This window comes from Solenopsis invicta, chromosome 7, assembly GCF_016802725.1.
Source record: "Solenopsis invicta isolate M01_SB chromosome 7, UNIL_Sinv_3.0, whole genome shotgun sequence".
NCBI classification, from domain to species: Eukaryota; Metazoa; Arthropoda; class Insecta; order Hymenoptera; family Formicidae; genus Solenopsis; species Solenopsis invicta.
This window is the reverse complement of record NC_052670.1, coordinates 9,650,430-9,713,178: the sequence shown is the minus strand read 5'-3', so window position 1 is coordinate 9,713,178 and position 62,749 is coordinate 9,650,430. Positions and strand designations below refer to the sequence as shown.

The 62,749-nt window shown below is 31.6% G+C and overlaps 8 protein-coding genes, 1 long non-coding RNA gene and 1 pseudogene across 10 annotated transcripts; 6 read left to right on the top strand and 4 right to left on the bottom strand.

Annotated features, from left to right (window-relative positions):
* Window positions 1-5,815: 5,815 nt before the first annotated feature.
* Window positions 5,816-15,067, bottom strand: LOC105198259 (saccharopine dehydrogenase-like oxidoreductase). Its single transcript, XM_011164928.3, has 8 exons — window positions 14,419-15,067; window positions 7,771-7,953; window positions 7,491-7,666; window positions 7,094-7,416; window positions 6,763-6,909; window positions 6,606-6,696; window positions 6,271-6,533; window positions 5,816-6,099 (listed from the first exon to the last, which is right to left on the bottom strand). The coding sequence occupies exons 2-8, from the start codon at window positions 7,940-7,942 to the stop codon at window positions 5,985-5,987; spliced, it is 1,287 nt and encodes a 428-aa protein (XP_011163230.1). The 5' UTR covers window positions 7,943-7,953; window positions 14,419-15,067; the 3' UTR covers window positions 5,816-5,984.
* A 3,617-nt stretch (window positions 15,068-18,684) lies between these two features.
* On the top strand, window positions 18,685-20,120 carry LOC120358263 (probable low affinity copper uptake protein 2). The gene is made up of 4 exons (XM_039451940.1): window positions 18,685-18,736; window positions 19,011-19,233; window positions 19,714-19,940; window positions 20,017-20,120. The coding sequence occupies exons 1-4, from the start codon at window positions 18,685-18,687 to the stop codon at window positions 20,118-20,120; spliced, it is 606 nt and encodes a 201-aa protein (XP_039307874.1).
* Window positions 20,121-21,033: 913 nt separating this feature from the next.
* Window positions 21,034-35,911, bottom strand: LOC113002748 (E3 ubiquitin-protein ligase RNF14-like). Its single transcript, XM_039451758.1, has 5 exons — window positions 35,288-35,911; window positions 23,087-23,134; window positions 22,010-23,018; window positions 21,751-21,915; window positions 21,034-21,600 (listed from the first exon to the last, which is right to left on the bottom strand). The coding sequence occupies exons 3-5, from the start codon at window positions 22,985-22,987 to the stop codon at window positions 21,355-21,357; spliced, it is 1,389 nt and encodes a 462-aa protein (XP_039307692.1). The 5' UTR covers window positions 22,988-23,018; window positions 23,087-23,134; window positions 35,288-35,911; the 3' UTR covers window positions 21,034-21,354.
* LOC120358232 lies at window positions 23,342-26,136 on the top strand. Its single transcript, XR_005575201.1, has 2 exons — window positions 23,342-23,642; window positions 24,382-26,136. It is a non-coding gene; the product is annotated as an uncharacterized LOC120358232 (long non-coding RNA).
* A 5,639-nt stretch (window positions 35,912-41,550) lies between the features above and the next one.
* Window positions 41,551-44,756, bottom strand: LOC105198260. Of its 2 annotated transcripts, none has more exons than XM_026137185.2 (2): window positions 42,445-44,756; window positions 41,551-42,081 (listed from the first exon to the last, which is right to left on the bottom strand). In XM_026137185.2, the coding sequence occupies exons 1-2, from the start codon at window positions 43,223-43,225 to the stop codon at window positions 41,993-41,995; spliced, it is 870 nt and encodes a 289-aa protein (XP_025992970.1). In that variant the 5' UTR covers window positions 43,226-44,756; the 3' UTR covers window positions 41,551-41,992. The 2 variants fall into 2 exon arrangements, with proteins under 2 accessions (XP_025992970.1, XP_039308094.1); XM_039452160.1 differs by having other exon boundaries at window positions 42,004-42,094; window positions 42,445-44,755.
* Window positions 44,757-44,884: 128 nt separating this feature from the next.
* On the top strand, window positions 44,885-48,163 carry LOC105198241 (annotated as a pseudogene).
* Window positions 48,164-49,572: 1,409 nt separating this feature from the next.
* On the bottom strand, window positions 49,573-50,069 carry LOC105198242 (histone H2A). Its single transcript, XM_011164896.3, has one exon. The coding sequence runs from the start codon at window positions 49,982-49,984 to the stop codon at window positions 49,610-49,612; it is 375 nt and encodes a 124-aa protein (XP_011163198.1). The 5' UTR covers window positions 49,985-50,069; the 3' UTR covers window positions 49,573-49,609.
* Window positions 50,070-50,202: 133 nt separating this feature from the next.
* On the top strand, window positions 50,203-50,693 carry LOC105198244 (histone H2B). The gene has a single exon (XM_011164897.3). It carries the CDS (start codon window positions 50,280-50,282, stop codon window positions 50,649-50,651), a length of 372 nt encoding a protein of 123 aa, XP_011163199.1. The 5' UTR covers window positions 50,203-50,279; the 3' UTR covers window positions 50,652-50,693.
* Window positions 50,694-51,589: 896 nt separating this feature from the next.
* LOC105198245 (endoplasmic reticulum-Golgi intermediate compartment protein 2) lies at window positions 51,590-53,628 on the top strand. Its single transcript, XM_011164898.3, has 6 exons — window positions 51,590-51,919; window positions 51,995-52,149; window positions 52,301-52,673; window positions 52,762-53,012; window positions 53,100-53,360; window positions 53,431-53,628. The coding sequence occupies exons 2-6, from the start codon at window positions 52,047-52,049 to the stop codon at window positions 53,610-53,612; spliced, it is 1,170 nt and encodes a 389-aa protein (XP_011163200.1). The 5' UTR covers window positions 51,590-51,919; window positions 51,995-52,046; the 3' UTR covers window positions 53,613-53,628.
* A 671-nt stretch (window positions 53,629-54,299) lies between these two features.
* LOC105198246 (DNA methyltransferase 1-associated protein 1) lies at window positions 54,300-57,359 on the top strand. Its single transcript, XM_011164899.3, has 5 exons — window positions 54,300-55,134; window positions 55,218-55,548; window positions 56,056-56,197; window positions 56,280-56,434; window positions 56,514-57,359. Exons 1-5 carry the CDS (start codon window positions 54,575-54,577, stop codon window positions 56,616-56,618), a joined length of 1,293 nt encoding a protein of 430 aa, XP_011163201.1. The 5' UTR covers window positions 54,300-54,574; the 3' UTR covers window positions 56,619-57,359.
* The last annotated feature ends 5,390 nt before the right edge of the window (window positions 57,360-62,749 follow it).

Genomic DNA, 62,749 nt, shown 5'->3' with positions numbered 1-62,749 from the left:
CTTATAAAATAGACAATTTTTAACGAAGGCATTTGAATCGTTAAAAATCTACAAAAATGTATTGTCATTATAATTCGTATTTTCCAACGCTATTTTTATGATTAAAATTAAGATATTTTTTAAGTATATTTTAAAAAAGTGAAAAGATGATATATACACCCGATTCAATTGTTCACGGAAGCTATTGTGGAAAGTATTTTGTATTTTCTGTTGTTTTGATTTACTTGATTTATTATTTAACTGATTTATTGTTTAACTGATATTTCATTGACAAAATAAATTATATATTTGTAAATTGTATTTAAATAAGAGTCCTTTAATTAAACCTTTAAATGAAATTCCACGGATACATGAAATTTTATTGGGTTAGATAAAGTACACATATCTTTAAATAAAATTCCACATTCTTGTGAAATTTATTATTGAAAGATATACATGGGGGCAGAAATGCCTTCTCATACGAAGTTGCATGCATATGAAATTTTATATTTTATATTTTATATATTTAGCGTGTGTGTGTTCCTTTTTTTTTCTAATGCTCAATATTATGCATTGTGAAAAAGGCTGGAACACATTGCACGTACCGAGTATACTTCGATTTTCCGTACAACTTCGAGTGAGAAGACATCCCAGTACGCAAGGAACATTAAATAAACGTTTTGAAACATTGATTTCTTGTGACTTTTATCAACATTCTTATATAATATTCTATACATGTTTTTAAAGCATTATCTAATAATGTGATAATTCCGAATGTTTAAAAAACGTTTCAATAATGTTGTTCTAAAGATTTATTTAACGTTTTTATATAATGTTATAAAAATGTTTTTAATACATTACCTAAATAATGTGATATTTCCAAATGTTTAAGAAACGTTTTAATAATAGTATTCCTAATGTTTTTTCAACGTTCTTATATAATATTGCATAAAATGTTTTTTAATCGTTGTTTTGCAATGAAATTGTATAACCATTTATAACCATCAATAAAATCGCAGTTGATTGCTTTTGATAACGTCGGATAAATGCATGCTGTGCGATAGTAAAGTATGTGTTTCTTTGAACGGATTTCAGTTGCCGAAAAATTGTTCAACAGTGTTCGATAGTAAGAAATTAAGAAAGTTAATAAAATCAGTCAACCATTTATTAGAGGAGAAGAGGGTAATATGGCACCCATTTTCATTTTATTGAATCATTTTGTTTATAATTAATATTTTCTATTGAAACTTGAACGATTAAATTCGTCAAAATGTTGTTTGACAGATTCTAGGCTCAAAATAATGAGATATTTATTATTTAGGACGTGATTTATAAAAATCTAATGCTCTGCATAATCGGTGGCAGAAAAAAGTGGTTATAATATGGCTATCTATAAGAATAATTTAAAAAAGTTAGTTTAGTTTAGAAGAAACACAGTATCTTGTTACAAAATTATGTATTTTTAATTTTCCATTGTTTAGAATTTTTCTAATATAGAATTTTCTTGCGTTCAGTAACTTTAAAAATACCATTAGAAATTTAGTTAGAAATGTCATTTTATCCCTGTTTAACATTAAACAACAATCATAAAATAATGTTTTTAATGTTTCTAAACACCGCTCTCTAGAATGACGATCGATTTATTGAAGAAATATTTCAATATAAAAGTTTTGCTTAAAAAGCCATATTAATAAAATTCCATGTTATTGTTTTAACTTTGTATAACTCAAAATGTGTATAGCTGAATAAAAAGGTAAATAATAAAAAAAACACTCAAGTGTATGTATATTCGTGTGATAATACACTCAAGTTTAAGAATAATGAGAAAGAATATGAGTAATTAAAAGTTAAAGGTGAACCTTGAAAAAGTTTAGAAGTGCTCAAAAGTAAAAATGCCTTATAACAATTGTCACTTATTATGTATTGTCATATTAATATCACTAAAAAACGGCGGGCTACTAAATGAATAACACCATAAGCAATTGTTAGAATACGTCATCTAATAACGGAGATAATAGGGGTAACCATATTGTCGACAGTAGCCATAATACCCTCTTCTCCTCTATTATTGGGTAAACGCGTGTGATAAAATAAAATACATTATATTTCATCTTTTCTACATATATTCATTTAATATACACACGTATTAATATAAAGGCTGCGTTTCGATATACGCTGCCAGTACTGAAAATATATAATTCACGTTACGTATACTATAGATTTTTAGTACTGGCAGTGAATTTCGGAACGCAGCTAAAGTGTTCACACCTCCGTGAAGTTGGCACCGACTTTTACGAAATCAAATTTAAAAGTGTGTTTCTTGTAGAATTTTGTCTGTAGATGATTGTAGTAAACATTATTTTGTTTGTAGTTAAAAAATAAATATGTTATCGGTTTTTAAAAAACAGTAAGAAATTATTTAATAGCTACAGCTCAAATGGCATCAGATTTCAATCTGAAATCGTTTGTAGTTGTTTGTAGTTCAAGAATTTTTGTTTAAAGTTTAAAAATAAGAACGTTATCAATTTTTAAAAAAACAGTTGGGAATTATTTTATAACTACAGCACAAATGGCATCACATTTCTATATAAAATTGTTTGTAATTGTTTGTAGTGTAAGAGTTTTCGTTCGTAGTTGATTGTAGTTTAAGAATTTTTGTTTACAATTGAGAAATAAATATGCTATCGGTTTAAAAAAAAACAGTAAGAAATTATTTAATAGCTATAGCTCAAATGGCATCAGATTTCAACCCGGAATCGTTTGTAGTTGTTTGTAGTATAAGAGTGAAAACTCTGGCGACACTGCCCGAGTGCACTGACAGTGCGAGTTTCTTGCACTCTCAGCTAAACACGTCCATTATTTTCTGTGCAGTTTTATGGCGCATTATATTCGATACCTTTTGAACATTAGCATCACAAAAATTTGTAATTTAATATGGAAGGATCGATTAGTTTGTGTATTTCTTTTAGAATAAATACTGAAATATTAACTTTAACCCTTGAGCCGCTTGAAACGGACTTATATAATAAATTAAAGAGTAAGTATATACTTATGATTTTGGTTTTTGAAGTTATTCAATGCACATGTTAGAAAAGAAATTGATAAATTTCTATAAAATTAATAAATAAAAATAATAATAAAATTAATAAAATAATAAAATTAATTGGTAAGTACCACAGACTCCATTAGATTAAAAATAATTAATAATAATAATGTAATATAATAATAATAGTAATAGTAATAGTAGTAATAGTAATAATAGTAATAATAATAATATAATTAATAATACAATTATTAATAATATAATTATTTGTATTAGAGAATAAAACGTAGGAAATACGAATCAAACGCAGTAGTTGGTGCGTCAATATAATAATACATATATTTCGCTATTAATACATAAACGTGAATACAAATAACGGACGCGTTTCAACTTTCCTTGAAGTCATTCTCAACGATAATTTTCAATTAACAAAATCATATATGCTAATTGTTAATTTAAAATTATCGTTGAGAATGACTTCAAAGAAAGTCGAAACGCGTCCGTTATTTGTATTCACATTTATGTACTGATAGCGAAATATATTTACTATTTATATTATTGACGCACCAACTACCGCATTTGACTCGCATTTCCTACGTTTTATTCTCTAATTTTAATACTACCAAGTCTATCTTAAATATTTTGATAATTATTTGTAGTATTGATACTATATATTTATACAATATATATTATTGCTTCACGTGTAATACAATATAATCTGCAGAAACAATGAAAACAGATGTATTTACATCTTTATCCGTTAAGTTATGCACCACCTGAACAAAATTTTTGATTTTCGGAATTTTCCGTGGATTTTTTAATACTTCTTTTTCATCACTGCTAGATGATGATGAAGAAAGCAAATCTAGTAATGCAATTGCTAATCGTGCGTCCCGCGTAGCCATGTTGCACTGAACTGGCACCGTCTCTGGGAGCTCGTGCCGAAATCTTGCACGAAAGGGCAAAAATTCGGCACTAGCCTTCCCAGTGAAACAGCGCGCACCGGTTTCATGCGCACCGAAACGTTCAGTGAAACACGTTGCCCGTAGCGAGTGCGCACTCAGTGCGCACCAGTTCTCCCAGTGAAAAACGCTATTAGTGTAATTGACAAACAATTATTAGATGTTTTGATCCTCTGATTTGGATCATCTTTCATCAGTATAAACTTATTATTCCACATGCGACGATAATTAATCAGGCTTGTGTAGCACAGGTACAAAAATTGTCAGTCGAAAATAATGCAGTACAATTGCAGTGTGATACATTGCGGTCTGTGTCGTTGTGTGACAAGTTTTTTGAATGGTCACACTGACTACAATTGTACTGCATCATTTTCGACTATCCATTTTTGTATCTGCGTTACACAAACCTGATTATCATCGCATGTGGAATAATAAGTTTACACTAATAATAAGGATGATCCAAACCAGAGGATCGAAACGTCTAATAATTGTTTGTCAATTACATTAATTCTTACACAAACATCTTGTGTTGGTTCTCACGGCATTTATTCATAGTTTGATTTATTTCTTCAGAGTCTTTTTCTAAATTTCTAATAAATTGCGTGATGGAATACTAAACTGCAACGCAACTAAAGCAGCCACTATTTCATTTTAAATTTGCCAAAAAAATTGTATATAAAAATTCAACTACAGCGGACAGAGTTCTATGAGGGATGTGTGCTTGTAAAAAATATGTATGCACGGAGAAAAATGAAAATCATTACGATCAGTCGTCTAAAAATTGCACTTGCATTTATTGTGTCATCGATATGTTGCCTTGTGCATCGATATGTTGCTTTGTGCATCGATATTTGTATGACGTACGTACATAATCAGAGTCTATTGAAGTGACATCATCTGAATTATAGTTTTTGTTATAGAAATCTGTATTCAAAGAATTCTGATCTCAAAATTTGTTCAAAACATAATTGTAATCATAATTCGGAGGATTAAACTCAGATAAGCTGAAAGAATTTGCAAAAATACTTTGACGTGACAAAATGTTTTATGCAGATGTTGTGTTGACGATCTCTTGAGTTCCCGATAGTTCGTTGTTATTTCTATAATAAGTGGACTAGTAATGTAATGTTGGCCGCACAATCTCTTAACTATAATTTTTAGTCTGCTCATGAACATAAACGACGTGTACAACATAGAAATTTTTCGAGGGAAAAATGCGTAATTCCGCATATAATGCGTGACCCAAGTGTGCTAGCTGCTTCTTTGCTGACACATCGTGATAATATTTATTCATTTTTATTTATCTCACTGCTATTTCACTTTTCTAATATTCTTTGTTGTTTCTTTCAATGTTCCTAAAATATATTTGTGCCTGTTAAAAATCACGTTAAGTTTATTAAAAGTATAGTAATATTAACCTAAATCTCATTATATGTATTAAACAACTCCTCACATAATGGGATACAATTTCACATGTATTTGTATTTATATACAGTTTTTGTATATAATAAAGTACGCTAATAATTTTCTTCGTAGAAAATAAATACAAAACAAAGGTAGAAAATCCTCGAATTGTCGTCTATATTTATGCAATGTGTAACTGCACATTGCTGAAGCATAAAAATGACTGTACTGTAAAATAAAATCAGATGAGATATGTTTATATGAATTTTTTTTTGTTTAGTGACTCATATCTGCTGCTGCAGTGAAGCCCACTTTTTAGAAAACATCCTGTACCTATATCATAAAACTTTTATTTTTTTAATATATGAGTATAATAATTAATAACATTCAATAAGTAAATTTTGTTAAACTATAACATTTATATATTTCTTATAAACATTTCTTTTGAAATATCATAAATACCAATAACCTGAAATATATATGTGCATAGAGCGTAGCTCTACTCAAAATTACAAAATTGTTAATATCAAAATCGAACATAATTATGAAGAAAGAAAATATTATGAATAGAAACTGTATAGAGAATTGTTGTAATTCTATAGATTACTTCGCACATCGGTAGATATCACTTCGAATTTAATGTTGTGTTTAATCATTTGCTCGATCAGAGATGTTTTACCGAAAGCAGCACCGGGAGTAAGTACTCCTCCGCTGTAAAAATACAATAATATATAAACAATTAAAATTAAATCGATATTCAACATGTAATTATAATATAATTATTACGTTTTAATTGTTTGTACTAACAAATTTTTAAACTTTTAAGAAATGAATATGACAGATATAAGTTATATATTAACATATTATTAATGATTCACTCACTTATCAAGTATCTTGTCTTTTTCGTTAAGAATTGTTATAGCTGATAAAAGCACTACGACGCTGGTCATTTCATATGCGAGAGACTTGCCAGAAACTTTGGTGATTACTTTCTTATTAGGTGGATCCGTGTATTTGCCAGTAGATTTAGCCAACTTTTCAGTCCATCCGCGAGCCACGATCGTCATGTCAAAGCAGATTGATTTGTGCTTTTCCATATTCGGAATCTCGCGACTTATACAACCGTTTGTAAATAGAGCAGGATGCTGTAAATATCGCATTTATTTAGCTTGTATTATTTGCACGATTTTGATAATTACAAATATTTTGATACGTACTTTTAGAAGCAAATTACGTCCGCATGATATGCGAGACATAATTAATAAGATTATACCAAAAATGGTTATCATCAGCAATTCATAGAAAGTCCTAGTAATAAGTGTACATTAGTAGAAATTATTTTTCGACATTTATGGCATTTCTGTTGTTACTTACTTAATTGTAGTATAAAATTGAACTTGTGCAGGTCTAATTTTATATTTGTTATGTAAGAAGTGCTGTGTACGAAGAGCTACTGCACGATCAGCACCGATCGGAACCGGTATGGACCAACCTTCAGCAACATCGCTTCGATGTAGACCTCTGTAATTAATGAATATAATAGTGCCATCAAATTATTAGTAGCATCAATGTAACTATTTTTTTCTTCCTATCAATATATAAATTTTGCGTAATTTTGAAACATTTAATATGTGTATAAAATTGACTTATATTTAACTTATAATTAACAAAATGTGACTTACATAATTGTGAATACATTACATACCTTGATTTTAATTTCGGCGTAAGTTCGGGCAACTTGGAATTAGAATATAATTTTCTGCGCAGTTCCCGTAATTCGTTTTTATGACCCATACTATGTACCGCCGACTCCCAAGTTGCATAAGTTCCATATGAACCTGTCTGCTCAGTGTTGGTTGACCACATCTTCATATAAACTTCAACAGCATTGACTTCTCCTTCAAATTTTTGTTGGGTGAAAATAATTCCCAAATCGCAAGGAATGCAGTCAAACCCGCAAGCGCTCACTATATAAACGCCAGCTTCTTTCGCTGCTTCATTATATTTTAATTGCATCTGCTCCATAAACTGTATAATATTGGAAATATCAAAATAAAATATCAATTAGCGGTCATTGAACCATTGCAAACATAGATAACTACCTGTACTTCACTAGACACATCAACGTAATGAGTGCGCGTAGCAATACATGCTTTAACGACTGGTTCTCCATAAAATCTATATGGACCACAACAGCTAATAAGTACTTTTGCTCGTTCTGTCATTTTTATTAAAGACTCTTCATCTTTTGTGTCAGCTAGGATAATATGTACGTCCTCTAAAAAGGCATGCAATATATGAGTCTTCAATAATAACAAACAAAATGGTTTGTTAGCCCTTGAGATAAGAGCCCTTAGATTAAATTTTAATTCTTAAATGTACCAATATCTGAGGCAAATTCCTTAATGACTGCTTCCAAAGCTTCTTTCCTACGACCAGCAATACCAAATTTCAAGTTTTGATCCTTGCATATTTGGGTTGCATTTTTTACCACGTATTTTCCAGTATATCCAGTAGCACCAAATATCACTATATCTAATCGATCATTCGCCATTTTTCTGCAATCTATAGCAAAATAATTTTTAATATTATTTATATAATACAGCCAATTAAGCTTTTCTTACCATAAGGAAATATAATTACTTGGCACAAATTTTCCTTCAGTTATCATTACTTTTTTGAATATTAAAACCACTGTTGTTTGTACTACTTTCAATACTCAATTTAATTTTTTAACAGCTTTTTAATAATATCTTTATTTGTTGTACTTCTATATATTTCCATCTTATAAAAAGCTTTCTGAAGTAAAAAAAGACATGCTTTCCTTCACCAGATTTATTTGAAATCTCAGAAGCGGATGTTGAATACCACACTCGAAAATATTGCAAAAGTGCAACAAATGAAGATAGTATTAAAAAACTGTTAACTTCGTCTGATCTTTATGTAAGTAATCAATAAAATCAATGAACAATTTTTTGAGGGATATTGATATCAAAGCTCTACAATTATTATTAGACGAATCGTAAAAGAGACACTATTTTATTATTTATTACTTGATTCATTTATCATTTATTCATATTTATAATACTTTATTGTTTATGGCAGCCATATTTGATTTATTATTTAATAAGTTTCGTAATTATAATATTAGATTTATAATTTGCAGCATCAAAAACACGCATATACACAATTTGTTAAATATCGATTTAATTTTCTATTTTTCAGCCGCTATATTACATCCGCCATTTTGAAACAAAAGCCAAATTCGAAAATCGGCCCTCTTAAGGGGGAACCTTGTGTAAACAGCTGGTTCTTCTCTATTTTTTTTTAAATGACAAAATTTATTGAATATAGACAAAGTACATGATAATATTTACTATTTAGGCTAATTGAAAAAATTTTTTTTGGTGTTGAAAAATTTAAAAATGGCGGCACAGTAGCTGCTTGAAGTTGGCGTCTTGAATTTGTGCCAGGCAACGCCAAGGTCACAAAATTAATGTGAAACAAAAATTTCAAGAAAATTTTATTAGTTTATGTAAAAACGCATAGCATATGGCTTAAATAATTAAAAAAATTCATAAAATCGCTAAAACGGCGACATAAATAAAAAAAGCACTTTAAACAATTGTTAATAATTATTGTTTAAAGCAAAATATTAATGATCGGATAGGTAGAGGAGAAGAGGGTATTATGGCTACTGTCGACAATATGGTTACCCCTATTATCTCCGTTATTAGATGACGTATTCTAACAATTGCTTATGGAGTTAGTCATTTAATAGCCCGCCGTTTTTTAGTGATATTAATATGACAATACATAATAAGTGACAATTGTTATAAGGCATTTTTACTTTTGAGCACTTCTAAACTTTTTCAAGGTTCACCTTTAACCTTTAATTACTCATACTTTCTCATTATTCTTAAACTTGAGTGTATTATCACACGAATATACATACACTTGAGTGTTTTTTTTATTATTTACCTTTTTATTCAGCTATACACATTTTGAGTTATACAAAGTTAAAACAATAACATGGAATTTTATTAATATAGCTTTTTAAGCAAAATTTTTATATTGAAATATTTCTTCAATAAATCGATCGTCATTCTAGAGAGCGGTGTTTAGAAACATTAAAAACATTATTTTATGCTTGTTGTTTAATGTTAAACAGGGATAAAATGACATTTCTAACTAAATTTCTAATGGTATTTTTAAAGTTTCTGAACGCAAGAAAATTCTATATTAGAAAAATTCTAAACAATGGAAAATTAAAAATACATAATTTTGTAACAAGATACTGTGTTTCTTTTAAACTAAACTAACTTTTTTAAATTATTCTTATAGATAGCCATATTACAACCACTTTTTTCTGCTACCGATTATACAGACCATTAGATTTTTATAAATCACGTCCTAAATAATAAATATCTCATTATTTTGAGCCTAGAATCTGTCAAACAACATTTTGACGAATATAATCGTTCAAGTTTCAATAGAAAATATTAATTATAAACAAAATGATTCAATAAAATGAAAATGGGTGCTATATTACCCTTTACTCCTCTATATGCTGAGGCCAGATAGTTGAAGAATGAGCAATTTGAAGATGATCGGTCAAGATAGTTTTTGAGTTACATTGACCGGCGCGCAAAATTTTGCGTTTTGAGAAAAAGACGTTTAAAGTTGAACATCTACGCGCTTTAGCCATTGATGCCGACTTATTTTACTTTGAAATTAACACAAAAGGAAGTTTCTTATAACTTTCTAAGGTTTTTTTTTCATATTTTTGAAATAATTTCTTAACAATTTCAGCAAAAAAACAGAAAATGTGAAAAAAATCGATTTTACACGAGGTTCCCTTTTAACTTTGAGCTGCGTGAAGTTGGCCCCCCCATTATTAAAAATCTAGTAATGATCATTACTATTCGATTGGTGGTTGTTTGGTGGTGTTTGGTAGTCCATTTCCAACGACTGGTAGTCGAAATTTTAATTAATAATACAAAAAAAGACACTCGCGTAAAGTTGGCCCCATTTTATAAAATTCGGCTTTCCAGACTGCATAAGAAATTATAACGGTAAGCATTTGTTTGGTGGTTGCTTACTAACGTTTGATAGTCCATTCTTGATGATTGGTAATAAAAACTGTAATTAATAATACGAAAAAAGACATGCATGCGTAAAGTTGGCCCCCGTCCCCTTTTCATAAAATTCGACTTTCTAGACTGCATAAAAAATTATAACAGTAAGCATTCGTTTGGTGGTTGCTTACTGACGTTTGGTAGTCTATTTTTGATTATTGGTAATTAAAACTGTTATTAATAATACAAAAAAAAGACATGGTCGCGTACAGTTGGCCCGCCTTTCATAAAATTCGACTTTCCAGACTGCATAAGAAATTATAACAGTAAGCGACATTCGTTTGGTGGTCGCTTATTGACGTTTGGTAGTCCATTTCCGATGATTGGTAGTCGAAAAATTGTAATAATACAAAAAGAAATAATGTATCTGAATAAAAGATTCATTCAATTTTTTTTTTTTTTTAATTCTGTTTATATCGATAGTAAAATAAACTAAATGCGAATAAATTCTCTCTTCCAATTTAATAACGTGATATAATTGTTTCTTGTTTAACTTACAATTAGAATTGTGTTTTAAGACCAAAAATTTATCCGGCATGCAATTTCGTGAACTTGAAAATGTATATAAAAACACACAATAAAGATCAACACTAAGTTTTAGCAATAACCAGTAAAGCATTTCATTTATATTGTGTTTTTATATATCAGTTGGAGTTTTCTATTTAATATAAAAAATATATTCTATGCTTTTCGTATTTTTAAATTTATTGATAATACATTGTAGCTTTAGCAATCATAATTGTTTTTAAAATATGGCAATATAATTTTGTAATTTCTTTTTACACTTGCTCACAATATATTTATAATTCATCACTTTATACTAAATTTATAGGTTAGCTGGAATAATAGCATATACTAATTAGCATTATATTGCATATGCAAGAAGAATACACAGCACATGGAATATATATAATGATCTAGTGAACTCAGTGCAATACTGTCATGAAGACTGTAAGATAGAACCGCATGGAGTAATATATATAAATTTAAAAAAATGAAAATATATATATATATATATATATATATATGTTCATTTTTTTTTAATATATAGGGGAGAGTGGGATAAATCGGACCTAGCTGCAGTTTTTGCTTTCTATAAGACGCAAATAAAATCCGATTGTAAAACTGAAGGTGCCAATAGAAAGATAATTTAATTTCCTTCATTTTTGCTTGAGACCATTTTGACGTATCTCTCATCTGTGTTAAATTATAATGGAAAATGTAAAAACGCTTTTTCCGATCCGATTTCGAACTACTGATTTCAAATCGGACCACTCCCTGGTCCAAATCGGACACTTCCATTTTTATCAGCTTTTAAATAAAATTTTAAAAGATTATAATGTATTTTTTTATTAAATAAAAACGAACAATTTGACAGTAAAAAATAAAAATTTTATTAAAAAAAAACAAATTAGTGACAGTTTATATAGTTAGACTTTTCTCGGTCTTGTTATGATATTCTTATTATATAATTAAAGTTGAAATTAATAAAATTCAATTATTCTGAGTCTCATGACTCATAATATTTTACTAATTTAACATTTCTAGGACCAGATTTGATCGGCCGATTATCAGTGCTACGATCAGGTTGCAAACGACGTAAAAGTCCGATTTAGACAAAAGTCTTTTCAAACTTTGGAACAATTTTTACAATAAACTGCAAAAGAGATCACAAAATAATTTATATTTTTTAATTCTACACTTTTTAATTATCTTAAATCAATTATTTTTCAAATTTTTAACGCTTTTTAAATAATAATTTACAAGGATTTTCTTTTTTAAAAAAATTTTCGCACGATGGCTGAAAATACATATTTGCGTCTACTCTGTGAATGATATAACAGAGAACTATCAAACTGCTGTCACATGTTCGGTGTCTTATAAGGACTTTACATTATAAATGGCAAGCAAATCGGCTTAACCGTATTCATTTAAATTAAAAAGGTCCGATTTGGAACACGGTCCAATTTACTCCACTCACCCCTATATATAACATGTACAGCTATATTAAAACGCATTCAAAAATTTTATAAGTATACAAAATTTATTTTATAATAAACAAAAAATGAATAATGAATTTTACACGCACATAAAGATTTTTTATTTATCAGAAAAAATATACGACAAAATTATAGTTTTAAAAGTTAGGAAAAAATTGATTTTTTTCAATTCTTCCGCGGACTTTTTCGCTTTTTTTCCAATGGCAAAAATTCATTAGAAATATTTACGTGTGTTATTAAAACATTAGCTTCTTTTCGTAAAGAAGATGGTTGCATGCATTTAACTTAAATTAAATAAAGTTAATATATTATATTCCAGACATATACAAAAGTCTGAAAGATGACAGATTTCAAAGACGTTCAAAATATATCTAAAAAATATCTTCATGATTTGATAACATCTTTTCGACTTTCGTCAAAGACATTAAACAATACCCTTCAAAGAATTACAATGTATACATTCTGCAATAGAAGGTATATAATGTTATCAAAATGCCTTAATTATAAAACAGATGACTTTGATACAACACTTTTTAAATTTTAAAAATTTCAGAGAGAGGTAATATTAACTGCTGAAACAAAGAAATTTGCTTTGTTAAGTTTAGATCACGATTTTTTGTGGCAATAGAAAATATGAGTATAAAATTTTAAATTGAAAGGTGTTACTGTACTATGGTAATCTCACGTACCAAAGTCACCGTGTTCTACGGTAAATGATTCTTTTAACCTAACTCACCACGTATCTTTTTGAGTCCATAGCTCGTTACGTTTTGGTCCATAAGACGGACCGAAAATATAAGAAAAAATAAAAATTTTAACAAAAGTAAGATCACATAAATTCTTGGATCACATTAATATAATAAACATTAAAAATTAGATACCATATACCTTTTTTTTGCATTATGAATTACAGTTCTAATTACCAAATGTCAGTATATAAGCGACTACTAAACGAAAGCGTATTGTTATAATTTCTTATGCAGTTTGAAAAGCCGCATTTTAAGAAAGTAGGGCTAATTTCACACGAGTATGTTTTTTTCGCATTATTAATTACAGTTATAATTACCAATAATCAAGAATGGACTACCAAACGTCAGTAAGCAACCGCCAAACCAATGCTTACTATTATTATTTTTTATACAGTCTGAAAGCCAAATTATATGAAGGCGGAGCTAACTTCACGCGCAAGTTCGTCCTTTTTTCGTATTATTCATTACAGTTTTAATTACCAATAATCAAGAATGGACTACCAAACGTCAGTAAGCAACCACCAAACGAATGCTTACTGTTATAATTTCTTATGCAGTCTGGAAAGCCGAATTTTATGAAAGGCAGGCTAACTTCACGCAAGCATATGTCTTTTTTTCGTATTATTAATTACAATTTTAATTACCAATCATCAAGAATGGACTATCAAACGTCAGTAAGCAATCACCAAACAAATGCTTACTGTTATAATTTTTTATGCAGTCTGAAAAGTCAAATTTTATGAAAGGGGGGCCAACTTCATGCAAGTATGTCTTTTTTTTGTATTATTAATTAAAATTTCGACTACCAATCGTCGGGAATGGACTACCAAACACCACCAAACAACCACCAATCGAATAGTAATGATCGTTACTAGATTTTTAATAATGGGGGGGGGGCAACTTCACGCAACTTTAACTTTGTTAGCAATTTAAGCTTTAATTAAGAAAAAAAAAACATTAAAATCCGTTAAGAATTAAAGGTTGTAGACAATTAAGAAACACAATTTCTCATTTGACCCCATTGTGCGGCGTGACGAAATTACACGTAGTACCATTTCATATATACAAACATATATATAAAAAACGGGATCGTGGTTCAATTGCATATTCATAATATGTAGGATACACAAACTGCACACTTACGTGAAAATATCGTGATAATCAGAACAAATTAGCGGCCGAATAAGTCGGATTCCTTTTGAAAAAATACGTCTTCCCACAAAGCGTTTTATGCAGACACACTCGTAGCAGCGGTGTAGTTGTTGATGGGTAGATAAGACCATAAGACGTGGCGGTTGCGCTCATCACAGAACATAGTCGTAAGACTGCCTACCGCGTCCCGACAAGGGTACGTTCCGAAAGCAATCTTGGTTAACCAAGGTATCAACCGTGGTTTCATACTCTCCCGCGTTTTGGTAATGGTATATAACCTTCTCAACCTCATAATTTTGTGAGGTAAGTAAATTACCTTCGTGGTTAATTAGCTGCGCGTTTTGGAACGGTTACCATTGATTAACCATTCATATTAGTCATATTAGTATTTCGGAACGGACCATGGTAATCAGTTAGATTTTGGAACGTACTCCAGTAGGCGACGGTGAGAAGCGCGCGGCGAGGGGAAGGATAAGCCTAGGCTAGTACTTGACGGAAGACTGGTGAAATAGATCGTTCCATAACCTTCTCACACTGTTTCAGTTATTGAAAATATGATTGATTTGTACATTTTGTTGAGAAAATAATTAAGAATTTTGCTATTTATAATAATAACCTTTTTTAAAATCTTCTTAAAAGTAAAAACATTTTTCAATTAAAAGAGTACCAAAAAGTAGTGAGATCCCTACAAAAATCTTTTTTTAAAAAAAAAGAAAAAATGTACGCCAAGTATATAAAACTATTCCAAAAAAAGATTAGATCATACAATTAGCCAAGTATTTTATTAGACATAAAACACAACAGTATTTTTCTCTAAACCCACGTAAGCTCTAAACTTTTTTAAAATAACAAATATATAAACTGCGCGTTTGGCTGAAAAGTTGTCTTCACTTTAGAAAGAGACAGCATGTTTTAAATAGTAACTTTCTCTCTCTCTCTCTCTCTCTTGTTCTTTCTCTCTTTCTCTGTCTCTCTCTTTCAACATCAGTTGTCTCTTTCTAACATGAGAACATTTTTTTAACATAGGCAGAATAGGGAACGTGCAGTCTGTATTATACGTCTATGGCCCGGTTTTTCATTATCTGGTTAACTTGTAGTTAAACTTAACCTGATGTTTCAACCAATGAGCTTCACCTATAGCATCATCATGAGTGAAGCTCATTGGATAAAACAACAGGTTAAGTTTAACCACAAGTTAACCGGATAATGAAAAACCGGGCCTATGTTGGCACCGCCACTCCCTCATGCCCCTGGACCCCACCAACGCTCGCGTCTACGCTATACACTTGCAATCACGACTATTAAGTATCTCGTTCTTTGTAATATTTATAGAATTTTTTATAACAAAAAACCAAAAGTTAAATAATGTAACTTCGCGAATGTAGCACACCTCTTCCTCTAAAGTACAAGAACACAGTAAATATTATATCCCTTTAAACAACCGTTCTTATTAATACTATTCGAATCTCACCATTATGTGTAATTTAAAAAATAAAGTAATCATAATTCGGATGATTAAACTCAGATGAGCTGAAAGAATTTGCAAAAATACTTTGACGTGGCAAAATGTTTCTTGCAGATTGTATATTGACAATCTCTTGAGTTTCCGATAGTTCGTTGTTATTTCTATAATGGAGTGGGGTAGTAATGTATTGTTGGTAGCACAATCACATTAGTCTCTGGGGGTAAAGAAACAACAAAAAAAAAAATGATTTGATCTTGATTTGGTTCTGTTTTGGGTTGTCTTAGTGCTGTCTTAGGTTAGCTATGTTTATCATGTTCATATTTGTGATTTCCTGTAACAGACGTAATATTTTATTGATTATACATAAAAGTTTTTTCTCTTTTTTTAAGAAATATTATACAATAGATATTATATAAAATATCTTGTATCATAGTCCGAGTGTAATATATATTTTTATTTTACACTGCAGAAAGGAATACTTTTATATATATAATATTTGACAAATATTCTATTTTTAATATAAAATAGTATTAAATTTTATTCATCAAATTTAATTTGAGATTTAGTTGAAAAATATTTACACAAAAAATTCTATTGTTTCCATCGTAATAACCAATTAAATTTATATCAATCAGACAAAAATAGAAAAATTCTAAAAACCCAAAACAAATTATATTAATACTAAAATCTTTATCTTCAAAGGCTTGTTGTCTTGGTACGCAGCCTGCGATTCCCCTGTATTTCCCCCTATCGCTCTATACCGATCGTTATACCGATTATTATGCCTGTACTCTTTTGATTTATTGTCGTACTTGTAATGTTACTTATCTTCATTATGGATTGATATAATTCATGCAAGACGATCGATGATATTCCTTTGACTTATGGTCGACATGTATCTGTTTGATTTGCTGTGTCTGTTCAGAATATGGAAATTGTCCTGACAATACTTTTACTAAATTGGACATCCAATTCAAAATTGTTTTCCTTTGGTAATTATCGTAAAAGAACCGCGTACACCTTGGTCTTTTCTACGATAGTCATTATTATTGTTCGACATTGGTTTCTCCAGATTCGAAGAATCCATTCTTATAGAAGGTTTATTTGCAAGGCTATGTAAATAAACTGATCTATCATAAATCGGTGTTGAATCCTCGGGAATATGTGTTTATCATATGCTCACGCTGCACGCATTATGACGGTTTGTCGATTCTTCACATGCTTATCTACAATTAAACGTTCATATTTTAAGTGACTTTTATATTAATATTGATACATTGATTTACGTTCGTGCTTGAACGTAAATATACACCCAAGTCGAAATTTTACTTCTACTTTCGACCTCAATTCGATCTCTTTTAAACCTCTTTTATTGACTATGGTTTTTGTGGAAAGTCTTAAAAGATTTTAAGAAGTCGAAAAAATCTCTCAAAGTGTAAAATTTTCCGATAATTATCATTTTGAAATACAAAGTAAAAACTCAAAAGATCTAATTAAGATTGAAAATAGAAGTAAAATTTCGATTCGAGCTGCTACGTGATTTTCAAAATAGTGATACATTATATTGTGTCAACGAGATATCAAACATGTTACTTTTATTCTTTATGACAGAGCTCACAAGTACAAATTACACATTTTGATTTTTAGCATAGCGATATTTTCTTTACTAACTCTCGCGCACAATCCAAATATCAATTAATTTGGAATGCACGCGAAATAGTGAGGTAAGGAAAAAACAAGCTCGAAATTAGCCCAACCTTTGTTATGATATTTACCATTAGTATTGGTAAGCTTATGTTTTGGAAGTAATTCGATGATTGATCGAAGGATGTTCTATTGATGTTGATGTTCTATGATAAATTTCTCTGCGAGGCTATTCTTTCAAGTGATTGGAGACATATTGGTAAACTTGGTTCCTTCGAGGAAAACCTATATTACATATCTGTATTAATTTTATATTAATAATGTTCATTTTCTTTGAAAATGAAAAGCAAAATTTATTGCACCACCCTTTTTATTAAATTCTTAAAGGTATTTCTGTATTTTTAGTGGCTATTCTGATCTTTATCAGTACGGTCGCGAGAATTAATTATATTCATATGCGTAATTAATCACTTATCTGTTGGGGTTTTTTTTCATTTGATTTATCAAAAATACATATGCATTTCACATTTATAATATTCTGTTTATAATGTTATGTGATTTATACAATACTTATTTATTAAAAGAATATGTCATTTAATATAAGAATATTCTTGATATCCCGTAAGTACATGCATAAATTCAAACAAAGTTTCTTTTGACGTAAATTATCTTGCTTAGAATATTTTGCTTTTATATCTTAATGGACAAATGTTAAAATTTTTAATCGTTTAAAAGACATTTAAACAACTATATAAATTTCAAAGTGTTTCACTGTTTCAAAACGGTGAACAATTAATTTACCTTGCATATTTTTAGCGATACAATTTTAACTAATTTATATTGTTATATAAAAAATGATTTAATATAGTATACTGATTTAATATTTTATAGTATGATATATTTATATGAAAAATTCAACAAAATGCATTGCTGTTATCTGTTACTCCTTGATACACAATGGTGAATATCAATAATAATACGTGATATTTCATGATTCCACTCGATAGACTTTTTGAATCACAAAGCTAGGCTGATTTTACTAAACTTTCTTAGGTACTCCTAATTTATATAAGGTTCTAGGCAGTTTGAATCGGAGAGATCTGTCCCAACTTAACGCAAAGATATGGTCTTGAAGTCATTTTCGCAACATGTGGTCGGGCATTGTCGTGAAGCAGAATTACTTTACGACTTTCTTGGCCAGTAAACGGCTTTTCTTCTAATGCCTCATTCAAATTGGTCAATTGTTGTTGGTAGCATCCTTTTTCCGCAACTTTGAAATCAAAGTGAATGCAGTGTCACGCCGTAATTTTTTTTTGTCTTCGGACGTTGATGCAAAACTCATCTGCCTTTCTTCTGAATTGTTCTCATTGTATGTAAATGACTTGCCGCGTAACACCAAGCTGTTCTGCAAGCTCCCTTTCAGTTTGCGCAGAGTTTATATCCGGCAATGCTTGTAAATCATCCGTTTAAATCTTTTTCCTGTTTTCAGGATACAACGTTACCACAGTATGGGGTTTAGTGGCGACTTGTCTGGGCCTAGCCGCCCTCGCAATACTGTACGAGGCCATGAAAATCTCCCAGATTCATCTGCAACCGACTGTGATCAAACGTGTACCTAAGATGACCTCTGCTTCTTCGGAGAGCTCATCCCTTTTATCTAGAGTGACACCAAAAAATTTTAGAAGTTATACAAGATGGTATGTTGTTTTCTTATCTCCTTGAAGTGATAAATGTATATTACCCATGCATTCCAAACAGTATTTGAAACAATTAACTTCATTGATATTTAGCATATTATCTGTAATATTTTGTTAACCTATAATATAATTTTGAATTGTTTAACATGTAAAAAAAACAGACAACAAATTATAATTAGAGATCTTGCTTTAAGCAGTTCTGCTGACTGAAGTACTTGTCGATTAAGTTAATTGGATGGAAATCAATCACTTTAAAATATATACATATAATATTTAGACTTGTTCTTTATAATTAAATTGTATTTTTCTTTTTTTTTCAACGTTTGATTATATATTTTATATTGAAGTGTAGAAAATGTAATACAATAAAGTATGAAGATCACTGGAGTTCATAATAGCTTAAGAATACACATTGTGTCTTGTAAAAACAAAATTTAACATGTCTATTATTTTATGTCTTTGTTCAATGTGTTCTCTCAGTGGAAACTGTTTGAGATGGACACTACAAATATTGCACTGGTCCCTTCACACTGCGCTCGGTTATATCCTGATGATGGCTGTTATGACGTATAACGCATATATCACTATCGCCCTTGTAGTTGGAGCCTGCATTGGATACTGCATATTTGTCCCTACACTCATACAATTAAACATACAATATTTTCAACGCAAACAAGCAATTATGGAATGTGATAAGAATTGCGAAGGTAATGTAATTTTTTGTTAACTTAAAACTGCAAGAAAGGGACCTTACTTTGACCTTCCTTTTGTAATCGCTCCTAGATATTGTTTCGAATCAACAAAGACGCGAATCCGCCGTCTGTATCGTTGCAGAACAATTAGTCACCGAAGCAAATATTGAAGTTCACGTACCGAGAGATACGTGAGTTTCGACATCAAACATAGCAATGGAAAATCTGATATTATCTAGAATAATCGTTATTGTTGTATATTACATTTTTATATGTATACATAGTATGCTTTTATACAGATGTTTTATTATAAAATTATAAAAGTAAAAAAGACATGATACAAAAATTTACATTGTCTATTTACTTGATTTTTTTTTATTTGATTATTTGATGTATCCATGTCAGATTACCAAATATAAAAAAATATATTATTTTGTCATAATTAGTATTGTGCTTAGATAACTTAAAATTAATTAGATAAAAATAAGATAAATAATATATGTAAATGTATCTTAGATAAAGATAATTTAATTTTAATTTATATAAATAAAAGATAAAAGTATACATGGTTTTATTTAGATAATATTGCCATTGAGTAAAAAAAATTAGGATGTGAAAACAATATTTTCATATTTTTATTTTTAAATCTTTATCTGTTAAAAACTAAAGTTTTTCAAATAATTTAATCTGACAAAAAATATTCCTCTTTAATTCTCCTCTTTGATTCAGTTTTTATCTATTATGCATTATTACTGATCTGTGCAATTTAAGCTGCATTCCAATATACATTGCCAGTACTAAAAATCTATAGTTTATGCTACTACGTGTACTACAGTTACATATACTATAAATTTTCAGTACTGATAATGAATTTCGAAACCCTGTTATTATGAAAAATTCTCTTTTTAGAATAAATTGGAAGTTAAGTCTAAGGACAATACTTCTTCTTGTTATTATTCACATTATCTTAGATTTTAGATAATTTGAAAAAAAATACTTTTATCTAAGATGAAGATAATATAATAATCTAGAAAACAAAATAAATATTATCTTTATCTAGATAATTATTTATAATTTTATATACTTAGATAATGACAAACACTGATATGTACAAATATTTTATTTGTATACAAAATACATACAATCTTTATTATACAAATAGTATATGATATAATATTAAATATTTGTATATGTAACATGTACAAATATTTAATATATTTGTTAATTTAAAAGGTGAAAAGAATAATACACAAAAGTAATACACCTATAAAAAATTGCAAATGATAATTGCAAATGATAACTGTAATGATTTGCTGTATCTCTTTTTCAAAATAATGATCTCATAAAAAAAAAAAAAATACAAATTACAAAGATCAGAAATGATTTCAGCTTAAAATTTATGATTTGCAAACGTTGCTATAGGATATATTTAAATATCAAAATCTTCGAAGTATTGATTTAAATTTTCTATTTCGTCTACAGCGTCGTTTACCTCCATGCCTTCAAATAAAAGTCCGTAACATAAATTGCCGGGACTATTAAAGTGCTCGTATCCATGTATCTGTTCATTGCACAACCAGCAAAACTGAGCCTTGCAATGTATACATTGTATTTTATTGCAACCCTCACTTTTGCTGACAAATGAATGGCACTTCGGACAATTTTTTGTATTATCCTAAACAAAGTTACACGCATAATCATTAACAATAATACTCTTATTGATAGTCTTATTACTGAATCTATTATATTATTAATGTCTTATTACTGAATCTATTATATTATTAATGTCGATATAATCGAATTGGGTGTACTTTGTCATACATACTTGTAGATATTCAGTCGTAAGATATTTTTCGATTGATTGCATTTGTCGCTTGCCGTATTTCTTCTCTAGCATCTTCTTTTCCTTGTCATTACTGTTTTTATATTTCTCAATAAGTATTATAGTCTCGGCCGATGTCATTTCACATGGTTCTTGTCCATGATACATCTGTAAATACAAAATAGAAAAAAAATATATATATGTATACGTATGTATGTATACTTACACATACATGTTGCTGAAATGTTGAGATATGTCTTACCTTACGGCAATAGATGCAAAAACAATAGTTGCAGATAGGACAAATAGGGGTATCATCATTTGGGTTTCGGATTACCGGATATTGACAAGAAATTTGTGGACAGTACACCATGTCATCCATGGTGTCTAATGCTACTCGCAACATGATATCTTCATATTGGGAAAACAAATCCGGACAGAGAGTCTTAATATCATTAGGGCTCATTTTGCGCTTGCAATCTATCGTCGGACATAATATGTCATTATTATATTCGTTAATCTTGATACGTGTGTGCTGTTCCATGCAACCTCTACAGTAGATGTGTCCACAATTTTTCAATTCTATACAATTTGTTCCTACGTATTCCTCAAAGCATATGTAGCAAGTATAAATGTTCTTGTGAAATTGTGCTTTATGTTGTTCTTTGTCATAACGTATTAATAATCTTTTGATATCTGACAACAATGCGCCATTCTGAACCCGGCAATCGGACAACTTGGCTAGACGTATCGTGACAGCATCTCTTGATGTGTGCATTAAATTTAAGTAAGAAATATCTAAGGATTCCCATATATTTAGAAAATCGTAAATATCGTTTTGTAGGAAATTTAGCCACTGGAAGATGATCTCGTTGCCTTCGTTCTCCTTCCATATTTCATCCAATTTCTGACAGATGAAAGATATGTCCCAAGGCGTTAACCAGATAATGGAAAGGTGGAAGTTTGGCGAAGTTTTAGATGGATACGTATTAGGAAGGGTAATGGACATTCTGATTGGCGGTAAGTGCTCAACAAGAAAACTGTTGCCGGAAGCCGAATCGTAAGAACAATCACTGGTGAGCTTTACTTCCAGTTTTCGAAGTAATTTTGGATATATGTTGATCGAGTATTTCATACGTTCGCCTTTTACGTAAAAGAACTCCGTTTCATCGTAGATACTGGACAGGGCGACCAGTTCGTCCTCCTGTCGTTGGATATTGTTTTTAATGTCACAAGACATCGCAACTTGATAAATGTGATCTTTCTAAAATCTTAATTATAATAATGTAATTTAACTAATTTTCAAAGAGTATTTATGTATATATGTATCTATAGTTACATTGTTATTGGAGTTGATAGAATGACACATTCTATATTCCTACTAAATCTGAAATATAAAAAAAGATGTAATAAAAAATTGCTCTAGATATAACATCTCACAAATATAATACACATATACAAATACAATTCACATATAACAATTACAAATAATGTGAAATGTATAAATAAGAAATTAATTAAATAAAAAATTATTAGGGTTGTTTTGTGTTTAAAATATTTTTCTGAACACTGCTGTTTCAAATAAAAACCGTTTTAACATTTGTTTAAACATATTTTTTTAAATATTTTTACCCTGGAAATTATAGAATAAAAAAAATATATATATAAATTTTTGTTAGTAAAAATCATGTTTTTAATATTTTATCTTCAAATAATCTTAGGAGTCCTTCATTCTTACGCAAATTTTGTGATATATACCGGAAATTCGTGCACTTAAGCATGATACATCACACAGTAAGTAAAGTAAGAGTTGTCAGATGTTTGATATTTAACGCAATAATTAATTAATGATTTGTGTACATGTATGCTAAAATTAAAAATTAATTATAACAATGGTATATGCATGATGTAAGAAGAAAGGTGAAACAAGTAACCAGATGCGCAGTGGACCATACTCTAAACCAATCAGAAGTGGGTCCAAATTTTGAGATTCAATAGGCTTGTTTTCTATTCCTGCACTAGACTGCACTGGAACGTTCCTTCTTGCTTTCGCTAACTTTGAAACATCTATCTATTTCATTTTAAGTGTACACTTATTTAGAGAGTTCAGGAACAGAAAACAAACGGAATATGGCTACGGCTCCGGTACTGGGGCGTATTTATACTTGTATTTATACGTGAATCGGAAATAATCGGTGAATCGGAGAAATTCAAAGCTATTTAAAAAAGGAAGAACGTGAAGGTAAAGTTGAGACTTTGTACATTAATGAAAATTGTGATAATTGTTATTTCAAATTTTTTAAACTTGAATTAGAAAAAATTTGGAAAATTATAAGAATGAGCTTATGTGTTTGGCTAAATTGTTGTATTTTATGTTTATAACAACAGTGTTTATTGAAACAGTAATTTTTGTTAAAGATAATAAATTTCAAGTATTTTTACATTTTTATATTTATTTTTTTTAACAACATCTACATTTTAAGTACGTGTGACTACATATGATTGTTTCGTATTCAAATTGCGCGGATATATTTGGACCCAAATTTCATTGGCTCACCACATCGAGCCACGCCTCTTACCGCACATCGAGCCGCCGACGATGCGCGTTGTTTCACCTTGTTTCTTATATCATAGGTATATGTAGAATCATATAAATATTGAGGACTTGGTTAGATGGCGCGATGGTGTGTGGATGAGGATGGAGATAGTGTGAGGCTGAGTATGAGTGTTTGTAGTATATTAGGAAGTATTAGAAAGTAAAGAGGTACGAATTAGAGAGATAAGAAGGCAGAGAAGATGGGTAATTGGAGGCGGATGTAGGGGCAAAGGAATTGAGGAGATATTATGAGACATAGGCGGAAGGAACAGGAATAGGTTAGGGCGGACAATGAGGCGGGAGAATCCGGGAGGGCCGGTAAGGTAGGAATTAAACATGGAAGGTAAGGAAAATAAAAAGGGTAAAGAGAAAGAGTGTAAGGAGAATAGGTTAGAGGAACAAAAGGTTAGAAATAAAGGCAGAAACAGCTATAGGAAAGAAAAGGCGATAAGTAATGCAAGGAATTAGGCAGAATGGTTTATGGAGAATGAGTGACATATGGTACATGAGAGAATGAATGAATGAAAGGAAAGGAGATTGGAAGGAATGTAAGGAGACGGTGAGAAGAGTGATATTATAGGAAAGAAGTAGCAAAAGAAATTAGAAATTAGAACGTAAGTTAGGTAATAGGATCAGATATAGACATAAATATAGATATTGTAATTGTAAAAGTAAAAGTAAACGTAGAGGAAAAGGAAATGGAAAGGTATAGTTGAATTGTATAAGTAATTAGTTAATTGAGGACCCTGGATGGCTTGGAAGAAGGAGACCGAGGGAACTCTGATCACCGGCCGTTGGAGACTAAGGTTAAGAAACATAAAGGATGGAGAAAAAGGTACAGGAGACTGAGGTTATGAAGCATAAAGGATAGAAAAAGTGGTATAGGGAGAAAAAGAAAAAGGAAAAAGGAAAAGGAACTAGAATAAATATATAGGATAAGGAGGCGACAGAGGGGAGAAGAAGAAACGGAGCCGGATCTTTTGCCTTTGGAGACTGTACGTACAGAGGTTGAAGAAGGATAGTATGGAATAAGACAACAGAGGTGGATGCAGAAGAGACGGAAGAGCGCCGTGGATCTCCCTTGCAGCAACAAGTTCACACTGTGGGTAATTCTTGTCACGTTGTACTGGAACGATCCCATAAGATGCGTAATTTCTGAAATTCTGCATTTCTGCGTGGAGATATTAAGTAATCTCTGTAAGGCTGGGTGAAAAGGAGGCTACAAGGATTATTAAGGATTATTAAAGATATTTGGTATAGGAAGCAGGAAAGAAAAGAAAGGAGAGAAAAAAAGGGGGAAAGAAGAACCGAGAAGAAGGAAAGGAGGAACCAAGGAATGGAGTTACAAAGAAAGAAGGTTGTAAGGATACACGGAAGAAGAATGTAAATTAGGAGTTAAGATAGAAACAGAATTTGGCATAAGCCTAGGTATAGATATAGGAAGGAGGACGGTGTGGTGCTGGGGTTCGTTCGGGTGGACAGACTTGCTGTATATGGTACGGTGTTTGTTTGTCTGGGCGGATTGTTGCGCCATGCTGTACCTAGGATAGGTAAATGAAAAAAGTATAGGAAGGTATAGTTAGCACCGTGAGCGCAAAGAAAGGAAAGAAACGCGCATAAGATAGTAGGGTAGGTAGGCAGCGGTCGCGAGGCGAAAGTATGGGTTATGGATGGATGCGTGTGGTAAGGAACTCATTGTAAACCAAGTCCCTTCTTGGCATATAAAATAAGCCGAAGTAATAAATATCTATCTATCATATAAATATTGAAAATAAAATTAATGTTTCAGAATATCTTTACTATTGTGTGATGTGTTTATATTAAAAGAAGATATTAATATTTATAATTGATATATTGATATATAATAAAAATGAAGTTGATATTTGTAAAAATATTGAATAAAAATTAATGAATGAATGAATGCTAAAAGAGTGTGATAAAGTTTAATAAAAATTGAACCAATTAAAAAAAAACTCGTTGAAATCTATAGACGAGTATTATTATTTGATTCATAAATATCCCAATCAGAAATTATTACATTATTACGTTTTCAATGTAAATCTCCGTATATTTTTTTGTATTTAATTTCACAAGGAAAAATTAGGAACAGTAAATTATATAATTAGAAATTTTGTAGTGATCAATTCCATCGATTGAATTAATTGCTAATTAATCGGAGTTTTATTGAAGTCATGTATAAGCCAATTAAGAATGTATGGATCATATCTCAAAATATTACCAAAAATATAAAAATTTTATAGGATATTTTAGTATTACATTTGAGTATGTAAAATTTGAAAACAATTCACTTAATGGTTTAAAAGTTATTTAATTTTTTGTTTACTCTTGATTCTTATCTATAAAATCGCATTTTGTAGTACTTATTTTAATATTATATTTGTACTAATATTATATTATGTACATACATGTATAATATATAATTTATATATTAACATTATATTACATACTTAGTTGCAAATTTGAGCAAGTAGCATTACTAATTAAATCAAAATTTTACATATACTAATAAAATTCTAATAAATATTCATTTAAATGCGCTTATTCATTTAAAAGTTATTTATTTAAAGCTGTAATAAAATACAGTAATTTTCACTGCAAAAAAACCATTATATATAATGGTTTACTTTTATATATTGATTTATTTATAAGTAAATCAAAATTTTCAATGTTTTCTTTTTTGCAGTTAAATAGTTTCAAAGCCAAAATTCGAGCATCGCGGCCAAACTTTTTTGTTAGTGATTAGAAAAAAAAGTATAAATTTAAAGAAGCCTTCAGTTTTTAAATGTCGATAATTTTTAGCTCGCATTGTTTAACCAAACATCCTTGACTATATTTAATAGTAAAGCATCTTTGCAACTATTGTAAGATTCTTTGATATAATTGATTTTATCTATAGTTCCTAATCTAAATGTATGAACAAATCGTATTTAAAAATTCTTACAACAGTTGAAAATAGAGCCGGAACTTATAGATATTAGATATTTTGACACACGAGATAGAAGAAAAAATGTGCCTCTTAGTAATAAAAAATATTTAGTCACCAATAGTAGCGGATAAATGAAAATATATACACAAAAAAATAGTATTAAATTAACAATTCATTGTTTCATATATAAGCAAGAATATAAAATTTTCCTGGTAGAATTTATAATCTTAAACAGACATAATTTGCTTACACGAAGAAAAGAATTTTCTTTATGTAAGCAAAATTATGTCCGTTTAAGATTATAAATTCTTCCAAGAAGATTTTATATTCTTGCTTATATATGAAACAATGAATTGTTGATTTAATAATAATTTTTTTCTGTGTAGAGATTTGTATTATTTTTCGTCTCTTCAAATTTTTTACTTAAGTCTTGTTCGCCACATTCCAGTTCTAATTGCAAAACTGCTTTTTCTATTAAACGTAACCACTTTAATTGAAATAGGTTTCACAAACTCCAATTAACTTGATCGTCCGATTAAATTCAATTGACAATTGCAAAATTTAAAATTGATTATTTCTAATGTGGTTTTTTTTCATTATTTTTAATTTAAAAAATTAATTATTAATTTAAAGTGCTTTATTTTTATAAATAAATTATAATTTGCAAAAAATAGATAAGAAAGATAAATTACAAGTTTGGCTATTGTTAAATTTAGGATCAATCTTATCAACTCCAATTATTCTAATTAGTCGATTAAATTCATGAATTACGAACTGAAAAATTGATTTTCTATTTTTGAAATAATTTTAATTTAACAAATAATTATTAATTAAAAATATTATATTTTACATATTTAAATTAAAATTTACAGAAACTAGAGAAGGAAAACAAAATAATACAATCAATTTTAAGTTTTGACTATTATAAAATTCAATCGGCTGATTAATTTAAGTGGAATTAGTAAGATAAACTCGTATTTTCTTATACGTACAAACGTACGTGATAAGATAGTGCTAAGATCAACGTTTTTAGAACAAGCTCAAATCGGGTGATTTTCACGCAACACTTGGAATCATTTCTTCCTTGTTTATGAAATATTAAAGGACAAATGATGCTCGCCAATTTTGCAAGCGTTTAATAGCTTGTCGTATTTAAATCATCGAGATAGTACTGAATGAAGCATTGACTCGAAACTTTTTGCACGTAAAAAGAAACGTAGGATGTAGCGACTACATTAATCAAGGACCTTAAGGCACTTAAATAAATATCTGCGTTCAAGGTAAGTTTTCGACATAGAATGGTCCATATTTTTTAATATTATATTATTTATATTAATTTCCATTAACCAATATTTGTATTGCAGAATACAGCGTTAACAAAACTTTTGTATAATGCGCAGAATCCGATTTCAGTGAATACGCTATTGTTCCTTTTTTTCTTCAATAAAATTTGACCAATAGAACAATAGTAAAAAGAAAGATTGGATCTTCCTTCTTTCTCTTTCTAGGTCTAGCAGACAAAGATGACAAAAATTTCGCTACACGTTCCATCCAGTACTACATATCAATAATATCAAGATGGAGAAGAGTAATTGTATGAGAATTTTACTTAAAATAAGAAATAATGTTTTGTTTGGAACGTAATTTATTTAAAAATATGAAATTGAATAATTATACGATTAATGTGAACATAAAAAAATATAGTATAATATGATGTTGAAGCTAGCAGCGGATTCGCAGCAGCAGATTCGTCAAAGCAGGGATTCTCATTCAAAATAAAATGCATAAGAAACTTTGACATATAAAGGCAAACTAGCAAGTAACTGCACAAAATACACTTATACGCTTCTAAATAGATCAGACTATCCAGAACAATTAACAAAAATGCGCAGGTCTACTAAATTGTTTAAATTATATAACGAGTTATTGCAGAAACAAGGGAAGGAAGCCTCGGTCGGGGCTGCAAATTTTTTTAGAACATCTTTATAGCCTTCTAAATCAATCTCGACTAGTAAGAAAAATTAAAAAAAATGCGCACGCTTACGAAAAATTATTTAAACAATATAAAATTTATTGCAAAAACAGGAAAACGAAGTCTCGGTCGGGGCTGCAAATTTTTTTAGAACATTATTCTAGGCTTCTAAATCAATCCCGACTAGCAAGAAAAATTAAAAAAAATGCGCACGCCTACGAAAAATTATTTAAACAATATAAAGTTTATTGCAAAAACAGGAAAACGAAGTCGCGGTCGGGGCTGCAAATTTTTTTAGAACATCATTATAACCTTCTAAATCAATCCCGACTAGCAAGAAAAATTAAAAAAAATGCGCACGCCTACGAAAAATTATTTAAACAATATAAAGTTTATTGCAAAAACAGGAAAACGAAGTCGCGGTCGGGACTGCAAATTTTTTTAGAACATTATTGTAGGCTTCTAAATCAATCCCGACTAGCAAGAAAAATTAAAAAAAATGCGCACGCCTACGAAAAATTATTTAAACAATATAAAGTTTATTGCAAAAACAGGAAAACGAAGTCGCGGTCGAGGCTGCAAATTTTTTTAGAACATCATTGTAGGCTTCTAAATAAATCCCGACTAGCAAGAAAAATTAAAAAAATGCGCACGCCTACGAAAAATTATTTAAACAATATAAAGTTTATTGCAAAAACAGGAAAACGAAGTCGCGGTCGGGGCTGCAAATTTTTTTAGAACATCATTATAACCTTCTAAATCAATCCCGACTAGCAAGAAAAATTAAAAAAAATGCGCACGGCTAATAATTGTTTTAATTATATAACGAGTTATTGCAGAAACAAGGGCTTGGTCGGCGCTGGAAATTTATTAGCAATCATATTAAGGTTGCTTGCTTGCGCCGTATAGGAATATAATATTGTCATTATAGAAAAGAAATAGTATGATTTCCCAATTTTCTACTTGAATGTAAATTATAGATCAGAAATATAATTTGACTGCTAAACATACATATTGTTCTCTCTCTTTGCGCTACCCAAGACCAACCAACGAGGGGGTGGCGAGAATATGGTCTCTTTTATTGTTTTGTTTTTACTGTTTGTAAATGTTAAAATTTTTTTGACTTTTTTATATTAAAATTTATTTGCGTTTTTGGTATTAGAATTTTTTTTCTTTTTTAGTTTTTGCAATAAATTTTATATTGTTTAAATAATTTTTCGTAGCCGTGCGCATTTTTTTTAATTTTTCTTGCTAGTCGGGACTGATTTAGAAGGTTATAATGATGTTCTAAAAAAATTTGCAGCCCCGACCGCGACTTCGTTTTCCTGTTTTTGCAATAAACTTTATATTGTTTAAATAATTTTTCGTAGGCGTGCGCATTTTTTTTAATTTTTCTTGCTAGTCGGAATTGATTTAGAAGGTTATAATGATGTTCTAAAAAAATTTGCAGCCCCGACCGCGACTTCGTTTTCCTGTTTTTGCAATAAACTTTATATTGTTTAAATAATTTTTCGTAGGCGTGCGCATTTTTTTTAATTTTTCTTGCTAGTCGGGATTGATTTAGAAGGTTATAATGATGTTCTAAAAAATTTGCAGCCCCGACCGCGACTTCGTTTTCCTGTTTTTGCAATAAACTTTATATTGTTTAAATAATTTTTCGTAGGCGTGCGCATTTTTTTTAATTTTTCTTGCTAGTCGGGATTTATTTAGAAGCCTACAATAATGTTCTAAAAAAATTTGCAGCCCCGACCGCGACTTCGTTTTCCTGTTTTTGCAATAAACTTTATATTGTTTAAATAATTTTTCGTAGGCGTGCGCATTTTTTTTAATTTTTCTTGCTAGTCGGGATTTATTTAGAAGCCTACAATAATGTTCTAAAAAAATTTGCAGCCCCGACCGCGACTTCGTTTTCCTGTTTTTGCAATAAACTTTATATTGTTTAAATAATTTTTCGTAGGCGTGCGCATTTTTTTTAATTTTTCTTGCTAGTCGGGATTTATTTAGAAGCCTACAATAATGTTCTAAAAAAATTTGCAGCCCCGACCGCGACTTCGTTTTCCTGTTTTTGCAATAAACTTTATATTGTTTAAATAATTTTTCGTAGGCGTGCGCATTTTTTTTAATTTTTCTTGCTAGTCGGGATTGATTTAGAAGGTTATAATGATGTTCTAAAAAAATTTGCAGCCCCGACCGCGACTTCGTTTTCCTGTTTTTGCAATAAACTTTATATTGTTTAAATAATTTTTCGTAGGCGTGCGCATTTTTTTTAATTTTTCTTGCTAGTCGGGATTTATTTAGAAGCCTACAATAATGTTCTAAAAAAATTTGCAGCCCCGACCGCGACTTCGTTTTCCTGTTTTTGCAATAAACTTTATATTGTTTAAATAATTTTTCGTAGGCGTGCGCATTTTTTTTAATTTTTCTTGCTAGTCGGGATTGATTTAGAAGGTTATAATGATGTTCTAAAAAAATTTGCAGCCCCGACCGCGACTTCGTTTTCCTGTTTTTGCAATAAACTTTATATTGTTTAAATAATTTTTCGTAGGCGTGCGCATTTTTTTTAATTTTTCTTGCTAGTCGGGATTTATTTAGAAGCCTACAATAATGTTCTAAAAAAATTTGCAGCCCCGACCGCGACTTCGTTTTCCTGTTTTTGCAATAAACTTTATATTGTTTAAATAATTTTTCGTAGGAGTGCGCATTTTTTTTAATTTTTCTTGCTAGTCGGGATTGATTTAGAAGGCTATAAAGATGTTCTAAAAAAATTTGCAGCCCCGACCGAGGCTTCCTTCCCTTGTTTCTGCAATAACTCGTTATATAATTTAAACAATTTAGTAGACCTGCGCATTTTTGTTAATTGTTCTGGATAGTCTGATCTATTTAGAAGCGTATAAGTGTATTTTGTGCAGTTACTTGCTAGTTTGCCTTTATATGTCAAAGTTTCTTATGTATTTTATTTTGAATGAGAATCCCTGCTTTGACGAATCTGCTGCTGCGAATCCGCTGCTAGCTTCAACATCATTAGTATAATATAGTTATATATAAATATAGTTATAAAGAGGCTATTTGGATTATAAGAGATAAATATGTCCATATATATTAAAATATATGTAATTATTTATAATTATATATAATGATTGCACATAATTGCATGTATATATATATATAATAGGGGAGAATGGGGTAAATCGGACCTAGCTGCAGTTTTTGCTCTCTATAAGACGCAAATAAAATCTGATTGTAAAACTGAAGGTGCCAATAGAAAGATAATTTAATTTCCTTCATTTTTGCTTCAGGCCATTTTGACGTATCTCTCATCTGTGATAAATTATAATGGAAAATGTAAAAACGCTTTTTCCGATCCGATTTGGAACTACTGATTTCAAATCGGACCACCCCCTGGTCCAAATCGGACACTTCCATTTTTATCAGCTTTTAAATAAAATTTTAAAAGATTATAATGTATTTTTTTAGTATTAAATAAAAACGAACAATTTGACAGTAAAAAATAAAAATTTTATTAAAAAAAAACAAATTAGTGACAGTTTATATAGTCAGACTTTTCTCGGTCATGTTATGATATTGTTATTATATAATTAAAGTTGAAATTAATAAAATTCAATTAGTCTGAGTCTCATGACTCATAATATTTTACTAATTTAACATTTCTAGGACCAGATTTGATCGGCCGATTACCAGTGCTACGATCAGGTTGCAAACGACGTAAAACTCCGATTTAGACAAAAGTCTTTTCAAACTTTAAAACAATTTTTACAATAAACCGCAAAAGAGATCACAAAATAATTTATATTTTTTAATTCTACACTCTTTAATGATCTTAAATCAATTACTTTTCAAATTTTTAACATCTTTTAAATAATGATTTACAAGGATTTTCTTTTTTAAAACAATTTTTGCACGATGGCTGAAAATACATATTCGCGTCTATTCTGTGAATGATATAACAGAGAACTATCAAACTGCTGTCACATGTTCGGTGTCTTATAAGGAAATTATTACATTATAAATGGCAAGCAAATCGGCTTAACCGTATTCATTTAAATTAAAAAGGTCCGATTTGGAACACGGTCCAATTTACCCCACTCACCCCTATATATAACATGTACAGCTATATTAAAACGCATTCAAAAATTTTATAAGTATACAAAATTTATTTTATAATAAACAAAAAATGAAAAATGAATTTTACATACACGCACATAAAGATTTTTTATTTATCAGAAAAAATATACGACAAAATTATAGTTTTAAAAGTTTGGAAAAAATTGATTTTTTTCAATTCTTCCGCGGACTTTTTCGCTTTTTTTCCAATGGTACAAAAATTCATTAGAAATATTTACGTGTGTTATTAAAACATTAGCTTCTTTTCGTAAAGAAGATGGTTGCATGCATTTAACTTAAATTAAATAAAGTTAATATATTATATTCCAGACATATACAAAAGTCTGAAAGATGACAGATTTCAAAGACGTTAAAAATATATCTAAAAAATATCTTCATGATTTGATAACATCTTTTCGACTTTCGTCAGAGACGTTAAACAATACCCTTCAAAGAATTACAATGTATACATTCTGCAATAGAAGGTATATAATGTTATCAAAATGCCTTAATTATAAAACAGATGACTTTGATACAACACTTTTTAAATTTTAAAAATTTCAGAGAGAGGTAATATTAACTGCTGAAACAAAGAAATTTGCTTTGTTAAGTTTAGATCACGATTTTTTGTGGCAATAGAAAATATGAGTATAAAATTTTAAATTGAAAGGTGTTACTGTACTATGGTAATCTCACGTACCAAAGTCACCGTGTTCTACGGTAAATGATTCTTTTAACCTAACTCACCACGTATCTTTTTGAGTCCATAGCTCGTTACGTTTTGGTCCATAAGACGGACCGAAAATATAAGAAAAAATAAAAATTTTAACAAAAGTAAGATCACATAAATTCTTGGATCACATTAATATAATAAACATTAAAAATTAGATACCATATACCTTTTTTTTGCATTATGAATTACAGTTCTAATTACCAAATGTCAGTATATAAGCGACTACTAAACGAAAGCGTATTGTTATAATTTCTTATGCAGTTTGAAAAGCCGCATTTTAAGAAAGTAGGGCTAATTTCACACAAGTATGTTTTTTTCGCATTATTAATTACAGTTTTAATTACCAATAATCAAGAATGGACTACCAAACGTCAGTAAGCAACCGCCAAACCAATGCTTACTATTATTATTTTTTATACAGTCTGAAAGCCAAATTATATGAAGGCGGAGCTAACTTCACGCGCAAGTTCGTCCTTTTTTCGTATTATTCATTACAGTTTTAATTACCAATAATCAAGAATGGACTACCAAACGTCAGTAAGCAACCACCAAACGAATGCTTACTGTTATAATTTCTTATGCAGTCTGGAAAGCCGAATTTTATGAAAGGCAGGCTAACTTCACGCAAGCATATGTCTTTTTTTCGTATTATTAATTACAATTTTAATTACCAATCATCAAGAATGGACTACCAAACGTCAGTAAGCAATCACCAAACAAATGCTTACTGTTATAATTTTTTATGCAGTCTGAAAAGTCAAATTTTATGAAAGGGGGGCCAACTTCATGCAAGTATGTCTTTTTTTTGTATTATTAATTAAAATTTCGACTACCAATCGTCGGGAATGGACTACCAAACACCACCAAACAACCACCAATCGAATAGTAATGATCGTTACTAGATTTTTAATAATGGGGGGGGGGCAACTTCACGCAACTTTAACTTTGTTAGCAATTTAAGCTTTAATTAAGAAAAAAAAAACATTAAAATCCGTTAAGAATTAAAGGTTGTAGACAATTAAGAAACACAATTTCTCATTTGACCCCATTGTGCGGCGTGACGAAATTACACGTAGTACCATTTCATATATACAAACATATATATAAAAAACGGGATCGTGGTTCAATTGCATATTCATAATATGTAGGATACACAAACTGCACACTTACGTGAAAATATCGTGATAATCAGAACAAATTAGCGGCCGAATAAGTCGGATTCCTTTTGAAAAAATACGTCTTCCCACAAAGCGTTTTATGCAGACACACTCGTAGCAGCGGTGTAGTTGTTGATGGGTAGATAAGACCATAAGACGTGGCGGTTGCGCTCATCACAGAACATAGTCGTAAGACTGCCTACCGCGTCCCGACAAGGGTACGTTCCGAAAGCAATCTTGGTTAACCAAGGTATCAACCGTGGTTTCATACTCTCCCGCGTTTTGGTAATGGTATATAACCTTCTCAACCTCATAATTTTGTGAGGTAAGTAAATTACCTTCGTGGTTAATTAGCTGCGCGTTTTGGAACGGTTACCATTGATTAACCATTCATATTAGTCATATTAGTATTTCGGAACGGACCATGGTAATCAGTTAGATTTTGGAACGTACTCCAGTAGGCGACGGTGAGAAGCGCGCGGCGAGGGGAAGGATAAGCCTAGGCTAGTACTTGACGGAAGACTGGTGAAATAGATCGTTCCATAACCTTCTCACACTGTTTCAGTTATTGAAAATATGATTGATTTGTACATTTTGTTGAGAAAATAATTAAGAATTTTGCTATTTATAATAATAACCTTTTTTAAAATCTTCTTAAAAGTAAAAACATTTTTCAATTAAAAGAGTACCAAAAAGTAGTGAGATCCCTACAAAAATCTTTTTTTAAAAAAAAAGAAAAAATGTACGCCAAGTATATAAAACTATTCCAAAAAAAGATTAGATCATACAATTAGCCAAGTATTTTATTAGACATAAAACACAACAGTATTTTTCTCTAAACCCACGTAAGCTCTAAACTTTTTTAAAATAACAAATATATAAACTGCGCGTTTGGCTGAAAAGTTGTCTTCACTTTAGAAAGAGACAGCATGTTTTAAATAGTAACTTTCTCTCTCTCTCTCTCTCTCTTGTTCTTTCTCTCTTTCTCTGTCTCTCTCTTTCAACATCAGTTGTCTCTTTCTAACATGAGAACATTTTTTTAACATAGGCAGAATAGGGAACGTGCAGTCTGTATTATACGTCTATGGCCCGGTTTTTCATTATCTGGTTAACTTGTAGTTAAACTTAACCTGATGTTTCAACCAATGAGCTTCACCTATAGCATCATCATGAGTGAAGCTCATTGGATAAAACAACAGGTTAAGTTTAACCACAAGTTAACCGGATAATGAAAAACCGGGCCTATGTTGGCACCGCCACTCCCTCATGCCCCTGGACCCCACCAACGCTCGCGTCTACGCTATACACTTGCAATCACGACTATTAAGTATCTCGTTCTTTGTAATATTTATAGAATTTTTTATAACAAAAAACCAAAAGTTAAATAATGTAACTTCGCGAATGTAGCACACCTCTTCCTCTAAAGTACAAGAACACAGTAAATATTATATCCCTTTAAACAACCGTTCTTATTAATACTATTCGAATCTCACCATTATGTGTAATTTAAAAAATAAAGTAATCATAATTCGGATGATTAAACTCAGATGAGCTGAAAGAATTTGCAAAAATACTTTGACGTGGCAAAATGTTTCTTGCAGATTGTATATTGACAATCTCTTGAGTTTCCGATAGTTCGTTGTTATTTCTATAATGGAGTGGGGTAGTAATGTATTGTTGGTAGCACAATCACATTAGTCTCTGGGGGTAAAGAAACAACAAAAAAAAAAATGATTTGATCTTGATTTGGTTCTGTTTTGGGTTGTCTTAGTGCTGTCTTAGGTTAGCTATGTTTATCATGTTCATATTTGTGATTTCCTGTAACAGACGTAATATTTTATTGATTATACATAAAAGTTTTTTCTCTTTTTTTAAGAAATATTATACAATAGATATTATATAAAATATCTTGTATCATAGTCCGAGTGTAATATATATTTTTATTTTACACTGCAGAAAGGAATACTTTTATATATATAATATTTGACAAATATTCTATTTTTAATATAAAATAGTATTAAATTTTATTCATCAAATTTAATTTGAGATTTAGTTGAAAAATATTTACACAAAAAATTCTATTGTTTCCATCGTAATAACCAATTAAATTTATATCAATCAGACAAAAATAGAAAAATTCTAAAAACCCAAAACAAATTATATTAATACTAAAATCTTTATCTTCAAAGGCTTGTTGTCTTGGTACGCAGCCTGCGATTCCCCTGTATTTCCCCCTATCGCTCTATACCGATCGTTATACCGATTATTATGCCTGTACTCTTTTGATTTATTGTCGTACTTGTAATGTTACTTATCTTCATTATGGATTGATATAATTCATGCAAGACGATCGATGATATTCCTTTGACTTATGGTCGACATGTATCTGTTTGATTTGCTGTGTCTGTTCAGAATATGGAAATTGTCCTGACAATACTTTTACTAAATTGGACATCCAATTCAAAATTGTTTTCCTTTGGTAATTATCGTAAAAGAACCGCGTACACCTTGGTCTTTTCTACGATAGTCATTATTATTGTTCGACATTGGTTTCTCCAGATTCGAAGAATCCATTCTTATAGAAGGTTTATTTGCAAGGCTATGTAAATAAACTGATCTATCATAAATCGGTGTTGAATCCTCGGGAATATGTGTTTATCATATGCTCACGCTGCACGCATTATGACGGTTTGTCGATTCTTCACATGCTTATCTACAATTAAACGTTCATATTTTAAGTGACTTTTATATTAATATTGATACATTGATTTACGTTCGTGCTTGAACGTAAATATACACCCAAGTCGAAATTTTACTTCTACTTTCGACCTCAATTCGATCTCTTTTAAACCTCTTTTATTGACTATGGTTTTTGTGGAAAGTCTTAAAAGATTTTAAGAAGTCGAAAAAATCTCTCAAAGTGTAAAATTTTCCGATAATTATCATTTTGAAATACAAAGTAAAAACTCAAAAGATCTAATTAAGATTGAAAATAGAAGTAAAATTTCGATTCGAGCTGCTACGTGATTTTCAAAATAGTGATACATTATATTGTGTCAACGAGATATCAAACATGTTACTTTTATTCTTTATGACAGAGCTCACAAGTACAAATTACACATTTTGATTTTTAGCATAGCGATATTTTCTTTACTAACTCTCGCGCACAATCCAAATATCAATTAATTTGGAATGCACGCGAAATAGTGAGGTAAGGAAAAAACAAGCTCGAAATTAGCCCAACCTTTGTTATGATATTTACCATTAGTATTGGTAAGCTTATGTTTTGGAAGTAATTCGATGATTGATCGAAGGATGTTCTATTGATGTTGATGTTCTATGATAAATTTCTCTGCGAGGCTATTCTTTCAAGTGATTGGAGACATATTGGTAAACTTGGTTCCTTCGAGGAAAACCTATATTACATATCTGTATTAATTTTATATTAATAATGTTCATTTTCTTTGAAAATGAAAAGCAAAATTTATTGCACCACCCTTTTTATTAAATTCTTAAAGGTATTTCTGTATTTTTAGTGGCTATTCTGATCTTTATCAGTACGGTCGCGAGAATTAATTATATTCATATGCGTAATTAATCACTTATCTGTTGGGGTTTTTTTTCATTTGATTTATCAAAAATACATATGCATTTCACATTTATAATATTCTGTTTATAATGTTATGTGATTTATACAATACTTATTTATTAAAAGAATATGTCATTTAATATAAGAATATTCTTGATATCCCGTAAGTACATGCATAAATTCAAACAAAGTTTCTTTTGACGTAAATTATCTTGCTTAGAATATTTTGCTTTTATATCTTAATGGACAAATGTTAAAATTTTTAATCGTTTAAAAGACATTTAAACAACTATATAAATTTCAAAGTGTTTCACTGTTTCAAAACGGTGAACAATTAATTTACCTTGCATATTTTTAGCGATACAATTTTAACTAATTTATATTGTTATATAAAAAATGATTTAATATAGTATACTGATTTAATATTTTATAGTATGATATATTTATATGAAAAATTCAACAAAATGCATTGCTGTTATCTGTTACTCCTTGATACACAATGGTGAATATCAATAATAATACGTGATATTTCATGATTCCACTCGATAGACTTTTTGAATCACAAAGCTAGGCTGATTTTACTAAACTTTCTTAGGTACTCCTAATTTATATAAGGTTCTAGGCAGTTTGAATCGGAGAGATCTGTCCCAACTTAACGCAAAGATATGGTCTTGAAGTCATTTTCGCAACATGTGGTCGGGCATTGTCGTGAAGCAGAATTACTTTACGACTTTCTTGGCCAGTAAACGGCTTTTCTTCTAATGCCTCATTCAAATTGGTCAATTGTTGTTGGTAGCATCCTTTTTCCGCAACTTTGAAATCAAAGTGAATGCAGTGTCACGCCGTAATTTTTTTTTGTCTTCGGACGTTGATGCAAAACTCATCTGCCTTTCTTCTGAATTGTTCTCATTGTATGTAAATGACTTGCCGCGTAACACCAAGCTGTTCTGCAAGCTCCCTTTCAGTTTGCGCAGAGTTTATATCCGGCAATGCTTGTAAATCATCCGTTTAAATCTTTTGAGGGCGTCTAGGGGGTCGATTTAAATTGTTGTTTTGGTTATATAAAATTTAAAGCTCAGAACTTTTTTCCACACCTAATAAATTAAAAATTCTGTCCTCTATTGATGCAATATATTGATTTTTAACGTTAATTGATTTGCATATCTTGTCTTATTTATTAAAAATATATATTAATTATTAGATTTTTAAAACGTTAAAGAACTTGTTTATGCTGTCAATAATGTGTGTTTATTATATTTTGTAATAACATTGAATTGACATTTCTTTAAATTCAGATATAGGCCATATTCAATTCACAAAATATAATTCAAATTAAAACCGATCGCGAAAGTTACATCCAGATATGAACTCGAAGCGTATTTCGTTTTCACGTATCTTGATTTTTCTAAAATTGAGCCAATTTTTTGTTTTATTTGTTTAGAGATACGCAAACATTTCAAACAGATCTTTTGACTACGTTTATAACATTTTATTTTATTTTAGTAATATAAATATTGTTTTTATATACATATATGTTTATATTTTTCAAAATATAATAAAGTGTCAAGACTAAATATTTTGTAAATGTCAAAACGTAAACTATATTGATGTGTATTAGTCGCTCATTTATTTGTTTCTAGGTATTGATTTTAAAAAATTATAAGAATTTTGTAAGAGTTATATAAAGTCTTTTAAATACATAATTTGAATATATCTACTTAAAAATGCACGTAAAAATGTTACATAAAAGTATTATACAAAAATAAATGTAACTATGAATAAATGCCGTGAGAGCCAACACAAGATGTTCGTGTGAGAATTAATGTAATTGACAAACAATTATTAGATGTTTCAATCATCTGGTTTGGATAATTTTTAGTGTAAACTTATTATTTCACATGCAATGATAATCAGGCTTATGTAGTACAAAAATTTCAAGTACAAAAATTGATAGTCGAAAATAGTGTATCACACTGACTGCAATTGTACTGCATTATTTTCGGCTATCAATTATTTTGTACCTGAGTTACAAGCCTGATTACCATCGCATGTAGAATAATAAGTTTACACTGACAAGTGAGGATGATCCAAACCAGAGGATCGAAACGTCTAATAATTGTTTGTCAATTACGTTAATTCTCATTACAAACATCTTGTGTTGGTTCTCACGGAATTTATTCCTAACTTGATTTACTTTTTTAGAGCCTTTCCTATTTTATTTTTAAAAATAAATGTGTATTTATCAAGTCAAAACGGTATCAAGTAGCAAATAGAATATTTTGAATATTGTGCAAAAATGAAATTGTTTTTCTAAGGACTGTTCATTGTAAACTGATTGATTGTAAACATCGCGAGAAAGTAGATTAAATTCAAAATCCATATTTTTTCATAGCGTTTAAATATATGGACGACGATTGAGTATCTACTACAATTTTTTTTTCTTAAATTTTTCTTAGAATAATAGATGCGTAAATACTTAGTAAAACCTAAATACTATTTTTTTTAAATTTAATTTTAAATTTTCTAGAAAAAATTCATAAAAACAGCTTTGAAAGCAGTTTAAACTAAAAATTTCTTTTAAAAGTTACAAATTTATTTACAATATGAATTCTGATAAAAAAGCGCTTGTACCTTTTAAAAAGACATTACTTTTAAAAAGACAATATAAACATCATAAATTAAGTAAGATCTAGTGTTTTCCAAAACGTAAATTATTACAATAATGAGCATGTTCATGATAGACTAAGACCGTGAGAGGAGAATGTCTTACAAGCAAGATTTTTGTACGTAATGCGACACTCAATACAATAACATTTTGACCGATTTTTTACATTTGATTCATAGATTTTACTTTGTCACATTGAAGATAGTTCGAATCAGAGACCAAAACATTTGTAAAAAAATTCTTGAGAAAGAATACATGATTTCACACTAGAAGATCTCGTGTTTAGCTCTTAATTGGCATTACATATCACTCTTAAGGAGGGGAATAGGGTTTTTAGCGTGAAAAAATACACTTTTTTTACGAATTTTTTTTAGAAAAATGGTTTAAGTAAATTTATTAAAACCTTTTGTACATTATTAAGTATGGTTTTAAGAATATTCTGTACAATTTTGATGCAAAAATATTCACAAACAAGCCGGTGACAGAACTTTTCCCAGAGCGCCTTTGGAAAAAGACGATTTGCGGTGTTCACTGTATCTTAGCTGAAAATTATCTGAAATCAAAAACTATTTGAATTTAGTTTAAGTATTAATAAATCCTCCCCCAACGGTCTTAGATTATTATTTTTTTATTTTAAAATTTTTGGCGACCATTTAAAGTGAAAAGTGCTATTTTTCACAAAAAATTCCGCCATTTTGTAAATAAAAAACCCCCTAAATAAAAAAAAAATTCTAAAACTCATCGTTGGGAGGAGGTATTTTATATGCAGAAAGTGTGTACCAAATTTGAAATAAATCGGTCGAGTAGTTTTAAAATGGGAGTGAACACGGACTTTGATAAAGTGGTTTTGAAAAAAACGTGTTCAAAGTTTTAGAAGCTAAAAAAGTGAAGAAAAAAAAATTTTTTTTCAACTTACACTGAATCATCGATTCCAGCTCCATAGAGTACAATCCTTGCAGCAGCTTCGATGTCCTCAGCCTCTTTTTTTTCGAGTCTTTCTTTATTCTGGCTTCTTTGCTGTGCTGCTCAGCTCGTATATCGACCCTGTTCATGCGACAGCTGTCCTCCAATCTTGCGTATTCGTGAGCGCTCGGCCCAAAGCTGACGTTCATATCAGAAAGAAAGATGAGGAAAGCACCAACACTTTCGTTGAAAGTGCATGCAGCTACATAGGCTGCAAATTCAACAATTTGTTTGCTGCCAGATAATTTTTTTGCGATTCTCCAAATAAGTTGGTTCAAACTTTCGTTTGCATTTTGGGTAAAACCTCCAAGACATCTTTCCAGAAGTTCGTCCTTGCTCAAATCTTCATAAATTGGTTTTATAGCTTGGATGACATTTTCTGGAAGTGGAGTGTAATTGTGCTGGAAATTCTCCACTCCTGTTATGGCCAGAGCTTTTTGATAAGGACACCACGAATTTTCACCGCTCATGCACATATCGTGTTGAGGATTATCGTCTGTTAACTGCTGGTGGTAGTACGTGGCCCAGATCGCATTTTTCATTTTCTCGACCAAATCACAATTATGCCTTATTGCTGCTCCGTAGTATCGACTCAAATTATCGATTACTTTTCCAGTAAGTTTTCCTTTACCGCCAAGTATTTTACTTCGCCGCGTTCTACCTGCATTTTTTCCTGTCTTCACGGCTACATCTTCAGTAGTCGTATTTACCAAATCACGTAAACGTTTTCCCATTCGTTTCTGTACATGGCCTACACATTTTTTTTATTTATAGTGAAGTTCTTACCGTAAAGTTTCGCTTGCACTAAATTGCCGTAAGTTTTGCTATCGCCGTCTTCGATATAATTGTTAATTTTTGTTCCATAATTTTCTTCTGAGCGGCGAAACGTTTCAATTACTGCGTTTACTTCCATGTTACCTGATAGTCCAGTATGATTGGCATCACATTCATCATTAGCAACGTGTTGTGAGTACCACTCTTCAAATTCAGCAGTCTTCATTTTTTTCCCATAATTTTTCAAAGTTGACAATGTAAACTACTTATGAAAATATCAATCACTTTTCCAGTCCAATAACCAATTAATGAAGCGACGCCAAAGAAAAAGCTGTAGCCTTGCTTATGCCACGTGCCATCGCCAGAAACAGTGTCAGACTCCGAGTTTTCACGTGTTTTTTGCTTTTCTTCGTTTGCGGCGGAAAGGAGAAAATTTTTAGCAGTCGTTTCTACGCTGGAGCAAATCATTTTCATTATTTCCAAATAAGACGTTTTTGATACAAAATCACTTACAATATCCATGAGGCCGCAAAACTTATTACAGCCTGCTAAACCTAAGCCTAATGCACGCATTACAAAAACGAATCGAGTGTTGATTTCATAGCGATGACCAGTTTTGTCACTCGACGGTATATAGCGTGGATTACATTTAGCACATTTAATCTGAATTTCAAAACCAAGACCTTCTTTTTTGCAACTTTTAAACTGAACTGAACCATCACACTGAACACATTTCACTAACGTTGAAATTGTCGAGAAAACAAGCAAAAAATCTACAATTTAATAATGTTTTTCAACGTTTTTTTTTTATGATGCACTCGACGTACTAGTTTCATCTTTTTTTTGTTTACTTGGATTTGGTCTTTTTTTTGACCTACACAAAAAAGTTCTACTATTTCTTTGACCATTTCTCGAAACCTTAGATATTCTCGGCATTGTTTAATAGAAAAGATCTTTACAAAATTATTAAATCACTGAAAACAAGCGCACGATCGAACGTTCCACAACTAACTGACGCTCGTGTCCTTATTTGACGCGCATGCGCGAAAAACCGGGCCTGTGTAACAATACTGTCAGAAGGTCGAGAATGATCCCCAAGTAAATAAACTGTATACCTGCTCATCGCTACGAGGGGCCGTTCTGAGCGTCCGCAGCTGTCGGAACTACAGTTTGAATGAGTGGAGACTAACTACTTAATAACTTTGAGAATTTTGCTCGGATCAACTTGAAATTTTGGGAATATATTCTTGTAATGTTTAACTACAAGAAAAGACAAAAAAATTGATTTTTTGAAAGTGCAAAACCCTATCTCCCCTTAATAAATTAAGTACATTGTTAATTTTGTTCCGCCACTTATAGCTACTGTGATTTAGTTGTCTATGTATCGTGGTTCTAAAATTACTTTTGAGATAACGAAAGAAACTAAGAACAATAGTATTTTTAGCTTTAAAAATTTTAAATCAAGTTTCAAGGTAATACGAGTAGTATAAGCTACATGATATAAGGGAAGAGTTGAGAAAGGGAAGAGACGAGTTTAAGGACCGTTCAAATTTATACATTATTCTATGCATTGAAGATGACTTCGTGAAAAGTCAAAATGTATCATTTAATGTGTAGAGTAGTTTATATAAAAAAAAATTGCAGTGTATTTTGCAGTGTGGCTTGTTACGCTCGTATTATTTTGAAAAAAAATTTTCCATTAACAAATACACTGACGAATCAGTGACTGACGGCGAGTGGAGGAACGATAAGAAGTAATATTACACTTGGTGTTCCTTTTCTACAGACAGTAACTATTAAGACATCACTAGTAAAGAGTAAAGAATATCACTTTGCGGAAGCATTTCATGTCTCACTGAAGGCTTGGAGAAATCGACATAATGTACAACGTACAAAATAAAACTGTAATGATTACTAGACTAGGTTCTGGATTAGGTTACAAGTACGCTGAAATACTGCTTCACAATAATGCAAAAAGTATTGCCGTAGTCGACTTGCCAATGTCGAACGGCCAGAAGACGGCGGCTACTTTGAAAAATGAATTTGGGAAGGGTCGTGCTATCTTCGTTGCCTGCGATGTGACAAAGGTTGACGATTTGAAGAAAGCATTCGAGTGGATCGTCGATAAGTTCGAAGGACTTGATATTATTATCAATAATGCCGCTACATTTACGATGATTATACCTATTTACAAAGGAAAGAAAGATTAAAAAATGATTAAAAATAGAATCAATTTAAATAGAAATGAAATAAAGTTAAACTTTATTGACGTTTTATTTAATTTTATAATAAAGTTATCGTTTTAATTGGACTTATATTTCAGCTACGATACAGAAGTTACCTATTCTTATCATTTTCTTAAGGGTCTAGTCTAGTGTTCGGGTTTATTTCGGAAGCTTATTTTATGATTTTTTTTTTACAACAAAATAAAATACAATCAAGTCCGCTTTTCGCACACGTATTTATTATAATATTAAGATACTAAAATAATTTTTTTTTCTGATTTTTTGTGTAATTAGTATATTTTATTAATAATTAAATTTGGCGGCTTTAAATTGATGCAGGTCGCTGGCGCAGGTAAAATCTCCAGTTGTGCTTATCTGAAACAAAAAAATCAAATTGATTCTTGTTCTGTAGGCTATTGGCTATCGCCCGTAGTAAAATTAAACATTTTTATTAATAAATAACAAATGGCTACTTATAAAAAAAAAGTGTAAAAAATCATGACTTTTTTCCATAGAAAATCGGTTAAAAAAATAGAAATTTATTATTAAAAATAAGTAATTTTACTACCGGCGATAGCCATTGTTGTGTAGAATAACATATTAAAAATTTGAAGCAATCGGTTGGATAGATTTTTTTAAATCATCTGCGCCGCTTACAAAAACGTTGTTTTGAGAAATCGCGTGAGAAGTTTTGATTACATCTTTCTTATAAAAAAATTATACTCACATTAATCCGCTATGCCTGGTGCGTACAACAATCCTTCGGTTTCCTCAAAGACTTCGTTTTTTTTTTTTTTTTTTTTTGCCTGTCGAGACAAGAATGGACGGGTAAGATTGCCGCGGTGCAGCTGCCGCGTCGCGCGCCGTTCGCAGCGGGCGGTCTTCGGGCGCTCACGTTTTTGACCTGTAACTTCCTAAATATTTCGAATTTCGGTCTGAAATTTTTACAGGATACTCTCAAGAGTTTGTACTTTCGAAAAATGTAAGAAAAAAAAAGCGATTTTTTGAAGCCCGAACACTAGACTAGACCCTTAAGAATATCTTAACTTAAACAATTCGATCTCAACTAATCTGAGTGTATATGTTTTTTTATACAACTTGTTGAGTTATTTAATTCAATCTGAAAATTAATGAAATATCATAAAAAAACAATAATAAATTTGATATTTATGCACTAAAAATACGGGACAGGATTATATATATTTTCTTTTTTTATCTAACTCTATCGGATTTTTTACGTAAGTATATGTCTTTTATTGGAAATTTTTTTTCAAATAGCTGTTCTTTAGATTCATTAATTTTTCAAAATTTAATTTTATTCTTTATTTTAACAATTACAGAAAATTTTTTTCTAATTAGCATTCCAATATCTAAATGTCATTTTAATATGCAAAATTTTACAGAAACAATCAAATTTTAAAATGCAATGCAATGTCTTTTGTTATTTATACTTTTTAATATTTTTTATTAAGTTTATTCAAATGAAATTAATTTTTAGTTCAATTTTATTTCGGACTTAAAAGTTATGAATTTGTTCTAATGCAATTGAACAACTTTCAAACTATCAAAAAACTGCACAGTATCTCATTTTTCAGCACATAATATTTATACTAAATATTTATAAATATTACTATTTATAATATGTAAAACAATTTATATTAATATTTATAAATATTTAGAAGTATTACTATTTATTTTTTTACATATTATATAAAAATTTTATAGATATTTTATGTGCACGAAGGAAAGTCATTTAACTTTTAACATGTTATTAAAATATAATTAGTATAGTACGTTATTAAAATAATACTACACATTTTATATAACATTTATATAAGTAAAAAATTAATATTTAAAGTAGTATTTTATATATATTTTAAAAATTAAAAAAATTTTTTTTGTTACAATATATTAATAATAAATTTTTATTTTTTGTTTAAATAGAGCACAAAAAATATTTGTAAAATATTTTCATAAACATTTGTAAAATATTCAAATAATTATTATAAATATTTTGTAAATCTTTTATACATATTAGGTCTGGGTCTGAGTGTGATATGCAGTACAAGAAAATTTCATAATGCGCAGCCTCTTGAAAGTCACAAACTGGAAACATGTAGAAATATAGCCCTATTTTTAGATTTGTTCTTTATTTTAATAATAGTATGGTTATCGTAGGTATAATGGACGATAGTTGCTGGAAGCAACAATTCGATCTTAATGTCAAGGCACTAATTCACGGCTTCATATTGGCGTTCGACTATATGGCGAAGCATAAAAGCGGCAAGGGTGGCGTAATCGTAAACATTTCATCAATAATTGGATTGCAACCATTTTATTTTCTCCCAATGTATTGCGCTTCAATATGCCTCCTGGCATTTAGTCAGTCTCCGGCACCTATGTACGATAAATACGGAGTGCGGATTCTTATCATGTGCCCGGGACTTACACGTACAGCGTTGTTGACAAATATGTCAGATAAGTTATACAACTCTTTTCAAGATATTGGAGACATTGAAGCTAAAGTGACAAGCTATCCAAAATCTCAGACAATGCGGCACTTGCTATGTTAGATCTTATCCAGAAGGGTAAAAACGGAGCAGTTTAGATAAGCGAAAGTGATCAACCGCCGTGAATTTTACGCATTATTCCAAACGATCGCTACCTGTATAAAGTTGATATAAAGTTAATTTGTTTTACTTTTTTAAAAAGTAAATTTTGAACACAACAGAAATTAAACAAGGTTGATGAAAGTGTACAGTGCGGTTATTAATGTTGTAAACAGTTTCAAAATTTATTCAATACAAGTATAATTCGAGTCCAACAATGTGTCTGCCATTACGCGTTATAATTAAAGAGTGTTATATTGGACAATCAGTTAGTGACTTAACCATTGGACTGATGATGTTTCTATAATTATACGGAATTTTGTAATATGTTGCGCTGAAAATATAAAAGAATAAAAAAATATTTTTTACCAATTATATTTATATTGAATAAACTTGAAATAGTTTGCAATTTAATTTTGCGCACTAATAATCGCCGTGTTCTCATTAGTTTTAATTTCAAGTTCTTCGTATTAATACACTTGGTTTGAATCAATCATTTTTAACTTGTTATTTTATCTTTAACTTTCATTCAATTACTTATATTTTTCTATCAACGATAACTAACAAATGTCGTACGTTAAATTATGTATAAGAAATTGTGTCAAATTTAAAACAAACAGTAGCATTATAACCAATTTGATGTTTGTGATGATGCTATTAATAAAAATCTTCATACTTTTTGTTCTAAAATTTAATTTAAAATTTTAAAGATTATACATAATTTTATACAAAATTGCCATTGGTTATGCGGGTAAAGTTCTTTTCTAAAAACGAAAATACAAGATTTCAAATTACAAGATATTAAAGAAATTCTTTCGAAATCACTGTTAGTAATAAATTCGTTATAGAGTATTCAATAATTTTAGTTATTTCTTTAATCTTTTTTTTAAATAACAATTACTTCATCGAATAATGTTTTATATCTATTTCCAAGACTGAAAAGACACGAATTTTGATTGAGATTTTGCCTCACGAGAAAATCTAGTTCATGGATTAAACGTCTCTATTGTTTGGGGTATATGTTGAATAAGAACGTTCGCATTTGTTTATTTATTAAGGACATTAAGTGTATACTCAGCTTTAGAGTTCAGACGTATTTTTTATAACTTAAAATGATTTTTATCACAAAATGTATTTTTTTAATCCAATGTTTCGTTTTCGTACCAACGCAAATGTAAAAATAGAAACTAATGGCATTAATTTAACAGTTTAGTCTAATATTGTATGATGTTAATAGTATATGTATGTTCTAAAATTTAATTGCACTTGCTGTAATATTAGATTCAGGAGTCTATTCTTGTAAAATTTTTCATTTCTATTTGTAGTAATATAATTGTTAGTAGTTATAAATTAAAAGATCAAATAAGGATATTACAAAATTGTGAACATTTTAATATAGGCTACGTTTACTACGTATAAAAAATAATAGCAAAATATAATTGCAAACGAGATATTCTTCGTATGAAGAAATTGGTGGCCCTAAAAAGGGCCGTTTTTTGATGTTCTGTAGTTAAGCTTTCTTTTCAGTCTTCTTGGGTAATAGAACTGCTTGGATGTTCGGTAGTACACCACCCTGGGCGATGGTAACACCTGAGAGCAATTTGTTCAATTCCTCGTCATTGCGAATGGCTAGCTGTAAGTGCCTGGGAATAATTCTGGTCTTCTTATTGTCACGGGCAGCATTTCCCGCCAATTCCAATACTTCTGCAGCGAGATATTCCATTACTGCAGCAAGATAGACCGGAGCGCCGGCACCGACGCGCTCGGCATAATTTCCCTTTCGCAAAAGTCTATGGATACGTCCAACGGGGAATTGCAATCCAGCACGATTGGAACGGGACTTCGCCTTTCCCTTAGCCTTTCCACCTTTGCCACGTCCAGACATGTTTGATATTTATGAGTAAAGCGAGTCAATAATAGAGCAACGTGAACCGTGCAATAGCTCAGATCGTTGTGTCTACCACGGTGCCGCGCCAGACGTACTTATACCAGTCGCGGTAGCTACGCGCGTCCAATGGGGAGTCGAGCGCGTAACGATTGGTTGCCTCGAGTCACGCGATTGGTGTGGCGTTACTGTCGTCTGACTGTATATATAGAGCGCGTTGAGCGCAGAGCCATCACTTTTCGAAGTTCCGTCTTGGCAATTGCTACACGGCACTCTACGAAAACTTGAAGAAATCATGCCCCCGAAAGCGAGTGGCAAAGCGGTGAAGAAGGCCGGTAAGGCCCAGAAGAATATCAGCAAGACCGACAAGAAGAAGAAAAGGAAGAGGAAGGAGAGCTACGCTATCTACATTTACAAAGTATTGAAGCAAGTACATCCGGACACTGGAATCTCCAGCAAAGCGATGAGCATCATGAACAGCTTTGTCAACGATGTCTTCGAGCGCATCGCCGCCGAGGCATCTCGTTTGGCTCATTACAACAAACGCTCGACTATCACGTCCCGGGAGATTCAGACTGCTGTCAGGCTTCTACTTCCTGGAGAACTTGCCAAGCACGCCGTGAGTGAAGGCACCAAGGCCGTCACCAAATACACCAGCTCAAAGTGAATCTCCATTCCTCTCAAGATCAACGGCCCTTATCAGGGCCACAAATAATTCAAACGTTTGACATTCTCCTTGGCTTAAATAATTTTGGAATATGAATTTACATTCACATACTTATTTGCGAATTTAGGAAATTTTATAATACAAGTTTTTTAATTTAGCGGCTCTACAAAGAATCGTTTTACCAGTCGTACAAAATATTTTTACACTTTTATTATATACACTATTTAATTTCTTATCTATTTTGAAAACAATTGTAATTTTTAGAGTGAGTTTACATGCATGTATTCACGAAGTTATAATTTTATATTTCCTAGCACTGAAGTTTTTTTACATTAGCATAGCCGTTTTTAGCATTAGTAATTTTCTTTTATCAACATGCTTCCTTTTGTATGTAAATTCTATTTTATAGCTTAATACAGAGTTCTTTAATTTACTGCTACGAAGGATTGTCTTTAGGATTGCTAATTTTCTTTTATATTCGTTTATATTTATGTACTCTATTTATATTTCTGTTTACTGTTAAATCCCTTAAAACGATTTTAAAAACAGATTTCCATTTGTAATAATTTTTAGAATAAGAATTTTTACATGCATAAGTATTCATGAAGTTACAAAATTTTATATTTCATGACATCGAGATTTTTCAATTAACCGTTACAGTAACCGTTTTAAGTGTTCTCAATTTTCTTTTATAAACACGTTCGCAATTTGTTTACAATTTCATTTATATACTATTTTATTTAATCTTTTTTTAATTGATTTGAAAGAAAACTCGTTTAATTTTTGTACGTTAAACTTATAAATTCGTGTGAAAATTAATTTAAAAATGATAGATATAAAATCGTGGCAAACTTTGTTTTTGTTTAGTTTTGTGTGTGGAAAATATTTAAATATTGAGATTTCGATTTAGGTAGTTTGAACATATATCTAATTGTAAGTCACATTGTTATTCGAAATGCCTTAACATATAAAAGATGTATAATGTTTTTAAATATAGCTGAATAATTGTACATACGAAATCATGAGTAAAACGAATACATCGTGGCGCCATCTTTCTGTGCAAAATAATCGCGGCTGTAATATTTTTTTATAGCCGCTTTGGTTAGTGTTCCCAGTGTTTCATATGTTCATATCTCCTGTGAACACGGGACGTGTCAAAATGTACATAACGCCCACATGTCAAAAAATGCACAAAGTACTATGATTTTTTATTTAACTGAAATTTTAGATGTGTGGCGAATACGGTAATGATAAACGCAATGCTAAAGGTAAATATAGGACCGGACTAGACTCGCGTATGGGTTTTCTGGATCTTTTTTAAGTACAGGAAATGTTTCTTATAGGTTAGTCGTAATATTGTAAAATAATTTGTGAATATTTGCGTAAGTTATAAAAATGTTGAGGCGACGACACGTAAATGTTAAGACTGTTAAGGAGCTGGATGCATTCCCGAAAGTTCCTGAGTTATATGTTGACAAAACTGCTGTTGGGGGAACATGTGAGTTAACAGTTATTAATAAAATATTTAGCATAATACATAGTATATATGTTTATACATATATAAATTTAGTTTATAATATATATACATTCTAAATTTATTCTTAGTTGTCTATGGGCTTTGATAAATTAATAATATGGTTTTGTTTCAGTTTCTATTTTTACAATTTTTATTATCGCGTATTTGATAATAGCTGAGACAAGCTATTATCTGGATAGCAGATTACAATTTAAATTTGAGCCAGATACTGAAATTGATGCAAAGCTGCAAATCAATATTGATGTAACAGTGGCAATGCCATGCGGTCGTATTGGTGCTGATGTTTTAGATTCTACAAATCAGCATATGATAGATTTTGATTCTTTAAAGGAAGAGGATACATGGTGGGAATTGACGGCGGAACAAAGAGCACATTTTGAAGCTTTGAAGCATATGAATTCATATTTAAGGGAGGAGTACCATGCTATTCATGAACTGCTCTGGAAGTCTAATCAAGTTATTCTTTACAGTGAAATGCCAAAGCGGTATGTGCAGAACCATTTAAATTCTATTTCTTTGAAAATTGCAGATGCATCAGAATTTGTAAATACATAACTTTTTTATACCATTTAGAACGTCCGAGCCGGATTATGCACCAAACGCCTGCCGTGTTCATGGTAGTCTAAATGTTAACAAAGTCGCAGGTAACTTTCACATAACTGCGGGAAAGTCATTGTCCGTGCCACACGGTCATATACACATTTCCGCGTTTATGACAGATCGAGATTATAACTTTACTCACAGAATCAATAGATTTTCTTTTGGCGGGCCTAGTCCAGGCATAGTGCATCCCCTTGAAGGTGATGAGAAGATCGCAGATAACAGTAAGTTTGCTTTCTATCATAAGATATTCAAACATTAGAAATGAGCATGACTTTCCATATATTTACATTGAACCATTTTTCTTTTAGATATGATGCTTTATCAGTATTTTGTTGAAGTTGTCCCTACAGATATTAGGACGTTATTAAGTACGTCCAAGACGTACCAATATAGTGTCAAAGATCATCAGAGACCAATTGATCATCACAAAGGATCTCATGGAATACCTGGGATTTTCTTCAAGTACGATATGAGTGCACTTAAGATAAAAGTGACTCAGGAACGTGATACAATCTTTCAGTTTTTAGTAAAATTATGTGCCACTGTTGGTGGTATTTTTGTTACAAGCGGTAGGTAATAGATGAGCAAACAATGAGTTAAACAAATAATACAGAGTTATTGAATTTTTTAAATTTGCAGGATTGATTAAGAACATTGTACAAAGTTTCTGGTATGTTGTAAGCTGTAAATTTTTAAACTTGGAGAAGGCAGATAATCGTGGATCATCTGTCCCATCACATTCCGTAGGTTATCAGTCCGATACTATAAATTTACTTGATGTTGCAGCCCCTCAAAGTATTGATATCATGAGACCTCAATAAAAATTTGTATTATATATTTTACGTATTTTTATTACAAATTAATACTTGGAGTGTGAATGAAATATATTATACAAAGAAGTAATATAGTACGAGTAATAGTGATAAAAGAATAATTAAGTAACGATCTATTGATGCATTTAACGATACAAGTTTCTATTGTATGTATATGTGAATATACAATTGTTATAAGTATGTGCACAAATGCTAAACATACAAAATTGCAATTATGGCATATGCTTTTAAATATTTTTTGATGTGTGTACATATGTCTGATAGTACAGATACTCTCATATTAATATACATAGATAACGAAAAAGAGAATTAAAATTTTTAAAATTGCAACATTCTAAGTTTTAAAGTTGTAATGCTCTACTTTTAAAGTTGTACTTCAAAGTTTTAATATACAAATACCATTTATTATTTTGAATAATATTGTTGATTTTTGAAAATTGAAATTTTTGTCAGTATTATAATTACAAAGTTGATCACGCGTGCATTAGAAGAAATTTCGATAATCAATAAAATAGAAACTTTATTTATCGATTTACTTTTAGATTTTTTATAATTATCAGGAGATTATTTAGGCAACACATTTTAAGAAATTTCTACGAATGTAAAAACTTTGGAATTAACAAATTTAAACAAATCAACTGAAAAGAAAATGGTATAAATAGGTAGTTAGTTCACAGATATTTACGCTAGATGTCTATCGTAAATAAATGCAAGTGTATTTGCGTGCACGCACATGCACGAGAGAAGTACTTTTGAACAATCGAGTGTAATTTATGGCTTTTATGTAATTTGTGTAGCATTTTTACTTTCCTCTTGGATTTTTTCGATTTAAGCAGTCAGGAAATGTGTTTGCTTAGTAGAACGATTTATACAACGACAAAGCGAACAAGTTAACCTAGAAATCTAACCTCAAAACAGTATCTCTGAGAAAAATACTAATAGCCGTTGCGATGGCAGACGTACGTGATATTCTGGACATTGAGGTACCGACAACCACAGAACTTACGAAGGAGTCAATATTGGGCAGTGACAAAAAGAGCCGCAAGCGATATGACTACAATAAAATGCCAAAACGTCCCGAGGGTATGCACCGCGAGGTATTTGCCCTCCTCTGCAAGGATAATAACGATGTGCCGCCGTTGTTTCCGACCGATACTGCGAAGGGGTACAAGCAGGTGCGAGCTAAGCTTGGTATGAAGAAGGTCAGACCATGGAAGTGGACGCCGTTTACCAATCCAGCTCGCACGGACGGCGCTGTCTTTCATCACTGGCGGCGTGTCGCCGATGCTGGCAAGGAGTATCCCTTCGCTAAGTTCAATAAGAAAGTTCCTATTCCTACGTACACGAATGCCGAATACGTACAACACTTGGTGATTAACGGCTGGACAAAAGCGGAGACTGATCATCTGTTCGATTTATGCAGAAGATTTGACCTTAGGTTCATTATCATCAAAGACAGGTGGGATTGTGCCAACTTCCCTGCCAGATCTGTAGAAGACTTGAAAGAGAGGCAAATATGACATACATATTTGTACTTTATTGATTTGGATATGCTTTCTGGAATATGTTTGCCACTTTAAATTGAGTTCACAGGTACTATCAGGTGTGTGCTGCATTGACAAAGGCAAAATCTCACTCTGACAAAGTCTACATCTTTGACGCTGAACACGAGAAGCGCAGAAAGGAACAGTTGAAGAAGCTGTTTGAACGTACTCCAGAACAGGTGGAGGAAGAGCAGACTCTACTGGCTGAATTGCGCAAGATTGAGCAAAGGAAGAAAGAGAGAGACAGGAAGACTCAAGATTTGCAGAAGTTAATTACAGCAGCTGATCATCAGGCAGACCCCAGAAAGAGCGAGAGAAAATCTTCCAAAAAGAGCAGTAGCTCTTCTAGAAATAGACCAAACAAAACTGATGCTTCTCATGTACGTTATAAATTTAGAATTTGTGTATAACAGTATGGTGTTTAGTGATCCTTGAATGTTCTTGGCTCTTGGAATTATCTTGAAATTTAATGAAACAGCAATAAATTTATAATTATAATTTATTTTTAATTATAAATTTTATTTTTAAAAGTGCAATAAGGCAAGTTATTAATAGAAGACTGAAATTATAAAATAGAAAATAGCACTGCAATTATCATTTTTATTGAATGATTGTTTGATTTTTATAACATAATAATTAATATTGTTTTAAATTTGTTTGCGTTTTTTATAATTTATTCATCATATAGAATCCCTAACTTGAATACAAAACATAATATCAATTAAAATTAAGTGATAAAAATTAATTGACCTGGCAAAAGAAGGATTTTTATCTTGAAATATCCTGGAAATATCTTTGATTTGGCTAGCCAATCATCGCTAGACACCATGAATAGTATATTTATGTCGAGGCATCGAAATATTTACATGTGTTTTTATAATTTACAGGCTGTAGAGTCAGCGGGAATTAAATTTCCTGATTTTAAGAATAGTGGCGTTACTCTTCGTTCTCAAAGAATCAAGTTACCAAGTAGCCTTGGTCAAAAGAAAATGAAAGGCATTGAGCAAATGTTGAATGAGTTGCATCTAGGTAAGGGAATATGATTCAAGTTTTTTAAATATTGTTTTTGTAAAATCGAGGATAGAGATGAAAACTGTAATTTACATTGTAGAATTGAATCCACCACCAACGGAGCAAATATGTCAGCAATTTAACGAACTGCGCAGCGATATAGTTTTGCACTACGAATTGAGAAGTGCGTTATCGACATGCGATTATGAATTGCAATCTTTAAGACACCAGTACGAAGCGTTGGCACCGGGGAAGGTAATTATCGAGACTTGGAATAAATGCTTCATGCAATTTGAATTTTTTGTTACGCTTGTCTTGTCTTCTTTTATTTCAGACTTTAACAATACCACCGGCGCTTCTACCAAAAACAGAACCGGAAGTCAAAGCGGAAATCATAGACGTGGTAGGATCACCCACTACGCCCAGTATTACTCATTAATTCAAAATAATCTTCATGTAAGATAGGAATTAATCAAGTAAGTTCTGTACATATTTCTCTTTTAAGTTATTAACATGCCACTGAAAATTATCGGCATACATAACGATGTATTATATTAGCAAGCAATTTTTATTTTATAATAAAGAAATAAACAATTTAAGAATACACAATGTCGTGCGGTGTACCTCTCACCTTGCTGACATGCGAGTAGTATGATGAAATAACGAGAAGACGATGGTAATTACTTATATATCTGTGTATTTTATATTGTCGACAAAAAGTAACAATGTACGGTCAAACCGTATAATTTATCTACAACAATCTACAATAGATTACAATATGTTTTGTTTTGTTCTTGAGGGTATAGGGAAGGGAGGGTGTGTGCTCAAGAGGAAAGAGGGAGGAAATACAAGATTGGGTCGGGACTGGACGGGAGGGAGGGGGAGGGGAGGTCGTGGATCGGCAAGTGTGAAGGGTGTCAGATGGTCGTCGATGCAGGCCTTTCTTCGTTCGTGCTCCGTTACTCGCGTTACAGTTGACTCGTTTTTTTTTGTTCTTTTTTTCCTTTTAATCCTATGATAAATTATTCGAGATAGCTCTAGAGCCGTACTTGGTACGGAATAATGCGTTATATCTGCGACAATAATCGACAAACCAGCGGTCGTGTGTCCCGCCTATTTAACGCTGTTGCGTTTCGCGAGGACTCCGCTGATCGAAAAAATGCGAGACGAAAGAGAGAGATCGGTCGGGCGGGATTCACACCCCGACAAAGTCGTTTGCAAACGCAAGTGCAATTCTTTTTTTTTCTCTCTTTCTCGTCTTCGATCGTCGTCGTCCTGGCGATCAGCTCTCTTTTTTTTACGCTCGACGGTCGCATACCGGTCTTGTCACGAAGATACTTGTTCTTTTCGAGACCCGAGGCAACGGCTAACTGTCAAGACGTATCGCTCGTCCGAATCGGGGATTTTCGTTTTACTGCCGCGGGCTGCGACAATACCTTGCCGTTTACGTTTTGAAACTTTATAAAAATTTACATCTTGATACGGTTGACGCACGCACGCACGTACACGCACGCACGCACGTACACGCACGCACGCACGTACACGCACGCACGCACGTACACGCACGCACGCACACGCACGTACACGCACGCACGTACACGCACGTCACGCACGCACGCACGCACGTACACGCACGCACGCACGCACGACACGCACGCACGCACGCACGTACACGCACGCACGCACGCACGTACACGCACGCACGCACGCACGCACGTACACGCACGCACGCACGCACGCACGCACGCACGTACACGCACGCACGCATGTACACGCACGCACGCACACACACACACACACACACACACACACACACACACGCACGCACGCACGCACACACACACACACACACACACACACACATACACATGCGCGCGCTTTTTTCTCTACGTCGCTCTAGTCTTATCTACTAAGTAATAAACGCTATAAGAAGAGATTTTTTTTTAAATGCATATGCAACATCATCGCCGTCATCGCGATGTTTCTCGCGCGTAAACGTCCTTGCGTACGGAACGTATCCTCGATAATCGGAGGGAAATACCACTCAAGAGTTGGCGCTGCCTCGCGTGGGATCGTCGCGTTTAGCGATCGACGTATTTTTTTTGTGCTGTATAATTATTGAACACGGCGGGGCGACCGTGACTGAACGCCGCTGTCTCCGAGGTGTCGTGTCCGATTCCCTAAACGAGAGACAGGACTTAACGATGAGGTTTCGCTGTCGGTGCGGTACGGTAACTTAAGATAAACGGAACGGAGAGGTGAAGAGTTGTCGCCTCCCTAGGAACAGTTTACATCCCGGACAGTCAAGTAATAATCGATAATGAGGGGAGCGATGGAAGTTGCTCGAAGGAAATGAAAAACTTGTCGACAATATTCGTCGTTTAACGATCCTGTCCCGCAGGCATTTGAAACGCAACGAGATACCTTTCATTTTCCTTTTATCGCGCTTCGAATTTCGTTAATAACAATAACATCCCGTATCTCTTGCCCGCACTCGCGTGCTCTATATGTGACAATACAATATGCGTTATAATATATCATATGTATGTACAATGGCGATGGAAGGGAACGCTCTCTTAGTCTTCTTCTCACGCGTGAAATTACGACGTGCGTGGATCCTTGGGGGCTCAAGCGCTCGAAAAGTTTGCTTCAATGTCTTATTCATCCCATTCGCGGAGCACCATCAGATATTGAGGTAGCATTGAGCCTTTAATCACTTCGAGCGCTTAATGCCGCGGTGATGGATCGGTAGAAATGGGATCAAGTTCAAATCATACTTAAAAAGAATTCAAATCACGTCCAATCCAATAGTCGGAGTTTGTTTTCTAAGATTCGAGCAATATTCCCAAGAAATAACACTTGTGTACACTTGTGTACACTGAGAATAAGAAGTTTAACTTAAGTTCAAATAAAATTTTTCAAATCGATTAAACGTTTTCAGTTCAAGTATTTACGTATTTGACTTAAATACATAAAATACTTGAAGTTTAGTTTAAGCATTTGTATATTTAACTTAACTACATAAATATTTGAAGTAAAGAAATTTGATCAAGTTGAAATATTTAGTCAATAACTCTTCTCCCAGTGTACTTGCGAAGTAATTGATACCGACTAATTGCTTTCGAATTTTGGATTGAGCAATGAGCACTCGCGACGATTCGAAATGTATTTATAAGTAGCTTTTATCATAAAGAATCGAATCTTTTACAAGTAATACTCGAATCCTGAGAATAAAATTGTTAGTAAATAAATTTTTTTTTATTGGAAATAAAATTTCTATAATAGTAAAGTACTCATAAAAAATTCTCACATTTGATTTAGCTTTGAATTCACTTGGAAATAACACTCTTGTCTCTTCTTCGTTTTGTACTCGTAGAGAGTTCCACGTTTTTTAAATTTGAGTTTACTCGAAAGTACTGCTATTACGTTCAGAAAAAAAATCGTATCAGTAATTATAAATTTGTGAACAAATAGCACCTTAACTATGTATTACAAAGTTGTAAACAATAGTAAGTTAATGAAAATGCAATAATATTAATTTGTAGTAAAATTGTTAGGTAATTTAAAGAAAAATAGTAAATGACCGAAAAATTGAATCAATTGAGATTCGAACCCTCGTTCTCATTCCTAACACTTAGAATCCTTCATCATTATTCCTCTGTAGTTATTCTGATTGTATATTTATTCGGCCGTATGTAAATTGGAAATATGCAATTGTCATAACTTATTCGTAGTGAAGATTATATAACTACGTAATTATATATGTTGAGGTGCTATTTTACTGTAAACTAATAATTGCAAATATTGTTGCCGTGGTAATGCAGACTATTTTATAGTTATTGCAACTGAAACCTTCATTGCAATAACTATAAACCAATTTATTGAACCATGTCATTTTACATATAGAACTTGTACAGTTGTTACTTTTATAGTTGCCACTATGAATTTTTCTCTGAGTGTAATAACAGAGAGAACTTACGCATACGGATTCGAACCTTGTAAATGCTCAATCCCATCACTGCATCGGTAATAACGTCGTAACAATCACGGTCGTGGCATAAACGATACCATAATTATCCGTAACACATGCACGCAGAAAATAGAGCGCCTGATGCAAGTCCATTGCAATATTTTTACTTGTTCCTGCGATCTAACTTGCAAATTGTTAATTAGAATAATAACTATAGATACGAGAGTATGTGTCGAGATGTAATTAAAAGAATCAGCGTTCTCCCGACAGCATCATATACATCTCTCCCCTAATTAGAACGTTATCGCATAACGCTCGCTTGCTCTCAAGCAGCTGAGAACTAGTTAGTATTTAAATCCTTGTAACGTTAATACTCTGAAGTCATTTTTTTCCATGTGTAACCGTATGATAGCAACAACAACAACATGCGATAAGAATAATTTTAACAGAGTAAAAGAGAAATTTGTCAACAAAGAGTCGGATGAGAGAGAGAGCGGTAATCGCACTGTGACCTTATAGAATACTGACAGCGTTAACTCTTGGATGATCATTTTTTTTTCTTTTCTCTCTTAAGAGGGGCTTTCTTAAAGTGTTATCCTGTCCTAACGTAATCACTGCCGAATCGATATCTAAGCGCATATCTCACCGATGCGTTTGAATTATCGCGAATTAAAACTGAAGGGTAAGCTATATCGTGAATACTTGGGAACGATAGTTGCCTCCGTGAAGATTATTGCGGGGAGCCTATGCCGCAAGTATCGCGATATGTCTATAATAAATTCGAGCGAGGTATAAGTATAAGAGCTCGATCGTTCATTAACATTTTAATCTTTGCTTTTGCTGAGCTGCGTATTGAATAATATGGGAATAGATAGAATGTAAACTTGTTACTTGATTATTGTCGACTGTGTATCAACAAATATTTGCGAATCAAAGTGACGTTCTGAAGAGTCAAAACGCGCCGATGCTATACTCGGCGCTTGAAGCGAGATTATTATTATTATTTTTTTTTTCGGAACTTTGAAGAATTGTTTGCATGATTTTTTTAAAGTTACATCGCTACCGTAACGTAGCTCGTCTCATTTAACAATCTCGGTAACTGGCTATTTTTAGTTTACGCAATTAATACAATATAGTGGAAACTTCTCTCTCGACAAGTATTCTAAATAAATGCCTATATGTTTTACTCTTTCGAGTTATTGTAAAACGCAGTTTTTCTTTCCTCTCACAATCGCTCGTTACGTACTTTTTTTTTGGTTGCACGATGTGACATTAAATCCAGGTAAAGTGTGACGTAGACGAAGGCGTGCCTCTTCGTGAGAATCGGATTTAATCATGCAAGAAGTACTTTTGCGAGGCCACTTTATTGGGCCACGCGCCAACGCGCGGTCTCCTTCGAAGAGCAGCGTGTAAAGTGATACTCCGTTCTACCGCGAGATTCCGTAGGAACGCGTTGCCAAATGGCAAAAGTGAAGGAATGGGCGGTTAGCATGCAAAGAGTGGTGCGAGTCCGCGACAAGCCGTACGCCGTGTACTGCTAAAGAGCGTTTTACTTGCGGAATATATAGCGTAATGTTCCTCACGAGTCAAATAGAACGAGTTTTAAACAGACGTCGCTTCATGTTGCCGTTTTAACGCATTGGAAACGTTGAGATTCGTCCGTAGCATCGTGTTTCATCAATATCTCACAGCAACGTAAATTTTTATACATCATACCTGCCCGTTATAACGTTTCGCTCGTAAAATCGTTCCACAATAATTGAGCGGGCTTATAGAAACATTTGAATGTGACATTGTTACAGTTGTTATTGTTGCGAAACATTCGACGTACCTTACAATATCATTACAATTAGAAGGTAATTATCCCGTTGCGATACGTAAGAAATTTAATAACAATTCCGTTGATCAAATCCGACCGTTTTTAAGACACACGCGACTGTCTCACCACGATTCTTCAATCGACTTGAAAACTTTACTTGTCCGCGATGCGTTAAACGAACATTTTTTTTTCATCCCTCACACAGTACCATTGTCGAAATTGGCATACGGATTCTTATTGTAGCAATTTGAATACTTAATAAAGCCCCGGACACAATAAACGGAATAGGGAACAGGGAATAAGCAACAATTTAATATATAGAGTAAAGAATACTTTATATGTTTTTCTTATTTAACATATTGAACTGTTTCTTATTCCCTATTGACACTGCCTGTGCTTTTCATTATGCATTAAGCTTAAAAGCCGTCTCGTCACTGCGGTGGGTCTTCTCGCGGAAAAAGAAGAGAGAAGAAAAGGAAAACTGAACTATGAATCGCGAAAATGTCGTGAGAAAGCGTCGCAATCTTGGCGAGTGAAATTCGACTTATGCCTGATTTCTTCGCACCTCCCGATAGCTATCTTCCAGATAAAGATATTCGTCGATCAACTAAAAATTTGTTTTTTTTTTTTACTGAAACCTCTGGTTACGCATCTAACGGATAGCACGGAAAAAAGTGTTGTAGATTGGGTGATTCATTAAAGTTATAGCTTGCTGCGCAAGTTCAACACCTGTAACACTAGGGAGATTTAATAGTTTAATAAAGAAATTATGTTTGAAAAC

What these genes read in the sequence shown, in the direction of transcription:
- LOC105198244 (XM_011164897.3), top strand. Translation starts at nt 50,280, where the DNA reads ATGCCCCCGAAAGCGAGTGGCAAAGCGGTGAAGAAGGCCGGTAAGGCC.
- LOC105198245 (XM_011164898.3), top strand. Translation starts at nt 52,047, where the DNA reads ATGTTGAGGCGACGACACGTAAATGTTAAGACTGTTAAGGAGCTGGAT. An exon ending in AACTGCTGTTGGGGGAACAT is followed by an intron (nt 52,150 to 52,300) that starts GTGAGTTAACAG and finishes GTTTTGTTTCAG; the next exon opens with TTTCTATTTTTACAATTTTT. An exon ending in TGAGAAGATCGCAGATAACA is followed by an intron (nt 53,013 to 53,099) that starts GTAAGTTTGCTT and finishes TTTTTCTTTTAG; the next exon opens with ATATGATGCTTTATCAGTAT.
- LOC105198242 (XM_011164896.3), bottom strand. Translation starts at nt 49,984, where the DNA reads ATGTCTGGACGTGGCAAAGGTGGAAAGGCTAAGGGAAAGGCGAAGTCC.
- LOC105198246 (XM_011164899.3), top strand. Translation starts at nt 54,575, where the DNA reads ATGGCAGACGTACGTGATATTCTGGACATTGAGGTACCGACAACCACA. An exon ending in GTAGAAGACTTGAAAGAGAG is followed by an intron (nt 55,135 to 55,217) that starts GCAAATATGACA and finishes TTGAGTTCACAG; the next exon opens with GTACTATCAGGTGTGTGCTG. An exon ending in GTTGAATGAGTTGCATCTAG is followed by an intron (nt 56,198 to 56,279) that starts GTAAGGGAATAT and finishes TTTACATTGTAG; the next exon opens with AATTGAATCCACCACCAACG.
- LOC105198259 (XM_011164928.3), bottom strand. Translation starts at nt 7,942, where the DNA reads ATGGCGAATGATCGATTAGATATAGTGATATTTGGTGCTACTGGATAT. An exon ending in ATGTGTCTAGTGAAGTACAG is followed by an intron (nt 7,417 to 7,490) that starts GTAGTTATCTAT and finishes AATATTATACAG; the next exon opens with TTTATGGAGCAGATGCAATT. An exon ending in AAAGACAAGATACTTGATAA is followed by an intron (nt 6,100 to 6,270) that starts GTGAGTGAATCA and finishes GTATTTTTACAG; the next exon opens with CGGAGGAGTACTTACTCCCG.
- LOC105198260 (XM_026137185.2), bottom strand. Translation starts at nt 43,225, where the DNA reads ATGGGAAAACGTTTACGTGATTTGGTAAATACGACTACTGAAGATGTA. An exon ending in GCTGGAATCGATGATTCAGT is followed by an intron (nt 42,082 to 42,444) that starts GTAAGTTGAAAA and finishes TTTTGATTTCAG; the next exon opens with ATAATTTTCAGCTAAGATAC.
- LOC120358263 (XM_039451940.1), top strand. Translation starts at nt 18,685, where the DNA reads ATGTGGTCGGGCATTGTCGTGAAGCAGAATTACTTTACGACTTTCTTG. An exon ending in TTTAGAAGTTATACAAGATG is followed by an intron (nt 19,234 to 19,713) that starts GTATGTTGTTTT and finishes GTGTTCTCTCAG; the next exon opens with TGGAAACTGTTTGAGATGGA. An exon ending in ATGTGATAAGAATTGCGAAG is followed by an intron (nt 19,941 to 20,016) that starts GTAATGTAATTT and finishes AATCGCTCCTAG; the next exon opens with ATATTGTTTCGAATCAACAA.
- LOC113002748 (XM_039451758.1), bottom strand. Translation starts at nt 22,987, where the DNA reads ATGTCTTGTGACATTAAAAACAATATCCAACGACAGGAGGACGAACTG. An exon ending in TTTGCATCTATTGCCGTAAG is followed by an intron (nt 21,916 to 22,009) that starts GTAAGACATATC and finishes TTGTATTTACAG; the next exon opens with ATGTATCATGGACAAGAACC. An exon ending in TTACGACTGAATATCTACAA is followed by an intron (nt 21,601 to 21,750) that starts GTATGTATGACA and finishes AACTTTGTTTAG; the next exon opens with GATAATACAAAAAATTGTCC.